The sequence below is a fragment of the Vipera ursinii genome (genome assembly GCF_947247035.1).
Source record: "Vipera ursinii genome assembly, chromosome: 4".
Classification (NCBI taxonomy): domain Eukaryota; kingdom Metazoa; phylum Chordata; class Lepidosauria; order Squamata; family Viperidae; genus Vipera; species Vipera ursinii.
In genome coordinates this window covers 98,925,922-98,983,055 of record NC_139514.1, presented here as the reverse complement: position 1 = coordinate 98,983,055, position 57,134 = coordinate 98,925,922, and the positions used below count along the sequence as shown (strand labels likewise).

The 57,134-nt window shown below is 40.2% G+C and overlaps 2 protein-coding genes across 3 annotated transcripts; one reads left to right on the top strand and one right to left on the bottom strand.

The window, feature by feature from the left end:
* Nucleotides 1-7,464: 7,464 nt before the first annotated feature.
* Nucleotides 7,465-24,255, bottom strand: TGDS (TDP-glucose 4,6-dehydratase). The gene is made up of 12 exons (XM_083361712.1): nucleotides 24,150-24,255; nucleotides 22,595-22,661; nucleotides 20,711-20,779; nucleotides 19,496-19,586; nucleotides 18,132-18,274; nucleotides 17,407-17,505; nucleotides 16,046-16,105; nucleotides 13,120-13,163; nucleotides 12,141-12,306; nucleotides 11,065-11,123; nucleotides 8,921-9,018; nucleotides 7,465-8,127 (listed from the first exon to the last, which is right to left on the bottom strand). Exons 1-12 carry the CDS (start codon nucleotides 24,230-24,232, stop codon nucleotides 8,042-8,044), a joined length of 1,065 nt encoding a protein of 354 aa, XP_083217838.1. The 5' UTR covers nucleotides 24,233-24,255; the 3' UTR covers nucleotides 7,465-8,041.
* Nucleotides 24,256-25,676: 1,421 nt separating this feature from the next.
* Nucleotides 25,677-44,269, top strand: GPR180 (G protein-coupled receptor 180). Of its 2 annotated transcripts, none has more exons than XM_083361706.1 (9): nucleotides 25,677-25,893; nucleotides 31,245-31,378; nucleotides 35,938-36,138; nucleotides 38,112-38,292; nucleotides 39,697-39,746; nucleotides 40,474-40,631; nucleotides 41,277-41,468; nucleotides 42,044-42,121; nucleotides 43,096-44,269. In XM_083361706.1, the coding sequence occupies exons 1-9, from the start codon at nucleotides 25,754-25,756 to the stop codon at nucleotides 43,252-43,254; spliced, it is 1,293 nt and encodes a 430-aa protein (XP_083217832.1). In that variant the 5' UTR covers nucleotides 25,677-25,753; the 3' UTR covers nucleotides 43,255-44,269. The 2 variants fall into 2 exon arrangements, with proteins under 2 accessions (XP_083217832.1, XP_083217831.1); XM_083361705.1 differs by having other exon boundaries at nucleotides 31,220-31,378.
* The last annotated feature ends 12,865 nt before the right edge of the window (nucleotides 44,270-57,134 follow it).

Genomic DNA, 57,134 nt, shown 5'->3' with positions numbered 1-57,134 from the left:
TGGCAAATATCTATAGCTCAGGTGTAGGATGAGGGTGAAGGTTTGTTCTCCAAGCTTTTGGGTTGGTTTCCAAATGTTTCATCACCAGGCTAGGTAACATCTTCAGCAGTGTTTACGGCACGGGTGTCAAACTCGCCGCATCACAACATATCGTGCCTTTTTTTGCATTGCCAGAGCTGGGGTGGGCGCGGCCTCCATATGATGCAACCGGTCCGCGGGCCGGCAGTTTGACACCCCTAGTTTAGGGGATGTCTGTGCCAGTGTTCTGCTGTTTACAAGAGCTTCAAGTGTGGGTGTATCAAATGAGGATCTCGTGGTGGGTCAGGTGTGAGACATCAGAGAGAGGCTTGCGATGGGGAGGTTACTTTGGGTCAGGGCCATCAGTAGTGTTAATCTGCGAAAGAAAAACTCCTTTTTTTCCTCTTCTCAAATTTAAGGTTGTTTGAATTTTTATTGATGTTTTTATTATTATTTTAAAGAAGCTTTTCATGAAATAAGGAGGGCAACCTATTTACAGGAAATCAGTATTTTTATTGCAAGCTTATGATGCTTAGTGATGGGATCCATAGTCTCTGTTGTGGCTTTCCAGAAATGTTTATTTATACCTTGAACCTCATCCTGCCAAGTCACATGGCATATTCTCAGCATATACACTCATTCAAAATGACATTTTCAAACATGAGGGGAGAGATCATAGAACTCCTGAAGGCACTTGGTATAACTCACATCTCAAAGTGTTGACATGCTAGGGAACTGAGCAATCTGATTTTGCACGTCATTTGAGCCCATTGCTAGAGACAATAGCAGTTTAGGACCAAATATTCCCAGCTGGAATTTTTGCATGAACAACATTCCAGTAAATTGCTTGAAACTATTTAAAAATTATGTTAAAATAATTATAAAAACTCCCTCCCAAAGTAGAATTCACTATTCTTCTAGTTAATAGCTTCTGCTATCAACATGGATCAAAGAGTTACTCCAGTGTACCCAAATGCATCCAATTATTTAATTAAAACCCATGAGATCTTGCCAGTGATGTACTGATAAATGTATAAAAACTGGTTCTATTAACTTCACAGCCCTTCACCATGACAGTAGCTGCAGAATAGCTGATTGGCACAGTGGCCATTGTGGTTCAGCTCTGCTCTCAACTGGCTCACAAAATCCCAGAAAATTTAAGAATCGGCTCTCAAATGCTAATGTATGTTGGCTCTAGCACACCACTGGATCTAGCTGAGACAAGTAAAAGAATCATGTCCCTTTCTTAAGTGACAGACCTTCAAGAAATAGAATACAAGTACAACAAATCCAATGAGCCACAGCAGGATAGCAGAGAATGTAAATGTATTTTACATTCTAATGCCTAAAGGGAAGGAGAACGATCCAGGTTTGTGGATCCATCTGGTTTGTGAGCACTTGGGTAGGACTGCAACAATTTACAAGAACTACCACAAATAAATTACGCAAGATTAATATCGGCCTTTACAAGCTAACATGCTTAATAGAGTGGGGGAAGGTCATAGACATAATGTACCTTGACATCAACAAAGCATTTGACAAAGTCTTGCTTGATAATCTAATTAAATAAAATGCTAAATGTGGAACAGAAAAATGCAACTATTAGATGGGTTATGATTTGCTGAATGACCAGAGGCTTTCATAAATGGCTCTATTTAGAGAGCAGTACTGACCTAGGTGGTGTAGGTCTGTGGTCTCTGCACTGATGCAACATTTTATTAACAAAATGAAGGAATAGAATAGAATAGAATAGAATAGAATAGAATAGAATAGAATAGAATAGAATAGAATAGAATAGAATAGAATAGAATAGAATAGAATAGAATGGAATGGAATGGAATGGAATGGAATGGAATGGAATGGAATGGAATGGAATGGAATGAATAGAATAGAATAGAATAGAATAGAATAGAATAGAATAGAATAGAATAGAATAGAATAGAATAGAATAGAATAGAATAGAATAGAATATTTGGAAGGGACCTTGTAGGTCATGTAGTCCAACCACCCTACCCCACCCCCGCCCAAACAGGAGACTCTACACTACAGGTGTCAAACTCACCATGGTCACCCCTGCCCTACACCATTTCTGACAGATGGCAGACCAGTCTCTTCTTGAAAGCTTCCAGTGATGAAGCTCCCACAATTTCTGAAGGCAATCTGTTCCATTGGTCGATTGTTCTCACTGTCGGAATTATCCTTATTTCTAGGTTGAATCTCTCCTTGGGCTTAAAGGGATGATTACCAGATTTGCAACTGACACAAAAGCAGAAGTGGCTAACGTTTTCAGAAAAAGCAACGTTTCAAAAGAACCTAGACAGCCTTGAATAGGCCCAAGTTGCATTTAGAAAGAAAGCAAGGAGAGAGGGTGTGTAGGGAAACCTGACTTGGCAGTACCAGAATTCATGTGAAAGGGATGCCTCACTTGAAGGCTGCCAGGATGGGGAGGGGAGTGGAAATGAAGTCCCTTCGAGGAATGTGCTCAGCCTGCAGAGGAGACAGAGGGAGCTACGTAGTACTCTTCAGACACTGTACCTAAAAAGCTGTTTCTAAATCTCAGCGACTTTGAGATGAGTGAACTTCAACTCCTAGAATTCCTCAGCCAGCAGTCACGGAGCTTGATATGGAACCAACTAGCTTGGAATTCTAGAAAATCAAATCAATCAAAAGACCTCCTACACAAAAAACCAATGAACAGCCCGGATCAAAGGTGGGCCAGTCAGGAACCTGTGTTCTTGGGCGAGAAACCAATCAGGCACCAGATTTATTGACCTCCCGTGATATGGACTAATCAGAAAGTAGCTTAAAGGTAAAGGTTCCCCCGCACATGTGTGCTAGTTGTTTCTAACTCTAGGGGCCGGTGCTCATCTCCGTTTCAAAGCTGAATAGCCAGTGCTTCTCCGAGGACATCTCCGTGGTCATGTGGACAGCATGACTAGACGCCAAAGGCGCATGGAACGCTGTTACCCTCCCACCATAGTGGTCCCTATTTTTCTACTTGCATTTTTACGTGCTTTCGAACTGCTAGGTTGGCAGAAGCTGGGACGAGTAACAGGCGCTCACTCTATGCTGACTCAGGAATTCTGGGAGTTGAAGTCCATGAGAGCCGAGGTTGCCTACTCCTGGTTTAACCTGACAGCTCATCGCTCATTGCTTCATGTTTGATAATGTTGGATTATGAGGATGCTCATTTCACCGTTTTGCAATAATTATTTTTCATTCAGCATTTTCTTGCTGCAAGCTTTTTTTTAAAAAAATGCATAATTGGAAGCATAATTGGTGGGTGGGCGGGGAGATTCAGTAAAATATCTGGTGAGCAAATATGAAGACAGTGATATTTTAATACCCTAACTAACCTACAAAGGGTTGTGATGTAAGCAAAGAAGCCTGTTGTGCTTTGGGCCCTCTGGTTTAGGAATGTAAAAGTGTCTGTTATCTCAGATTCAGGGATCAGGCTCTCATCAGCTCCAGGCCAAACTGGGGACACCAGAGAACTTAGTTAACGATAGAAGCAAGTCGCGTTTTTGAACTAAAGGTGAAGTCTCCAATGCAAGATTACAGGTGAACAGGGGTTGTGAGAAAGGCGGAAAATGAATTAATATCCTATATTTTCTCCTGCTGTAATCTCAAAAATCAGGATAGGCTGCTGGGTCCTTCTGAGTATTTTCAGAGGCAGTTCTGCTTCCTTTTCTCTCTCTCCCCATTCCCCCCCCCTCCACCCGCACGGTCCTTTTTCCTTCCTCCTATTATGCACCTAAAACCTTGTGGGAAAAAGCAGCAATAATTCCTTCACTTGTATTCCTCCGATCCACGGGGGTTACACGCGACTGTTCTGCAATCAGGTTGAAGTTGGAAAGAAACATCCTTGTTTAGAAAAGGGGGAAAAAAAGCAATTGCCGAAACCCGGGATCGAACCAGGGACCTTTAGATCTTCAGTCTAACGCTCTCCCAACTGAGCTATTTCGGCAGTTGGTCAACATTGTTTCCAGATGAACTAAAAAAAACTTGATTCTTTTCTGCTGAATTTATTGATCTCTACGTTATACCTAAAATAATATATACTTAATATAATATATACTTTATATATATATATGTAAAATGTATATACAATTGGATATTGTTTCGTCCAGCGCAACTTCTCCTTAATTAGCTGATTCTTCCACTAATAACAATTTGCATGCCAACAGTTGCAAATCACTCGGGGTTTTGCTGTTGTTTTTTTTGCAAGGCTGGTTTCCCAACGCTTGCAAAGACACGGGCTATCTGGAAACTCACGTTCTTTAGAAGATTCTCAAATTCATGATACAAATCTCACAGCTTAGCCCTACTGCCTCGTTTAGCCAGTAAAAACAAATGGCACAATTGGCACGGGTATAAATATAATAACTCGGAGAACAGTTCTAGCCATCCGAATTCTACCACTAGCAGTCTTGAATTAAGTATCACTGCAAGTTGCAATGGAACCGCAGCTGTATTCTTATGCAGGAAGGGTCATATAAGAGCAATGGAAAATGTTCCTCTTGAGCAAAAGAACTTGCTTTTCCATCTGAATCTCGGTGCATGAAATCGGCTGCATTGTCCCCGTCCATGTCCACAGGGCGCTTCTCCGCCCCCGTCCTTGCTCAGTCTCTTGCAAGATGTTCCTAGCAAGATGTTTACCTTTTGGGCGGAGAGCAAGAAGTTCGTCTATCAGGCCCTCCCTTCAACCGCCTACTTCTCGGAGCGTCTCGCTCTCCAGGCAAGATAATCCAACGATCTGGTGGGGGCTGTCTTACATTACAGATATTACATTACTTTCATTGTCCTTCTTTACAGCCACCAGTTGTCAAGATCGTCTAGAGCAGGGGTCTTCAAACTTGGCCCTTTTATGACTTGTGGACTTCAACTCCCAGAATTCCTCAGCCAGGCACGCTGGCTGAGGAATTTTGGGAGTTGAAGTCCACAAGTCATAAAAGGGCCAAGTTTGAAGACCCCTGCTCTAGAGCAGAATATCTCAGAAACTTTAAGCTGAGTGGGCTACAATTCCCAGAATTCCCCAGCCAGTGCTTAATGGAAGGGAGGGTTCGCTAGCTTAAAGTTCCTGAGGTTGAGAAATTCTGCTCTAGACAATCTTGACAATGGGTAGCTGTAAAGAATGACAATGAAACTAATTTTATTTCATGTGTATATAACAAAATCATCCATATTTTTTTTAAAAAAGAAACCAACTAAAAATACAAATTAGGATGAAAATTTATCTTATATATTTTTATAATTGCCAACAGTTGCCTGGTTTGCTAGTGAATACACTACTGTAGTATCTGTGCAAAATATTATGTATGATATGACAGTCTCTACTTACTTGCTCTTTTATTAACACATGTATAGCTGCATCCATCAATTGGAAGAAAATATTGCCTTTTTAAAATCAAATACATTTCCAAAAACCATTTCTTGACATCTGGAATAATATTACATTTCCAATTACTGTGATTCTTTATTCCCCAACCTGGCCTAATAGAACATAATTCCTCATAAAAATTCCAAGCTTTGGTACATAATTCAACATTACATTAACATCTTTAAATTTTAAAGCTTTTCCCCATAATTCATTCAGATGCTGGATTCAGTTCCATTGGAGGTTAGTGGATTTCACACACAATGACCACTCACTTTTCTTTTAAAAAGGACAAATATACACACAAAACCAGCAAATTACTGTACTGTATCATTCTTTGAGCAATTTCAGCTCTAGAGTTACTCAGCCAAGTACCAGCAGTTAGATATATTGAAACCCAAGTAAAAAATGAGAATATCAACTTCTTCCATTAATTGTTTTCCATTTCAGCTTGGCTGAAATGTTTTTTATTCCAGAAGTGTTTTCAGGCTTGAATTTAACTTTGTAATTATGAAAACCTGGATGACATTCTGAACCAGTATACCTATCGTCGATGCTATGGCTGGGGATGATGAAAGAGAGTACAACTGGCATTTGGGCCAAGAGTTTAGGGAGTATTTTCCTGCTGCTTTTACCTCAGGCATCACAGGTTACTTCTTGCAGCTATTTTAATCCTTGGAAACCACTTAATCACTGTTGCAAGATTATTTGAACATTTAATAAACTTTTATTGTCCAAGTACATGTGTACATTGAGATTAGATGAGCCTCCCCCCCCCGTGCTCCCTCCCCCCAACACACAGTGACAACAAACCCTCCATCCTACCACACCATGTGAACCAACTACGCCACACACCGGCCTCCCAAGTCAATTCTGCATAAGTTCAGAGATTATATCCCATTCAAAAGCCTAACAGCCCACGGATAAAGGCTGTTTTTCAGCCTGTTGGTACGGCTGGCTATACTCCTATATCTCCTACATGATGGTAGGAGAGTAAAGAGATCTTGTCCATACCCCAGAAGTCTACAGTAGATCTATTAAGTACAACAGATAGAATTTTTATTTAAGCTTTTTCTGTAGGAGGGTTAGTTTTGGACCGTTTCCAAATTGCAATCATAATTTTGTTTTGACCATGAACATGCTATGGAGAAAATAGCATATACTTTTCAAGCATTTCTGGAAATGGTGTTATTGCTGTAGTACATTCAATTGATACACCAATTATACGGTTATTACTTCTCAAGGGTGGTGTGGCACTCTCTCATCCATATAGATTCTGCCCCTTCAATCAGGTCAACTAGAGAGGGCCTGATTCAGATCTTGCCCTCATCAAAGTGAGGAAAGCATGGGCAAGGAGGCTTCTACATCATGGAAAACACTGCCCAAGACCTCCTGTTTTCAGCAAACATTTTAAATGCTTTTAAGCAGGCACTTGAATGGTTTTAATGCTTAATGAGGATGGGGGATTTTTTGTTTGTATCATGTGGTTATTTTTAGTAATTAGCATATAGGGGAACACTGCTTTTTTTTTTCTTCATGCTGTCCCAGTATTTGATTCCTGTGGTATAAAATGTTACTACATATAACTTTTATCCTAACAAATAAATGGCTCCATTTCCCTGTGATGATGCGCCTCAAATAAGTTTTAATGAGCATTTAGGTTTTTTTAGAAAGTATCTAGAAAAAGTCCTTAAAAGTCACACATTTTTATACCAAATTCAGAAGTATTACAGGAACTGTCAAACCATACAAACTTTGCAACGTGGTTTAAAAGGATCATTGTTCTTTAAAACTAAGCAAACCATGACCCTTTTTAATCATGTTGCAAAGGTTTTACATGTGAAGCTGAAGGTTTCCAAGAGATGCAAGCATTATTTCAGCATTCTTCAGTGAAAATATAATTTACATGCTAGAATGGGCTGACACTATTCTTACATGTTTATTTTGACGCTGGAAACTGGAAACCAGGAAGCCAATAAATGCATTTTGAACCAAAAGGAAGAAGTGATCCCACACATACTTTATCTCAGAAACAACCATAAATATGCTTATGAACCTTGAAACACTAATTACCCTTAAAGGAATCTAGTAATTTATTATTTCATACAGAATATTTTATAAAACAAACATAAAATATAATTGAAACATATTTTATTCTGTTAAAATATGACTTGGTTGTCTACAAATCATAATTTCTGTTGAGCAAGTAGAAAAAAATCTTATCTTTTCAGTTAGGCTCTCAGCACAGGACAGTATTTTCAAAATGAACAGATTACTAATGTCCTCTGGTAAACCATGATGAAGAGTATGCCTACCCCTTAAGTATAAAATTTTGTCTAAATTTTAATACTGATAATACAATATTGTAACAATACAAAGAGCTACTTTAAAGTGCACTTTTAAAGGAAAAAACGTTATTGTCTTGAAATGTCATTTTAAAGCTTCAGTACTGGAGTGTTCATGAAATTATTTTGGCCCCAAAGAGGATTACATTGAGAGTTCAAAATTTCCATTCTAAGCTGCTGATACTTGTTTTGTGAATACAATACACCTTCAACTTCAACCACTTCATTTTTTTTTCATGTGTTCTTGAGGTAGTATGATTTCCTCCCCCCCCCCCACTTTCCAGCTCTGATGCATACAAATTCATACAGATTCTCCAGCAACAGGAAATGGTTCCAAAGCCTTTTCTGGATTTTTCCAGTTGTGGAAGTTCTCTTGATACCATTCAACTAGGATTAAAAACAAAACAAATAAGTTACACCATAAACACTCTTTTAAGGTAAATCCATGCCAATTTTAAAAAATTAAATGAAATTAGTCACTAACAACCTACTTACAACCTTACACCGGCACTAACAGCTTATAAGGGTTCTCTGCTTATTAGCAACTTTTCAGCAATTTTTAGTTTGAAGTAGGTTCTCATATAATGATGGAAAAAAATATTATGCTATAAAATCATGGCTGTACTCGGCAGTTGCTGGCAACTCCAACTCTTGCTTGGGATCAACCTGAAGCAGCCCACCATCCCAGGAAAAGACAGAACAGTTTTCAGGAATTCCCATAGCTACTATGCATGTGCTGATGATTATGATGAAGCTGAACACATGGAATCATGCAAGTAATAAGATAAAATGTATCCTGTTCAAACAAAAATGCTGCCTGTAAAATATATACGGTAAATAAGAATTGGCTGATTTCTGCTGTTCTTATAACTTAAGCACTGAGTTTCTGCAAATCTAAGACATGACAACTGGACAACTAAAACCCAGGATTTAGTAGTCATGTTGCCAAACATAATTGCTGCTCTGAAACAGATCATTTGTGCTCAGAATTCAGATAAAATTAATCTCTCAAAACTCAAAAGCAAGTTTAATTAAGTTCCCCACTATAGAAACTGCAACTTTAACTAAGCCTGTGACAAATTAGTGTGTAAATTATGTGCATTTTATTTTCCAAATTAGCTTATGATGGCTATTCATTTCCATTCTGCCCCTTTCCCAGTTCAGTGTATAGATAACGTACTTGTTTTCTTGATTCCTTCCTTCCAAGAGACCTTGGGTTTCCAGCCTAAACTATACATTTTTCCAGAATTCATTGGGTATCCCATGTCATTTGTAGGTCTTAAAAAAAGAAAAAGTTTTTTTCAACAGAAACATTTTATTTCCAGCAGCATCTATATCAGCTATCATCATAAAGGCATCTTCCTTTGGCTCAGCCCATAAGTTGAAGACCCTTATATATTGTTTCACAAGTTCTTTACAGCCCTCTCTTAGCGGTTTATAGAATCAGCATATTGCCCCTAACAATCTGGGTCCTCATTTTACCAACCTTGAGTCAACCTTGTGCCAGTGAGGATCGAACTGCTGGCAGTCAGCAGAATTAGCCTGCAGTACTCCATTCTAACCACTGTGCCACCACGGCTCTTAAATCATACCAAACCAGATTTAAATCAATTTGGAGAATCAACCCTATCTTTTCTATTATATTTCAGAACATTTTGCAAAAAATGTAAGAAATGTTAAGAAATCCCAAAAAGCATGTTTGAAACTTGTCATGTCTACTTTAAGGAGCTCATGGAATCCTCAGAATATTCTTGGTTAAACTAATTCTTAAGGCATCAATCAGTTTCAGGATAAGTAATTTAATACAAATGACCCCACATTAACCACGTCAGATACATACTCGTACTCTTAAATTCATATACTAACTCCCACCACTTATCAGTAGAGGCATTTATGTTGTAACTTAATAAGCAGAGAGAAAAAAAAGATGTTTCTGAAACTATAGTTTGTTTTACAAGAAGCTCAGCTGTGTGGCAGTACTTAATTACATTGCTTCAAGCAACTATTGCCCAATAAATTTGTTGGATAAATCTGATTTATTTAACTACAACTCTAAGTGCCAGCCTCTTCTAGAAAATCAAAATATTACTTAACATTAGAAATGCCTCGACTCAACAACTCAATGTCTCAACTGAGTCATCTATCTATATTATTAATTCTTAAATTGTGTCTACCTCTGTTTTTTTTTTTTTTTTGCTAAAGGGATGTTGAAGAAGGGGGAAAACAAACAATTCTAAGCTAATAGGAGCTATTTTTTCAATTTCTGTATCCAACAAGCTGCTGAAAGTTGAAGATGGCACTGGAATCTTTAGAGGCAATTATCGCCAAATCAGCACCCAATATCTGCTAACAACCATACATGTACACTAGTAATTCCCAATCTCTTTGATGTTTCCAAGCTTTTATGTAGTCTAATCCTTACAGATTATCCTTTTCATTTGAAATTGGTTTCATACTTTTTAATTCTTCATCTTCCAACTACACCCCATGCCTTATTGTTCATTAAGATGAGTCACTCTTCATAAACATTTCTAAATATCAGTACTCTTTAGAATGAACAGACAATGCGTAATTTTTGTTGATTGCAAATCGCTCCTTTTCAAGAATCCCCATGGAAGATGGTAATTTTGCTAATCTTTTAAAACGAGATGGGGCAAGTAATTAACAAAAACTGAGACCACAAGCAATAAAACAGAAACAGGAGAAAAAAACCCAGACCTTATTTTAAGACAACGTGCTTATTATGAAACAGAACTGTTAAAAAGAGAATTGTAAAGTAAACATACTTCCCTATTCCACACAAAGAAATGTATTTAATCTCCCTTCAGAGATTGAATCTTTCCCAGTTTGTAAAATCTAAAACTTGTGGCTGGGGAAAATTAGTGTCAATACAAGCCTTTAGACTTTCATCTGTGAGACAAAGAGTGTTTCAATCTACAGCTTTTCCCTCAATCTTAGAACTGAAGAGGTGGCCAGGAACCAGTTTAGTATTATGCAGAAATGCCTTCCCATCTCCCATTGGAAGACTAACAAAAAAGTGGGATTATCATGACTAAATGTGGCAAGTTGCCTATAGACCTCCCTGCTTTTTTTCTGCTCTGGGAAAGGAAAAGTAGTGCACTAAAGCTCCATGCTGTTTTCTCAATACAACAAAACCATCCCACAAAGGAACGGACTTCGGGATTCAGTGCATCCACATTTTCTCAGAATTGACAGAGTTATGTGTCTAATTCTTTGACAAAGAGTAATGTTTAAGAAGATTATTAAAAAAGAAAGCAATCCCAACAAATGATTGGAAATGAAGCCTACTCATCATTGTCTTACCTGTCTTTAACATAATCCATCCAGTATTCTATCTCAGCTTCTGAACTAGTATTTTTAATCTGACAATGAAGAAAAGATGCATATTACCAAGTAAATATTTGACAATCTTGATCTGATTAACCTTCTTTGAATAGATATTTCAATGAATAATTGGAACAGCTTTTATTGTACATGGATTTATTATTAATGCACTTTAATCAGGACTAACACCAGAATTCTTCCAATCATAATGTTCTAACTTATGAAATTACAGAATTACAATTATTCAAAAACAGTATCTAATGGGAAGACACAAAGGGGTAGATATGATCCTATTTTTCTATTGTGGAACTATGTTGTGGGCAGTCTCACAATGGCTACTCGACTTCAAAAGTTGCAACTAGTTGAAAAGAGATGACTAGAGGTAGCCCTTGACGTACAACCCAAATTGAGACCAGATTTACCCATGACTGGGTCGATGAGTAATGTCATTAAGCAAGATGCCCACATAGAATCATAAGGCTGGAAGGGACTTTGGAGGTCTTCTAGTCCAACCCTTGCACCCATTATGGATAGATTGGAGTCCTGGGTAGGGAGCACGGAGTGCCTTGGGGGGGGGGAAGGCCCTGGAGACCCTTTGTTGGACTACAGGTTTGGAGTTAAAATCCTGAAAATTTTAGCTCCATTCCTGCAGGACTTTCTTTCCCTTCTGTCCACTGCATAACTTCAGTGGACCAGCTATTATAACAGACAAGTCATCTTCTCCCTCAAGGGAGAATCTGAGGATCTTTATTTTTATTTGAGCAAAGATCTACATTCCACAGGAAGGAGTGTGAATGACACAGGAGCCAAGAGCCAAGTTTCTCTTATACCTCCATAGTGTCAAGTATCACAATACTGATCTATCCCTGTGGTGTGTCATATGACTGCTTTTTTATTACAACATTTTAAACATTAAAAAATGAAGCAAAAAGAGATTTACAATGTCAAACAATTAAATAAAACCAAGATCTGTCTTAGTGAAATGCTCAAGTCGGCTCTTGCCCATTTTACTGTTATTGCCTAGGTCACCTATTTTCAATGTAATTATTACTCACAAGATGGATTAATTCCTTTGCAAGTTGGGTTATAGACATTGCAAAACTGGTTCCAATGTTGTAGATTTCACCTGGCTGCCCTTTCTTCAGAACAGTAAGGAATGCTTCTGCTACATCACTAGCATAAAGAAAACTTCTTTTCTGAAGTCCTGAACCATGAATACAACTGAAGGAAAACACAAAAGTAGATATTTTTTAATATGGATTATTAAAAACAAGGTCCTCACTGATAGCAGAATGGTCTAGTCAAGTTTTCAAGGAACAACACTCTGAAAAGCAGAAGAAACCTCTAAAACTTTCATTTTATTATTCAAATTGGTAGTCTTTGCTGAATAAAGTATGCAAAAAAGCAAAGTGCAAAGCAAATGATAACCCACAATTTTTATTAACAATAAAATTCCAAATCACACATAAAACATTACATTCCTAAACTACAGATTGCTGGGGATCGTGAAAGAGAAAAAGATTAATACACAGAGGCATACAGCTACCTCAACCAAGACTTTAGTAGTGAAAAACACAAAATAACAAACATGATCTAGCACAAATTCTATGACCTCTGCTGGTGGAAAAATATTAAAACACCCAAATACAGCTTCTCATTTGATCAAAAGCAATAACGCACACCAAAATAATCCAGGCTTTGAGTCGTTTCCCCCACCCTAATTGTTTATATTGCATATTCAACAACACTCAACAATTTCCCCACTCCATATTTTAATAAAGAATTGCATATATGGAAACATAATTATATGTATTTAAATGAAAATTAAATTAAAAACAGACCAAACTCCAAAGCTCTGTTCCCTTTTCTTAATATTAAAATTTCTTTAGCAATAAGAAGGGAACTAATTTTACAGGCGTATCCAATTTTTAGCCATATGTTCAGTTTTCAGAGTGTGACATCGCTTGTTTTCTTACAAACACAGTTTTTAAATGAGCAAGTACATACAAACATACATACATAGGTAACACATACCATTTTCTATTCTGCTGTAAGAGAGAAATGAATTTAGGAATAACCTAGGAAACAAAATGAACAATTATTAAAATTCATACTATTTTAAAACAGAAAATGATGCAGTTTCATTGCTACAAGTAAGTTCTCACTAATGCTAGCTGTCAGATCTGCCATCTTCAGCTTGGCACCTCGCTGTCATCCTGCCATCAATGGATGGGCGGGGGAGAAGTAGGCAATTGGCATGTAGAGGGTAGACGACCTACAAGGGAGGGGGGGACAGTTTTGACGAAAACCAGGTGTGTGAGAACCAACTTGTTCCAGTTTTCAAGGCCGCAGAGCCTGGGAAAGGAATGCAAATTGCATCAAGAGGCACCAAACATCTGAGCAGTTTCCTATATGGCACACCAATGGTTGAAGACAAATCGGTCAAGGGGGAAGGGCTGGGGAGAAAATCTGTAACCTTTTGTGCGGGAACCTTAGATCTAGCCTTGCTTTTGCTGCAACCACTACTCCTTAGTAAATTAACTTATCACTTCAATCAGATGGAGTCAAGGGTCTTTCTTTCCTAGGGACTTAGCTAGAGTAAGCCTGACACTAGCAATAAACATAAAAATCCCTACCCAGCAAAAAATTGCAGAGTTGTGCACCAGTATCAAGAAGGGCTTTCGTGCATGAGGCAGAAAGAATCTCAAGTCTAAGCTTGTAAGCCGCCCTGAGTCTTCGGAGAAGGGCGGGATATAAATGGAATTTTTAAAAAAGTCTTGTTTCAACTCTTAAGGCAGCTATTAAAAGGGAAAGTGGTGGCAAGTAACAGGCACACATCTACACAGTGGTGCTGCTGGAGTGAAAAAAAGGGCCTCCATGTGTAGAATCAAACCATAACAGAGTGCTCCTTATCTATCTGGAATTCTTAAAGTAGCAAAACCCATTTTCACATACTAGAAACGTGAGCTAGGTTAAAACATTCATGCTGTTAATTCTCTAAATTAAAATCTCAAAATATAGGCTAGACATAACAATGTTTTTAAATTGGGCTATTACTGGAGATAACACTAAGATAAATCCTCCTATAAGCAATTATTGGTGAGAGAGAGAGAGAGATTCACAAAAGTCCAATATTATCACTTTCTAGCCCAAGGATGGCCAGTAGGCAAGTTTGATCATATCCCACTCCAAAATAATTGGAAGTTAAGCACTGTGGTAACTGGAGACCCAGCTGGCTCTATAAATATTTCAACCTCTACCCATCAAAAATCTCAAAACTTCAGGCTGGACATAAAATGGCAAATATTCTACTCTGAACACAGATATCTCGTAATGATCAATCCTTTGGATAATTACTTCATCTGATAACAGATGAAGGTCCAGCTTTTGGTAAATTTTGCAGAGATTAAAAAATGCCCTGGGTATATGAGAAGATTGACCTGATCAAGTCTATATATTATATCTTGGCCATATCATGAATTGTCCTAAAAACAGTATACAGTTTGTCACTTTTTCATGGAACATATTTCCATGGTAAACTACTGTAGCAGAGTTGGGGTGAGAATGGGGCCAGCTGAGAAGCTTTGCAGGAGCCCTGCCGATTAGGCAGGAAGATGAGGAGCTCCAGCAGCTGCCATGGGTCTGGTGGCGGGGCATGGTTCAGAGGATGGAAGAAAAAGGAGGAAGCAGATGGAAGGAAGGAAGAGAGAAGGCTTGGTGGAGCTTGCCGTTCTGAGCCAGCTGATCGAAGAGAAAGAAGCTGGGGTTTTTGCATTTGCTTTTTTTGCTTTGTTACAGGCCGAGAGGGAGAGGGATAGAGTGAGAGTAGTTGCAGGAGCTGTTTGCTGGGAGAGGGAGAGGGAGAGAGAGAGAGAGAGGGAGAGGGAGAGGGAGAGGGAGAGGGAGAGGGAGAGAGAGAGAGAGAGAGAGAGAGAGAGAGAGAGAGAGAGAGAGAGAGAGAGGGAGGGAGAGGGAGAGGGGAGAGTGGCCGGTTGGAGCTGTTTACCTGAAGAAGGCAAGGCAGAGACAGAGAGAGAGGGGATGACAGTGCCTGGCTGGAGCTGTTTGCTTGAAGCAGGCCAGGCAGAGAGAGAGAGAAGTGGGGAAAGGTGAAATTTTATTGTTTCTTTTTCTTTCATTGTGGGCAGGCCAGATGAAGAGAGGGAGAGAGGGTAGTTTGGGGACTTTTAATTCCTTTCCCACGTTGGAGTAAGCTAGGCAGAGGGAGTTAGGGAAGAGTTTGACAAACGTCTTTTTAGTGGGAGGTAAGGGTTTTTTTTCTTTATAGGATTAGCTGGGGGAGATAAAAAGGGATTGCATGGAGTGAGGTCAGAGAGGGGTGAGGAGAGCGGGCAAGGGAGACCTCTGCCAGCGCCAGAGATTGGTTGCCATCATTCTAGGCAAGTTGTTGTCATCAAAGACAGATTAACATCATCCTGGGCAAGTTGTTGCCACCAGAGACTGGCTGCCATTGTTTTAGGCAAGTTGCTATCACCAAAGACTGACTGCCACCGTTCTGGGCAAGTTGTTGCCCCCAGAGACTGATCGCCATTGTTTTGGGCAAGTTGCTACCACTAGAGACTGACCACCATCGTTCTAGGCAAATTGCCATCAACAGAGGCTGATTAACATCATTCTGGGCAATTTGTTGTCATTAGATTGACCACCATCTTCCCTGTAAGTTCTTATTGCCTGAGATCAACCACCATCATCCCACGTGAGTCACCGCAGAGACAGCGACCATCACTGCCCCATGTGCGTGGCTGCCAATCATGACTGAATACTGCCATGTTACGTACCCTGTTAGGCAGAGGCACCAATGTGAGAGACCTCTTTGGGCTGGTGGCCACTTTTGGAGGGAAGGTCAGGAGGGCCCGGACCTAAGGGGACCCTATGGGGGTGGCGCTACACTATAAATGTTTAAGAAAGTAAAAAGTAAAAAGAACTTGATTTAACTTACTTTTTCTGGAAACTGATGGGGTCCATAAACGTTGCTGCTCCGTGTGATAACCACTGGAAACTTTAACGTATACATGACAACTGTATTAAAATGAACCCAGTCAAAACTGCTATTAATGAACTAACATGAGTGATATCCAGTTAAACCCATTCCTGACAGCATAATTCCTATTGCCAGAACAGCAACAATCCCCTTACAGTTTTTTTGCTTCCTCAGATTCTACTGCTAAGGACTGATATCAATGAAAGAGAATATGTCAGCTGCCACCTTAATGCTTGCTTCTGTGTCACTATATGGTGACAGTCTGCCATGGACTCTGGGGAGGGTGGATGGAAGGGTGGATGCTTGGGGGAAAGCGAAAGTACTAACTGCTGTATCTCCCTGAGACACTGCTTTAAGGTTACCTGGCTGGGAGAAGAATGCAGCTGCATATAAACCTCCGCTTGAAGTGACCGTTCTGAAAACATCTTGCTTGAACCTGATAAGTCACTGGGGGGTGGGGGGACATCAGCGATCGGAGACGGTTAAGGATGGGAAAAGTTGAAGTTAGGGATTTTGCAGTGTGAATTTCAGTTCTGGCTGTGCACTACTGCAATGCACTTGACTTCTAATAAAACTGTACCTTTCTCAACAAATCAAGCCAAGAATCGTTTCCATTTAAAGGTTTACATTTGTGGCAGTATATCTGTAGTTCAGGTTTGAAATGAGAGGTCCTTGATACTCTGAGCTTGGTTGTTTTCTTGCAGACGTTTCGGTAACATCATCAGTGCTAGTACTGATATTAAGGACTGATAAACAAGTGCACTCAGATAATGCCTGACTTCACCCATTATTTTTTGCCAACAGAACAACCAGAAAACATACATTGCTGAGGCAGAAAGGCTAACATTAAAATGGTACATTTAGCAGAAGAATCTAACTTGATCCACTGCACCTAAACTAAAGTGAAAGCCCAAGGAACAAGTTGGTTTCTAAAAACAGGCAAGCAATCTAGGGCCCCTAAGCTACACGTAACTTCTAAATCTGCTTCCAGACAAGTTGTTAAAAATTAGTGGTATGGTTTCTCCCCACTGGCAGGCAAACAATAGTAGAAAACTATAGTATAAACTTAAAAAAACTTTCATATAGTTTTAAAATACTCAGATCTTCCCCCATGCTAAACGAAAGCCACAATCTCACCCTGGCATAGGGTGAGGTTGAGGTGGGTCCCAACTTCCTCCTAATAAGGGTGGCCTCCAAGTTACCCTCCATGGCATAATTCACTAGCTTTAGCACTCCTTTTGTTATGTATTTGCATCTCTTTGGACATAAACAGATAATTGATAGAAGCTTTCACAACCCCCAATGTCATTTCTGCTCACCTGATATTTTTCCCAGTAAGATTGGACAAAGCATTCAGCTGCTGCCTTAGATGTCGCATAAGGATTTGTGGGTTGTTTGGGTGAAGATTCATCAAATTCCTGCAGCAAAAGTTTACATAAAATAAATTTTAGCAGATACCAGTGAGTTACAAATGGCTCCAGTCAACTAGTATAAGTAACTCTTAATACCGGCAAAAAGTGTTAAGTATCCAGTTGCCAAATATATACAGGTAGTTTCAGGTTGTGACCACTCATTCAGCTACCATTCAAAGTCACAATGGTGAACAAATGGTACTTAGGACCAGTCCTGAGAGTTCTGACTATCATACCGAGCTGCAGTCGTAGGATTGTGATTTCTGATGTTCCCTGCCATCTTCCTGCCAGCAGGAAGTCACAATCCTTTGAGATCCTTGCCTAATGACGCACACCTAACAATGGCCAGAACTGCTGCTGCTAACTGATATGGTCACAACATCACATAGTGATGGAAATTCTGGTCCCAACTACTGTAGTAACCTCAAGACTACCTCTACTCGTAATTTGTTCTGCTTACTTGTACATCAAATTACAAGTATACACACAAATGGACATCTTCAATGCCTTTTTTATAGGAAACAACATAAAGGTTTAAAATACTGATATTTCTTTATAAGAGTTTGCAGCTGTAAAATCAACCTGACCCACACAGAAGAACAGGCAAGAGATTTCAACCTATAATAGCTCACCTTATCACAACTCCCTCCATAAACTTCATCAGTGCTGACATATACAAATTTTTCCACATTAGCCTTATAAGCAGCCCGAAGTAGAATGTACGTTCCATAAACATTAACATAGTTGAACTCAAGTCTGTGCCAAAATGAAAGATCTACATTTTCAGTCAAAAAGAATAAAGAGGGTGTCACGTTGGCAACTGAAAACAAGTACAATCCTTAACAGAATGCTTAGATAGAAAAAATGTGTTATTCCCCAAACATCACACAACACAATGCTTCTAAAAATGTTAAGGCTGCAACCTGATAGCCCACAGAAGCATAAAGCAAGCAGCTGAGAGCATTTCTCTTTCTTTGTGAGCAGAGAGGAAGAGCTGTGTTCATAAGCCTCCCAACTTTGGACAAAGAAATCCTAGATAATGCCTCAGACACATATCTTAAGAGAACACTGGAAGTCTAGATAAGTGGAGCTTATGCATAATAGCATTATTACATTTTAAATAATGTGTTATGCTTATGTTTTGGAGAGGTTGTCTTGGTTTTTAAACAATTAAAAAGCCAGAAAAAAATCTCTTAAATAAACACATAGCACTTTAGGTTGAATAGCCAGATATTCTAAAATTGATTGTCAGACTTAAAAGCATACAAACAGGGAAAGCATATCGTATTTATCGGCGTATAACACGCACCGGCATATAACATGCACCTCATTTTAAAAAGGAAATTTCAGGAAAAAAACTTAAATTTCAAATAAATAACTATGGGTCATTAACATTATATCGGCATATAACACGCACACATCATTTGCCCCCTATTTTCAGGAAGAAAAAGTGCGTGTTATACGCCGATAAATACGGTATTTAAAATTATTATTACAGGACAGAATCTAATGCAGAATTAAGCATATTAATCTTAAAAAGTGCAATGTCTGTGCCAGATGTAGCCATGATCCTTTCAAAAAATTTCTTTTATGAATTGGTACCTATTTAGTTCCCTTTCCACAACCATCAGAACTAAAGACCCTATTTTAAAAAGTAATCACTTTCAAATATTCCAATAAACATAACATAAATAACTGAATCCATGAAAAATAAAGCTGTGCTGCACTTAGATTTAAGCCTATGCCAAATAAAAATTCTAATGACTAAAACAGACTCTCTACAAATTGCTCTACTTAATCTATATAATCTAGACTTCAACAGGGTTCAACCACTGGCAAACTGCAATGTTTCAGTCTCCACCACCAGCCACATCATAATACACAGCTTATTACATGAAGTATTAGCTCTGTCCTTTGCACAAAACCTGGAAGCTATTGAAGAATGCTTTATCAATCCTGCAAGATGGTGACAATTACAGAGATATGCCATGCTCACCTACATGCGTTTGAGCTGCAAAATGTAACACTATATCAATTTTCTCAGTCTCAAATAATTCTTTTATGAAATTGGGTTCACAGATGTCTCCCTAATAAAGAAAAAGGGAAATAGAAAATGAGCACGGAACAGCAAGTTATTTTTTCCAATGGTAAGCATTTGATATATAATTGGTATATAATTTTATAGAAAATTGCAGGCTTTCATCTCAGTTTTCATCTTATAATAATTGCACAGTAGAATCAGAGAGCTGGAAGGGGAGATTTTACACCAATTCCAGCTTGCTTAGTACAGGAATCTAAATTAGGATTAGTATCGTTCTGTTCTCTCTTCTCTCCCCAAATTTCTATCAAACCTAAATATAATCAGAACTTTAATCATATGACTTGATTTCCTATCACTGTTTATAATCAATAATGTTTCCAGTTTGGGGGGACACTTAAACTACAATGTCCAGAGCTGGCCACTGTACTCACAAGTGCAGTCTGACCAAAGCAGAATAAAACTGAACTATTATTTATTTATTTAATTGATTGATTTTATATACTGCCCTATTCCCGAAGGACTCAGGGCGGTTTACAGGGCAAATTAAACAATACAAATGAATACAATTAAAATAGAATTAAATTAAGACTAGCCCGCAATTAAAACAAATTAAAATTTAAAATTTTACCTTCCATGAAATGGAAATTATGCTTCTGGTAAAATAACCTAAAAATGTGTTTGCCATTTTAGCTCCCACATCATGTTGTTGACTCAAATCGACTACTATTCCTCAAGTGTTATTACCACGTCAGTATCCCCAGTCCTGTATTTGTACATTTGACTTGTATTCTAGGTGAAGAATTTTGTCTTTACCTGTTCACTTTCATTTTGTTATTTTAAACCCAACTCTCAAATTTACTCAAATCATTTTAATTATATTGTATATCCGCCCTAATATATTAACTTTGTCATCCAATTCTGGGTTATCTGAACATTTATTAATCTCTCCATCTTTTCACTCAAGTTATTAATAAATCTTCTGAAGAAGGTATGCCTGGGAATATGGCAGCCCACCTGACACCTTGTTTCACTATGATCAGGAACCACTGATGATCCCTCTTGTAGTCTAATTTGAGTCAACTATGTCCTGTCATGCCACCTAACATGCCGGAACTAAAGCTACAATCATTTGATTTTAAAAACCCAATGAATGCAAAAAGTTTGGTTTACCTGAACAAATTTGTAGTTCTCTTTCTCAGAAACTGTCTTAAGGTTTGTTAAGCTTGCACAGTAGTCCAGCTTAACAAAAAACAGAAAAGGAGAGAAAGTGAGAAAATAAATATTTTACATGAAAAGTTGCTGAAAACAAGACTTTTTCAGACCAAATGCTTTGACCCAAGAATTCTAACTTTTGCAGAAGCAGGTTTTTTTAAAAGCTCTGTGGTTTCATATGGACACAGGTAACAATGCTGATATTCCACTGCCAGTTGTCACCATTGCTGGGTAAAGGTATACACACTCTTGTTAAAATGCCAGATTTTTTGAGATGTAATAAAGATAAATCACTTCAGATTTTTTTTCCACCTTTAATGTAACATATAAGTTTTACAATTCAATTGAAAAACAAACTGAAATCTTGGGGGAGGGGAAATAACAATAAAAAGTACAATAATGTGGTTGCATAAAGGTGCATATACTCTTATAATACGGGGTGTGGCTGTGTTCAGAATTAACCAATCATATTCAAACTGATGGTAAATAGTAGTCAGTGCACACCTGCCATCAATTGAAACAACTCTGATCAAACCCATATAAACTTCAAGTGTGCATTAGGATTTTCTGACATTTACTTAGTTGCCTCTTACAGCAAAAGCCATACGCTGCAAAGAGCTTACAAAGAACCACAGGCATCTCATTGTTGGAAGGTATGAGTCAGGAGAAGGAAACAAAAAAAATCCCAGGGCATTGTATATGCATACTGTGGAACACAATCAACGAGTGGAGAAAATATGGCACAACAGTGACACTATCAAGAACTGAATATACCTGCAAAATTGATGAAAAAAACAAGAAGAAAATTGGTCCAAGAGGCTGCCAAGAGGCCTACAGCAACATAAAAGGAACTGCAGGGATTTCTGGCAAGTACTGATTGCATACCACATCTGACAATCTCCAGTATTCTTCATATGTCTGGGCTATGGGGTGGGATGGCAAAATGGAAGCCTTTTCTTACAAAGAAAAACATTTAACCCTGGCTACATTTTGCAAAAACCTACATCAAGCCTGACAAAACATGTGGGAAAATATGTTATGGTCAGATAAGGCCAAGGTTCAATTTTTTTGGCCATAATTATAAGAAGTATATTTGGTGCAAAAACAACATTGCAGATCACCAAAAGCACACCATACCTACAGTGAAGCATGGTGGTGACAGCATTATGCTTTGGGGCTGCTTTTCTTCAGCTGGAACTGGGGCCTTAGTCAAAATCCCATCAAGGAATTATGAACAATTCCAAATATCAATCAATTATGGCACAAGCTTCTGCTAAAATGTTGAAGATGAAGAGAGATTCCATCTTTCAACACAATGAACTAAAGCATATTCCAAATGAATAAAAGAATGGCTTTAACCAGAAGATCAAAGTTTTGAAAAGTATTAGTGTAAGGGTATTCTGCACACTTATGTAATGATGTTACTGTATCTTTTCTTAGTTTTATTTTTCCCCTTAAAAGTTTTTGTTTTTCAATTGAATTGTACAGTTTATATGTTACATTACATCTGTTATTTATTCATTAGCATTCAGTGTTGCTTGGGAAAATTGGATCAGGAAAAATGAATAGGTTTGCTATGAGTTTTTAGAAACTGAATAATACAAATTTTTATTCAGAAGCAGAAATTCTTTGATTTGAATGAATGATTCAGAATTCACAGGTTTGCTCAGTTATAAAAAATATGGGTATGTAAATGCATCCACTTGAATCACTATTAGCAAACCAACCTTTAGAACAAATTATACAGCCTTAGAACCTTAAGATTTCTCTCCCACCATGTTGTCAGTCAAACACTACAACTCTTTTTAAGATCATTCATTTAATTTAAATCAGTGGTCTTACCTTATCCAGATTAATGATCATATAGTTAGGATACTTTTCCACAAGGGAAACTATCACATGGGAAGCACTGTCAATTTTGGAAGAAAAAACAGAGATGGTCAATATGCAGAACTATACCAGGCTTTAATTTTTTTCTAAATCTTGTTCATGGACATCAACAGCTTTCCTCATTTTTTGCTCTGGCAGTAAGATCAGGAATTGTAAATCTTTTTCTCCTTCTCTCTTTTAAGCCTAAACTAAGATGTTTAATTGCCTCTCAATAAAAACTAAGAAATACACCATAAGTAATAAGTTTAATTTTTTTAGTTCTTTGAAAAATGCTTATAGGACACTTCAGTAATGGTACAATTTATTTTGATGTTCTTTAAACCATTTATATAAATAGATACTTTTGTGGGAAATAGCAAAACTTTAAATATGCAAGGTTATAGTCTATTAGAAAAATTTCAAATATTTTTCAGTCTCAAATATGGACCTTCAGAAGCGTATTGTAAGGAAAGGGTTTAATACAAAAGAAAATTAAAGTACCGGTACTCTGAGGAAATGTACAGTATAGAAAACAGACAAGACATGAGAGCATAGAAGTAGCCCTCACCAGGCAAACAACTTCCTTATAGGATTTCAAATGCATAATTTGAATCAGAATATTAGTGAAACAAATAGAAAAAAACTTTCCAGAAAAAGAAAAGCATCTTTTTACATCAGATGAAAAGAAATCTGGGAAAAAGAGGTAACTTATTATCTCTAGTCACTGGCTTTATTTTTAAAAAGATTATACCAAAAATTAGATGAGCAAAAAGGGAGAACTTATGCTGAAGTTCTAACCTGAACTGAATAAGCTTATTACTTGCACATGGTTCAGAAAGAACTGACAAGCAACTTACTGTGTTTAGGAATTTAGGAATTCAAAAGCAGACTTTTCTTCCTTTTCTTTATATGAAGGAAGCAATTCTAGCTTTGTTTACACAGCGGTTTTGAATATAAATATTGCACATGTATATTATTTTTTTACTTTTATATTAGTTCATAATATAAAATACAAAAGTACAAAAGAAAATAATAGGAAAATTAGAGGAGGGAAAAAAGTGTAGGAAAATTATGGGAAAAAGGTTGACTTCTGACTCCTTCTGGTGCAGTAGAATTAGTAACATCAAACCTCAACTTTTTACTTTTCCATAATAGTATAAACTAGCCATTTCTATAACAACAAACCTATCTAAATCGGTAAAACCCAAAGTTAAAAGTTTCATTTCCTCCCCCCCCCCCCGCCCCATCTCAATCACAAAGTCCAGACGCGGTTTTCAGGAGGTATATTTAAATTATTTCGGTAAGAACATAAACGCCTCGTTTTCAATCTTATTTTTTTTTATCATTTTCTAGATCCACTAAAACAAACCCTGTCCTTCCCGCTCCAAAAGCACCTTAAGGAGCAACTTTTTTTTCTCCTCGGCTTCCCTCTCTAGATGCCAACGTCTATGTTCGGACAGCGGAAACCCTTTAACGTTGGAAAGCCGGAAAAAGGTTGGAAAACCGGCCTCCCCGATCAGGAACTCACATGAAGCCGGCGCCTCCGGTCACCAGGACGCGCTTCGGCAACCCGCGCGGAGCCTCTGCAGCCCGCAAGACCCCCGCGGACATTCTCCCGCGGAGCCCAGCTCCACTTCCGCTCCTTACGTCAATTCCGTCCGCGGGAAGAGCGAGCTTGCTCGCGCTCGCGCTCGCGCTAGGCCCGGGGAGCCCGCGAGGCCCATTGGCGCCCGTTCCGGGACTTGTCACTTCTGCAACGGGGCGCCCGCGAGCCTGTAAGAGCTCTGGCCCCTGTCAAGAGCTTCTGAGTCCCACGTCGTTGCTGTAATACCGACCAGGGCTCTTTCAACAAGGCGGCACCAGGAGAAAGGGAAGCCAAACAAGAGGAGCAGATTCCACAAAAGCGTTGTCAGGCTGTGCTTTGGCCGGTTAAAAATGTCGTGGGAACCTAAACAATCAAATTTCTCAATAAACAGGCGGAGATATTCCGAACGGCTTGGTTGGACTCAGGAAGCTCTTCCAGCTGCTGACATAAAGCCAGCGTTTAACATGTTAAGGAGGAGACAAGGTTTCGAGGACTGGTGAGTTCATTTAGTATAATGGACTTACTATGTGACTTGCTGAGATGGAATAGCCTTGAAATCATACAAAATACTTATAGGTCGGGTTTTAGATTTTGGCCGTGGTTTGCTCTCCGAGCTTGCCTTTTAGTAATTTAATAATAATAAATTTAATAATTTAGTCTGGCACACAGGACGTATACAAGGTAAAGAGGAATAGAACAAGACACTTCTACAAAACTCCCGCTGCTGCCGTTACCTAACCTGGTAACGAAAAGTTCGGGAACTAAATGGCAAGCTCGCAGAGCAAACCCCTACCAAAATTGAATACCCCTTTTCTGCTCCCCAGAAGACAATCATTCAGAGCAGTTGACTGAATGATGTTTAAAAGCACTTTTCATTCCTGCGTTATTTGGGACAAACGGGAGGTAAATGGCGCTGCTGGACATTTAAGCCGCGCCGGCTCAGAATCAGTCTTCCACGGTTGAAAGATCTTGGACTGGATGGTGAAGAGCATAGCTGTCGACCCAGACCAGAAGTTTAAAACCAGGGCTCGACTAGATGTCCTCCCGGCTCTCTCGAGCATCACCTATGCCGCCTGCCCTGGCCGCGATCCCATCCGACTTCAGTGACGTGGCGGGTGGAGCGTTCCTCTCCTAGCAACCGTCTCCCTATACCAGGGGTCGGCAACCTCGGCTCTTTTATGACTGGTGGACTTCAACTCCCAGAATTCCTGAGCCAGCCATGATGAGGAGAAATGGAGAGGTTTCCATGCTGAGTCATGCTGGCTCAGGAATTCTGGGAGTTGAAGTCCACCAGTCATAAAAGAGCCGAGGTTGCCGACCCCTGCCCTATACCAATTGGAAGTCCTCCTGTGAGAGCCGGCGCGGGTCAACGGCCCCTCCCGTCTCGGAAGGCCCTCATTGGCCATCTCCCGGCAAACCCCTTTCCCATTGGCTGCCGCTCCTTCCCTTGTCCCGCCTGGTTCCCGTCGGCTCAGGCTGACTGCAGACGTGGTCGGGATGGCGGAGAGGTGACGGCGGGGTCGCGGAGAAGCCATGGAGCGGCTCCTATGCGTCGCCTGGGTCGCGCTCTGGAGCGGCGGTTGCGCCTGGATGCGCGGGACGCAAGCCAAGACCGTCCATGGCGGCTTCTCCAGCGCCGCGGCCCGCGCTCGGGCCGGCCAGGTGGTGGCCCAGTTCCAGTTCCGAGGTAAGGGTTTGGCGGGGCAGAAGCGAAGGAAGGCGGAGTGGTCGGTGGCGGGCTGAGCCGGGACAGGCTGACTCCAGGCGCCGCCTTTGCGCTTCGGGTGGGGGGGGGATAACCCGCGTGGGGGTACCTGCTGTCCCACGCGTGTTCTTCGGGGGAAATAACGCCCCGTCGATTATCGGGGAGGGAGGGGGAAGAGCCCCTTCCTCACTGGGACCCCGGGGGGCTGTCGTGATGCGAACCCGAACACGGGCCAAAATGGGCACTTTTCGGCATCTGTAGGCGCCACCTCGTTCTCTCCGAGGACGACACGTGTCTTTGCAGGAGGCCACAATTTAGGGGCTTTTCGTCCCCTGCACACATCCCTGCAGGCTCTTCCCCTATAGGCTGCTAAGGGCTACTGGGCATCCTCACGGTCACAAAAGGAAAGTTTCCTCCGAGTTGTAAAATAGAGATGCTCAGTCATATCCAGGTCATGGTTATCCCAAAGGTGCTTTTTCAAGAAGCAACTGGACTTCCTTGTTTTGTGTTGGAAGACGTTTGGCTTCTCCTCCAAGAAGTTTTTTCAGCTCTGGATGATGGAGCAGGGAAGGATTTATATTCCTTGCAGACAGCTGGTCGTTTACACCCTTTTAGAGAGTCGTTTGGGCCACCTGGAGGTTTGTCTGGGTCCTCAGGGTCACCTGAGCTGGTGCGTATTTCCTCTGAGTTGAACTGTAGTTTCCTTGGTGACTGTGTGGAAGTGGGTCTTTATTGCCTTCCCATAAAGAGTTTACGGGTAGTCCTCAACTTACAATGTTTTGTTTAGTGATCGAAGTTAAAGAGCACTGGAAAAAGTGACTTAGGACCACTTGTCACACTTCCGACTGTTGTAGCATCCCCATGGTCACGTGATTTATATTTGGATGCTTAACAACTGCTTCATATTTATGAAGGTTGCAGTGTCCCAGGGTCATGTTACCATCTTTTGCAACCTTCTGACAAGCAACGTCAATGGGGAAGCTAGATTCACTTAACTGCTGGGTTAATAACTTAACATTTGCAGTGATTTACTTAACAAATGTGACAAGAAAAGTCGTAAAATGGGACAAAACTCACTTAACAAATTTCTCACTTACAAATAAATTCTGGGCTCAATTGTGGTAAATTGAGGACTACCTGTACTTCTGCACTAGGTTGTCCTGGTAATGTATCTCGGTTCTACCCTGGGCTCACTCTGCTTAGTTTCCTTTGGGATCAGAGTTTTTCCCTAAGGTACAGCTGGTTGCTGTGTTGCTTCCTCATTTGAAGCCTCTAAAACCTCTTTTGACTGGTCAGAGTGCTGTAAGTTCCATTTTATTTGCCCTGCTTCAGTTATCAAGCTCCGACCAGGAATTTACCAGAACTGGCAAAGGTATTCTTACCAGAGCGAAGAATTATTTTAGGTGAATTATATTTCTTCTGTTATATCTTCATAAACATTTTAGCTCTGAGAGAGGAGCACAGCAATTGGTTGATATTAAGTTTGCATGTAATGCAACAACTTAATCCAGGATTAGGGTTAGTTTTGAAAGATTGTGAGCTTTTGATCTATCTGTGAGTGCCATTGCAGTTGCAGAGAATATGATCTTTCTGCATCTCAGGGCTTCTGCTCCAGTCTTCTATTTGTATGCTGCTCAGTATTTTCTAGCAGATGGGTGACTGCTATATCATTTAGTTGTGAGCACTTTATGAATTTAATTCACTACATGAGTTCTTTTACAAGAAGGAATGCCAAATCCTCAGGCCTTGCCTACCAACTCTGACTTCCATGGACTGAATATTTTGGAAGTAACTCACACAACTGGGTTTTTTGCCTGTAAGTGCTGGAATAATGCAGCTCACTTGGTCATAAATATCTCAAGGGGGGGGCACCCAACCTTCAGCTTGCAGGACACTTTTTGGTTCTCCTGCACAATGTTGGGCCAGCCTAGTACTGCTGCTCACTGGGTTATTACAGCAGTAAGATAAGAAAGTTAAACTTTCCCAAGCAGAGAAGAAACACTTAACAAGCATTGGCCTAGAAGGCAGAAACAGCAAGCAGTTCTGAACAAGGCAGCAGTATGACAGAAACCTTCCACCCTCTTCTATCCTGATGGGGACATCCAGTAAAGGAAGGAAGAAAGGCTTGTTGGCACCCAGCATAAAGTAAAAATGTCAGCTGCCACCTTACACTTACTGTGCTTCGCTGTTATGTGGTGACTGACTGCCATGAACTGTGGGGAGTGGGGGATGACAAGGGGGATGCTTGGGGAATCGAAAGTGGAGACTGTACCTCCTTGTGATGCTGGGCCAAGGTCACCCAGCTGGAAGAAGGATGGAGCTGCATACCAAGCTGCAGCTTGGACTGACTTATGAAAACATCTAGCATGGACTTGACTGGTTACAGTTGGGTGGGGGGAGTAGAACTTGGGGATTTTGGCATGCAATTCTCAATTCTGGCTATGCAATACACTTGACCTCTAATAAAACTATACCTTCCTCAACGGGAGCCAAGGATCGTTTCTATTTAGAGGTTTAGGTTGTGGCCAGTTTGACAAAAACGAGCAGCAGCAGTAAGCAAGAGACCTAACTAATTGTGCCTTTTCTGGTAATCAGAGATTGGTCAACTTTTTTTTTTGTCACAAATTGTTTGTCTTGTAAAGTAAGTGTAAGGTAAAATTAGTGAGGGACCCTTGTCAATATTACTTCCTGGTCATTTTTCCTTAAGGAAAAAATCCTGGAAGTGAGAGTTGTTGCTTCTGTTCTACACTTGCAGACATTCCTGCTGTGATTTGATTGATTCGCTTGCTCACTAAATATATAAAGGAGAGCAGGAAGGCTATTAACCCTCGCTGACATCTCAGAAAATGAAAGCCGGAAAGCTAGTTGTTCAAGTTTATAAGAAGTACTTACAGAGCCTTATCAAATTGGTCGTGCTTGTTGATGGCATCCTTTTGGGCTGGCTGCAGGGACTGGGGCTGGGCAGCACACTTCTATGCTGGTTCAGCTCCTTTCTCCTTGGTCAGTCCCAATCATTATTGATAGGGAGTGAGAGATCCAGCCCTCCGCCACTATTTTGTGATGTGCCACAGGGCTCAATACTCTCCAGTCCTTTTCAACATCTATATGAAACCACTGGGCGAGATCATCTGTCACCACGGGAGGTATGTTCAGTATGCCAATGACACCCAACTCCGTATCTCCACTCTTGGTGATCCAAGTGATGCCGTCACTTCCCTCTCGTGGTGCCTGAAGGAAGTGGGGACCTGGATGGAGGACAACAGGCTTAGACTGCACCCTGGCAAGACCAACTGGCTTTGGGTACATAGGACTCCGGGACTCGGTCCTCTTTTACTCTGGACAGGGTGGCACTGCCCCAGAAAGATCTAGTCCGCAACTTGAGGGGACTCGCAACTCCTGCTCAAGGAGTAGGTAGGTGGCAGTCGTGGCTAAAATAGTTTTGGGGGCCCCAAGAATGGCCCCTGTAATACCACTGCTCCGGGAGCTGTATTGGTTGCTGCTCTGCTTCTGGGTGCAATTCAAGGTGTCGGTGATCATCTTTAAAGCCCTACATGGCAATGGGTCCAGGTTACTTGAGGGACCATCTCATCCACTGGGATTGGCCTGTCCCACTGGTGCCGGCAGAAAGGCATGCTGCAGGCAAGGTCAGCCCGATTATTCCAGCCAGCAGGATCCTGGAGGAGGACCTTCTCTGCTGTTGCTCCTGCCCTCTGGAACATCTTGCCCCCAAGGTGAGGTTGGCCCCAACTCTCCTATTCTTTCTTTCTTAAGGCCCTAAAGACCTGGCTCTGCCAGTTGGCCTGGGGCCCCAATTGGGCAACAGCACAATGGAGCTGATATGTAAACCGCAGATTCCACCTCCACCCATTCTGCCTCCCCCTCCCCACCCTCCCCACATGTCCTTAATCTTTGGTTTTAATTTATTTATGTTTTAATGCTGATATATTTTTATGACTTTAAGTTGCCCAGAGGAAGGAAGGGAAGGAAGGAAGGAAGGAAGGAAGGAAGACTAGACTAGTACTAATTATTTTATAGATAGCTGTTTTTTATTGCTAGTCATAAATACTGTATGTATAGGCTTGTATCTTGAAGTGCAAAAATTATTGCAGCTGTATAAGCAGCTGTATACGCTGTATATTTAACCCAGTTAAATATCTTGCTGACTTTGGCATGGTCAGGCATGGAAGGTATGGCCTGAGTTGAAAACATCCAGAAGAAGATAATAGACCTCTGTACTGTTGCCAAGAAAACAACATAGAGATGTCTGTGAAACTAGGAATTCAAATACAACTTGATTTTATCCAATTCTTAAAGGAAATATTGGGGGAGAGGTTTGTAAATTAGCCACCTAACTTTCCTGCTTAAGGTCATCTGGTGAGGTGAAAGGTAAATTGAAAAAGGTTATCCACCCCTCCCGAATTTCAAACCCTCATTTTCTTAGCATTTTAAGAATAGGACCAGGAGGTGTGGAAACCATTCCCCTTTCTAACATTAAAATCTTTTCCAACCTTCAAAACTGCCGACATTTTCTTGAAAGCCCTGAAAAATATTCTAAAATTGCCCCAAATATGGCTGGAGAGAGGGAGTTAAATGTTGGCAGCAAAACCTTTGGAATATAGGTACAGTGACCAAATGTCTTTTATTATAAAGGACCATCCTTCATTTCAGAAAACTGTCCATTATTATAACATGCATTTTGTACAGTTTTTCTTGGTTGTGCTATTCAATTTTCCTTTGTAAACCAAAGTTATTAAAAAATAAACAATTGCCATTTTTTTCTTTACGAACCTCTTTCAGGTTTGCCCCTTTTATTTATTTTTTCTGAGAAAATATGGACACCATAAGTACAATATGGGGGGGGGAGCACATATGATCGGTTTGCTCCTGGTTACCCAACTTTCTGTTAAACATACTCAAGTTCTGTCCTCCTCTGGTACATATTGCAATAGGCACGAGCTTAAGTCTTTTTCAAGACAACAGAAAACACTTGTTCCTATCATCCCTTGGGTCTTCAGAATGAAATGAAAGTTATCCCTGATTTTGAAAAGCTTTCCTTGTCATATGGTGCATATGGCAGAGGGGCAAAATTAATTCACTGGATTTTTGACACTTTTCAGCATAGACCGAGCTTTAAAAGGTGAGCATTGCAAATAATAAAGGCAATTGATGATAAAACAACAGATCGTTGACAATGGTCAGCATTAAGAGATACCTCCTATCCGCATTAAAACTGCCTTGTATGGAATGTTTCTCTCTTACTAATGTTTCTATCTGTATAACAGAATTTGACTTCTTTTTAAATATCAAGGTGATTGTGCTCTTCTGTATGTCAGAATCAACAACGTAGCAACTGCTGTTGGAAAAGAAGCAAAGCTTCATCTCTTTCAAGCTCAAGAATGGCTAAAGCTTCAAGAAAGCCAGCAGGATTACAGCTGTAAAGATAAACTGGCTAAAGCTCAACTGATAAGTGAGTCTGTGCACAGGTGTCATTAATGTATTGAGCTATTGTGTAGCCTGCTTATTACTCATTGGCTGATCATAGATTAATCCGTAGTAAAACATTTTAAAGTCAGTTAAAGTACTTTGATATTTGCACCAAAAGGCATGGAAATAGCAAGCTAAGGCACTTTGTCTTCTAGCTATACTAGTTATGGAAAGCTTTCTGCAGTCATACCTGTTCTGCTTCCTTACATATTAACTTCTGTATACATACATTTCACTTTTCATACTTCAGTTCTAGTCTTGTTTGTTTCATGGATTACATGTGTAATCCATGGTGTATCACAAGTGGACGCTCTGTATTCGATTCTAAATGTGATTTGTGCTTAGAGTGTAAGCCGCCCTGAGTCTTCGGAGAAGGGCGGGATATAAATGGGATTAAAATAAAAAAATGAAAAATCCTTTTTTTTTCATCCAGATAATACAGGTAGTCCTCGACAGTTGATCCCAAAATTTCTGTTGCTAAGAGAGATATTTGTTAAGTGAGCTTTGCCCCATTGTATGACCTTTTTTGCCACAGTTGTTAAGTGAATCATTGCAGTTGTTATATGAATCTAGTTTCCCCATTGACTTTGCTTGTCAGAAGGTCGCAAAAAGTGATCACATGGCCCCAGGACACTGCAACCGTCATAAGTACGAGTCACTTGCCAAGCATCTCAATTTTGATCACAACGATGGCTTCAATGGCTGCAAGTGTAAAAAACAGTCATAAGTCACTTTTTTCAATGCTATGATAACTTTGAATGGTCACTAAATGAACTGTTGTAAGTTGAGGACTACCTGTAGTGGATTGTTGCACCCTGCTTACCCCCATTTTTGTTTTGGAAATCCCCATAAAGTTCATCAGAGTCAAGATTCTAATTGTTGACAAAACACAGCACCTAGGTCAAGTTCATAGAAGGGAAAAGTTTCTAATCTGCTAATGCTTACAATCCAAGCAAATGTTAATATTTACTGTTCTCTTTTGGATTAAATACATGAATGTGGGAACATAATGCTGACTAGTGTAGATTAATCAGGTTCTGTTAAGTCAGGTCTAGCACTTGGTGACTTAGCATCTCAGCCTGTCTTTGCTGGCAGTCCAAAGCTCTTCCCACTAGAGCCTGGGGTAGGCAACCTTGGCTGTTTTATGACTCGTGGACTTCAACTCCCAGAATTCCTGAGCCAGCCGTGCTGAGGGGAAGGGAGAGGTTTCTAAGCTGAGCCATGCTGGCTCAGGAATTCTGGGAGTTGAAGTCCACGAGCCATTAAAGAGCCAAGGTTGCCTACCTCTGCAATAGACTTTTACCCACAACGAAGATTAGAATGCAAAAAAAAAAAAGATGCATCAGAGAGATAGGCAATTTTGAAGGTTATTCTTGGCCTTCCAGACTCCCGGAAAGTGGGAGAGGATGCAGAAGGCCGTCCCTCTGTTCCTGTGAAATCATGAGAAGGAGGGGCAAGTTTTGTCCCTTTCTGCCATTTTGGTTAGGGCAGGAAGGTTTGAGAGGTGAGCCACTCCCTTCCCCAAACAAAGAATTGTTCTCAGTCGCGTAACCGATAATCTTCCATTTTGCCTCATTTTGTTCAATGCTTATATTTGCTTCTGTTTCTAAGTTTTCTCTGACAGTCGATTGAAGGGAAAATTGTTACCCATATAGCTGACTTAGAGGCAATTTTTAAAAACCATTCAGTAATGCAATTGACTATTTTTGCATATTTTTTACAAGTGTTCATATTTAAACCTATAATTATGGTAGCATAACATAAGAAAATGGTGTCTAGTTTTTTTTAAAAAAAAAAGCATGAAAAGAGCCCTTTGTTGTTCAATTAAACAAAATGAAACTAGGAAATCGGATTACAAAGGTTAATATCAATTTTTGTGGACCACAACTATTTTATAATTAGTAAATAAAATCATCCAAAAGTTTATTTCAAAGTGGTCATAATCAGGATCATCCTTAATTGATATACTAATCAAAATAAAATGTTAATAGTAGTGTACCGCTAGTACCCACAGTTAATTTTGTACTTCCTTTCCCAAATTTCTTTTGGAATACATAAACTGGCTTTTGGTCTTTTTAGAATAAGTCACATGGAGATTTAATCATATTTTGTAACTTAATAAGCTGCTGGATACTGAGTTAGAGCTCTGGTCTTCCTGGCCCAGTATTGTTTGCACAGATGAACAACTCCTTGCATTGTAGTCTGTTGTTTTTTCTATCCTTACATTTAATAATTTAATTTAATAATTTGATTTCTATACCGCCCTTCTCCCGAAGGACTCAGGGCGGTGAACAGGGCAATACACAATAAAAATCAAATACAAAAATTAAAAAACCATTAAAAAACCATTAAACATCATGCCCATAAAATCAATACATATTAAGTTAAAAACTAATTGTAAAAACCCAACCCCATCCCATCAGACCAGGCCAGCTTGTTCGAAAAAGAATGTTTTAAGATCGCGCCGGAAGGAGCGAAGGTCGGGGGCCGTCCGGAGCTCAACCGGTAAGCGGTTCCAGAGGTCTGGCGCGCCCACAGAGAACGCTCTCCCCCTGGGGGTCACCAATCGGCATTCTTTGATCGGCGGCACCCTGAGGAGGCCCTCTCTGTGGGAGCGCAGTGGACGGAGGGAAGTTGACGCCGGTCGCAGGTGTTGCCGTAGGTAATCCGGACCCATGCCATAACTAACACCTTGAACCTCACCCGGAGAGCAACCGGTAGCCAATGCAGCTCGCGGAGCAGAGGTGTAACATGGGAGTATCGGGAAACTCCCAAGACGACTCGCGCGGCTGCATTCTGCACCAGCTGGAGTCTCCGGGTGGACCTCAAGGGCAGCCCCATGTAGAGAGCATTACAGTAGTCTAGACGAGAGGTCACGAGCGCATGAGTGACTGTGCGCAAGGCATCCCGGTCTAGATAGGGCCGCAACTGGCGCACCAGGCGAACCTGGGCAAAGGCCCCCCTAGTCACAGCTCCAATATGCTCTTCCAAAGAGAGCTGTGAGTCTAGAAGGACCCCCAAGTTGCGGGCCCTATCTACGGGGGGTAATAGCTCACCCCCCATGGCCAATGATGGAATAATCGGAATTTCCTGGGATGCCGGCACGAACAGCCACTCAGTCTTGTCAGGGTTGAGTCGAAGCCTGTTCCTCCCCATCCAGACCCGGACCGCCTCCAGGCAACGGGACATCACGACGAGGGCATCACTGGGGTGGTTTGGGGTCGAAATAAAAAGCTGGGTATCATCAGCATATTGGTGATACCCAACTCCAAAACCACGAATGATCTCACCCAACGGCTTCATATAGATGTTGAACAGGAGAGGCGAGAGAACCGATCCCTGAGGAACTCCACAAATGAGAGGTCTCAGGGTCGATCTCTGCCCCCCTGCTAACACCGACTGCGAACGTCCCAGGAGGTAAGAGGAGAACCACTGGAGAACTGTGCCTCCCACTCCTAACCCCCTGAGACGTCGCAGCAGGATACCATGGTCGATGGTATCAAAAGCCGCTGAGAGGTCTAAAAGGACTAGGACAGAGGAACAACCCCTGTCCCGAGCCTGCCAGAGATCATTCACCAGCGCGACCAATGCCGTCTCCGTGCTGTACCCGGGCCTGAAACCCGATTGGTACGGGTCTAGGTAATCAGCTTCCTCCAAGAACAAAGGGAGCTGATGCGCCACCACGCTCTCAACAACCTTTGCCAAAAAGCGAAGGTTGGAGACCGGACAATAGTTGTTTAAAATTGCTGGGTCCAAGGCAGGCTTCTTGAGGAGGGGTCTCACCACCGCCTCCTTCAAGGCGGCGGGAAAACTACCCTGACTCAAAGAAGCAGTAATCACTGCCTGGAGCCAGCCTCGTGTCCCATCCCGGGCTGCATAAGTCAGCCAGGAGGGGCACGGGTCCAACAAACACGTGGTGGAGCTCAGCTTCCCCATGATAAAGAAGGGATTCAAGGTGGATCTTTCTTCAAGGAAAGCCTCTGCTGTGGCCCTGAATCCCTGAAGTATTTTTTCCCAATTAAATAACATTTTACTATAATTGGACTATTCATTATGATTTTCATAATTAAGTGCAATTTTTTCTTCTTTGGCCTAAAGGTGGTTAAAAATGACTTAACTGGAATGACTTTTCCCCTATGGTATGTAATGAATTGCTGTGTTCTTTAAATATAGTATATTTACATTATAAACATACTCTGCGTTCTATTGGTATATACATCCTGGCATATATGGGTTTGGGGTTTTAATATTGATTTTAATTATCCATTGCATTGGGCATAATTATTTAATTTTCTTTTAACTTTTGTACCTTGTATTTTTGATATTTATTGCCCTGTACACCGCCCTGAGCTCTTCGGGAGAAGGGCGGTATATAAATCAAATAAATATAAATATAAATATAAATATTGGCACATGTACCTTCAGCAATATGAATGTCCCCCTTAGCCATAAACAAATATGAAAAACTTCTTGCTAGAAATTTGTTATCACTAAAAGCTTCTTGGAGATAATGATTTTAATTATTTTAATTATTTTTTTAAGTGAACATGAACTGCACCGAACAAAATATAACAGTATCCCAGGTCCCTTATCCAGACACATGGTATGTATTTTATGTCGACAAGTTTACCTGTGCGGAAACATATGAAGACGCTGAATCTGAGGATGTTCAATTTGAAATGGTGCTACTAAATCCAGATGCAGAACGGAATCCATTAGATCACTTCAGTGCAGGGGAATCAGGTGAGGTATTTTTCTTGACACAGAGTGGAATTTGTGGGAAATGGAATGAACATGTGACCAATTTAATGGAAGTACATTTTTGGAGAAGAAGCATTACTCCAAATTATGAAAGATTATTCATTTAATGGGACGCGGTGGCTCAGTGGGTTAGGACGCTGAGCTTGTCGATCAGAAGGTCGGCAGTTTGGCGGGTCAAATCCCGAGTGCAGCGTAGCAGAGTGAGCGCCTGTTACTCGTCCCAGCTTCTGCCAACCTAGCAGTTCGAAAGCACGTAAAAATGCAAGTAGAAAAATAGGGACCACTACGGTGGGAAGGTAACAGCGTTCCATGCGCCTTTGGCGTCTAGTCATGCCGGCCACATGACCACGGAGACGTCCTCGGACAAGCGCTGGCTCTTCGGCTTTGAAATGGAGATGAGCACCGACCCCTAGAGTCGGAAACGACTAGCACACATGTGCGGGGGGACCTTTACCTTTTACTATTCATTTAATACTAACTTTAAAATGGTTAATTGTTTTAGCCAGCCTTTAGGGATCATAAAGCTAGGTTCTTCCCTCCTCCATTTTTCTTTTAGAGATACAGACAAATCATCCAAAATATCTGTTTGACTTTTTTACTTTGGAAATAAATATAATTTTTATCCTTATATTTGCTTAAATACAGGTTTCTTTTAGCTGAGCTGAATGAATTGAGAAGTAATAGTGCAAGCTGGGATGGTCAAACGTTTAAGCCTTGGGGTTTAGTGTTTAACAGGTTTGCTATCTTCAGTAGCCTTTTAGATTCACTTCTGGAAAGATGGTTTAATACACGGGCCGTAGCCAGTTCAGAACCAGGCCGCAGAAACCATCGGCCAAGTGTGTGTGCAGGTCCCCTCACATAAATGGACGGCACTTGCACTCACACAAGAAGGACCACGAGCGGTGTGCGTTTGCAATCACACGGGCAGCTCCCCTTGCGCGAGCAGCATGTGCTCCCGTGCAAAGCTCCCTTCACACATGCACCCATCACTTGCACAGAACCATCCCCTCTTCTCCTCCCTCCCCCCCCCCCCCCCGCTCCAGGCCACCAAGCCAGAAGGTTTAATACATATTTGATTGCAAAACAGACAAACTTGCCTGCAACTTTTTAAAGCTTTTTGTCTTTTTTTTTGGCATAATGTGACTGTCTTCCCATTGCAACTTAATGAATAAAGAAAAGAATGTGAATTAGAGAAACTACAATTTTATTAGTTCAGTTTGCCTGACAAGTGTTGTCTGATGTAAGGCAAAGTTGCATTTTTATATGGGAACTCACTTTATGGATACCCACCATTTTTAAGTATTGCAGCAGTGACATCTAGTGGTAAGACAATATACCTTGCTCTTAGCTGCTGCTTTTGCAGATGATGCCGTATTTATTCTGAAAGGCAATCCTGAAGATAGTGGTCCTTCAAAGGAAGGATGATTAGGCGGTAGAAAAAGTACATAACCAAACAGATTATATTTTGAAATCCAAAGCAAAACTGAGTTTCCATGTTTTGTGTAATTTCCAATCTCTATTACAGCACGTCTCAATCTATACGCAATTTAAGCTGTGTGAACTTCCAGAACTTCCTAGCACACATGATATGGAAATCCTATCACATACCTTCATCTCAGCATTGTATCTCCTCTGGTGGTGGTCCTTTAAAGACCTATGAACCTCTCAAGATCCTTCACCAAAGCCCTTTTCTGTACTGGAACCTTGTTTCTAGAATGCTCCCTGCATCTTTTAGCCCAAGATGAAGCTGGTTATTTCCCCAGACTTTTCAGATTTCTTAAACTTGAAATCAGCTGCTGTTCTCCATTGTTACTAAGTTGTAGTCAAATGTGCTTTAATTGGAAGTTGCTCTGGGAATTGCCAGGTTTTCCACAGAAGGCATGAAAGCAAGGTTTATAAGAAACAAGGCATTCATTGTCAAAGAAATGAATGAACATTGTTTTTTCTGTTCACAGGCTTACATGAGTTCTTCTTCCTACTTGTCCTGGGTTATTTTGTTGCTGCCTGCATTTATGCTCAATCCTTGTGGCAAACAATTAAGAAAGGGGGACCTATGCATACGGTGCTCAAAGTGCTCTCTGTGGTTTTGCTCCTGCAAGCAGCTTCAGCTCTTGCAAACTATCTGCATTTTTCAAGGTAAATTAAGATCCCACTGAAGGGACTTTGGCTGAATTTCTGTAAACTGTTGCTCTCGTCTCCTGCCTTCCAGCAGCAACCTTTACTAACAAGAATTTCTAGCTTTCCCAGCTAGGTTTGCTCTAAAACCTGGACCTCAAATGATTCCTTTGAAAAATCCTAGGCTATGCTGCTTAGGCCTAAACCTTTCTGCTCTAGCATACAGAGATAAGCAAGCTAAGTTACTGTACCTGAGATACCACCACACATTGCGGAGCACATGGGTTGCTTGGGGTTCCGCTGTGGATTCCCACAGTGGTATGAAAGCCATTCAGATGTATGCGGGTAATTTGTACTTCTCAGCAAACCAGGCTTCTATCATACCAAATCTCTTTTTCCAATTTGCTGAGGGAAACGTCACTCTTTGGGGATGCTTATTCAGTGGCCTCTAATTTTAACCAATCTGGTTCCATGGAATAGTAGGACAAAGAATCAAGTTGCCGATTGTTGTTTCCTGATATTAAATCCACAGAATTGTTTTGTGGTTTGCCCATAATCTTCTTTTCTTGTGGCTGCACATTCCTACTTCAGTTTCTTTTCAGGTTCACTTCTTTAATCTTAATAGAGTTTCTCGGGTTCCTTGAAATAATGCTAATAACATTATAAACCAGGGTTGCAATACATTCCAGATTTTTTTTAATGTTTTGTTTTTTTCTTAACATGGTAAATATAAACTATGTAAATTTGCATGTAAACTAACACCTATGAATGAAGGAATAAAAAGGGAGTCTGATTAGGACAAAAGTGAGCCAAGTGTAAAAGTTTCTCAATAGCAATTACAGTGGTCAAATTATATCCCAGCATAAACAATCTTATACATCAGACATGTCAAACTCGCGATGTCACATGACGTTGCACGATGTATCGGAGCTTTTTCCCCATTGCCGCCAATGGGGTGGGCGCAGTTCCTTCATGAAGCGTCCGGCCACGCGGGCCAGCAGTTTGACACCCCTGTTATACATGCTGTTTGTAAAAAAAATAAACCTGTTCCAATCTCTGTTTCTTTTGCTATGAATTACCTTTAACACAATCTGCAAATTACATGTCTGTAGGTACATGCATGCATATGTAAGTGTGTGTGTATCCAGAAAGATTATTTGTATTTGAAGGAGAAAATGTGCTTCCGGGCATGGAGAGTGCAACAGACAGACCTACTGCCATCTTCTGAAGGCAGCTACGTCTGTCCCAGCATCGTATGCTACTTCACATCTTAGGAAAACCCTTTTTTTGGCTCATGAAGTGGCAGACTGAAGCACTTTTTATCTTGGAGTCTGAAGTGGTACACAACTCTTGATATTGTGTATGAAGCATTAGACTTTTTAACAGAACACACTTTTGAAAACAATTTTCTTTCGTTTACATTAGGTATTCCAAAAATGGAGTAGGATTGCCTTTTATGGGAAGCCTTGCAGAATGTAAGTACATCTTTTGTTTTCTATAATATATCGTGAAATATTGTTTAATGTCTTTTTAATTATTGCATGTGTTATTTGAAGTGCACTAATGTCCTTTACTTCCACATACTGCCTGGGGCTGGTAGGATCCCACCAGCCAGTACACAGGGCAGGCCTTTTTTCATTATGTCTAACAATAGATTTGATTATTCCAAAAGATGCTTAACAGCGTAATCATACACTTGTCTGCCCATACCTGAACATGCTAAATTGATTTGCTCTCAGAATAAATAGGAGATTAGACCAAATAGTTAACAACAAATTAAAATGCTCCACATTGGGCAGCATAGCTGGAAAACTGAGTGCTTGGGCAGCGTGTTATCATTTATTTGCATCATTTGGTGAGCCCTCGGCTTCTCAAAAATATTGTTAACCACTAAAAGATTACTTGTTCTGGTGCGAAGGTTGAAAGTGGCTTTGCCACATTTTTGTGGAAGTGAATGAAAGTAAAGACCATTCCTAATGAGGCCAAAATTGATTTCAATATAGCAAGAGGGAGTGTGAATGGTAAGCATTCAGCTGTTCACCCACAGGAATGGCTTGCACTGCAGGACTTGTATGAAGGGCAGAGGCTTCCCTAGAAACATTTTGCAGAACAGGCCCAGCACAAGGGCTTTCTATGTGCCGGGTATCCCTATTGCCATCATTAATGATTTAACACTCTAATTTTTCTTGACCTTCTCCTTAGTGTGCGACATAATCTCTCAGGTGCAGATGTTGTACCTGCTACTGAGTCTTTGCATGGGATGGGCAATTGGTAGAATGAAAAAATCTCAGAGCAGACCTCTCCAGTGGGATTCCAGTCCAGCATCCACTGCCATTGCTACAACAGCTGTCGTGACACAGGTCTGTGGTGGTTTTTCGTCTTTACTGCAGAAGGGATTGGCGGCTAATAATTCTAGAACATTAATAAGACAGTGTTGAAAATGATGTCACCTGAATAGAGAATGGCCTAATGGTTATTTGGGAAGATTGTTAATGAAAGGCAAGCTGGACAGGTTCTGAAGCTGATTTTAGCATCGTTGGAAGATGCTGCAATAGCCATAGCCTCCAAAAGAGAGGCAGGTGGGTGTAATGTACCAGGATAGAAATTGGGAAACCCGAGTTCTAGTCCTGTCTCAGGCACAAAAAGCCGAAGGTATTTATGGTGACCTTGAGCCAATCCCTCTTTCTCAGCCCTAGGAGGAAGAAGGAATGGGCACCACTTCTGAAATCTTGACACAACTACAGGGAATTTGCTCTAGGGGTAAAAAATGACTCCAGGTCCCCTTCTTCAAAAGTAGCCTCCCTAAAAGGATTAGTCCAGAATATTTTGTTATGCATTTTCTAAATCTGTAATTTTTTTAATTTAGTAATTATTTTCAAGTTTCACTTTTTTTGAATCTGATATGGTCATTACTAATAATGTGGATCCATTATGCTTGTATTTTCTGAACAAAGTTTTCTTTAGGCATCATTTTTATTCTTGGTATATGGCTTGTTCTTCTGCAGAGCATTCTGCTTATTTGGGAGCAGCTTGAGGATACCAATCACCATAGTTACCATTCACACCAAAGTTTAGCCGGTGCCCTTCTCCTTGGCTTAAGAATTTGTCTAGCTGTGTTGTTAGGATGTGGACTTTACCAGATTATCCGAATTGAGAGGAGTACTCTAAAAAGAGAATTCTATATTACTTTCACAAAGGTACGTGTGTTACATGAAAACCTGATGTATTCTTCTAAAACTCAAATACTTTGGCCACCTAATGGAAGGAGTCACTGGAGAAGAGCCTAATGCTGGGAAAGATTGAGGGCAATAGAAGAAGGGGACGACAGAGAATGAGGTGGCTGGATGGAGTCACTGAAGCAGTAGGCGTGAGCTTAAATGGACTCCAGAAGATGGTAGAGGACAGGAAGGCCTGGAGGAATGTTGTCCATAGGCTCACGATGGGTCGGACACGACTTCGCAACTAACAACAACAACAATTCTTCTAAAAACCCCATTGAAACTCTCTTCGAGAAAATATGAAGGAATTAAATTTATTCAGAAGTAATGAGCCTACTGTGTATGTGTAAATAAAAGTTCTGAATTGCTCAGGAAAGTTTTTTTTAAAGGTATACTTCCATTAGTGTCCTTATCTCTTTCTGTTTTTTGATATAGAATAGTTCTTGGGGAAAAAAAGAGTTTTGACGATGGGAAAGTGTCTCACTGGAACTTCATAAACCATTAATGCTGCCAGGTATCCTTAGCTGATACTCGCTGTGTCTTCTCTCTTTCAGGGATGTATTCTATGGTTTTTATGTCACCCAACTCTTGTGACTATTTCTCTGATGTTTAGAGATTACCAGCGAGAGAAGGTTGGTGTATGCAACATATTAAGGGTGCTTTTCAGAACTGAGAATCGCTGACATGATGCGTGTCATGATGTGTAAAGCCCACACTTTTAAATTTAGTTTTTTGTCTGTGTGTGTGTGTGTTTTGGCCAGGACTTAACTTGCATAGTTGCCCTAAAATCCTTGTTCTTGCTGCGTGCATTTCACTAAGCTGGCCTTAAGAGCAAGTTAGGATTGCAGTCTGACTATTCCCCTTGCGTTTAGTTAAGCCAAATACAGGGTTGTCCTGAGAAAAGTGATTGTTTGAGTTAGCCATAAAAAGAAGGACAAATCATGCAGCAAAGAAGCTCAAAATGGCTTCCTGGCAGGTCTTTTGTGGCCTGCTGAGTTCTCTTCTCCCCCCCCCCACCCGCCACGACTCCAGTGGGTGGAGAAAACAAGGGCTTGTTTTTGCATATTTGGATTTTGGATTTGGAACGCTTTGAATGGAAAAATAGATGATCAAAGGCACTTGAGTCACTCTGTAAAACTCCTCAGCTGCCTCCCCAAAAAGAGGCTGGACATGCCTATTTTTGAAATTCACCCTCAACCCTCCTTGTAAAGCCTGGCTCAGTCCAGTGGAAATTGCTACAGATTTTGCATATACTAGAGCAGAATCTGGGGCAATTTACATAATTTGGGTGATGACATCCTCAATTAAACAAGGTAAATGACACTTTGCTCGTGATGGTGCGCTCTTTGATTTTCCATGCCTTTGGGAATACCAGATCTCCATCCCTGCAATTAATTACTTAAAACACAATTTCATCGTACCTCCCATTCTCCTCCCTCCATCTCCCAGTGAAACTTTTTGTGGTCTAGAGAGCACATTTGCAAGGTGACTATGTTTAAAGAGATCTTGCACCCCTGTCTGCAGCTAAGAAATTTCACACAAATTGTATGTTCATTGTACAAAGCACATTCTGTCTCACTCACTTTTCATTATTGTTTCCTCTTAGATTATTACCATGGGTGTCATTCTCTGCCAGCTGTTTTCCATGGTCCTTCTGTACCGGCTCTTTGTTTCCCATAGTCTTTACTGGGAAGTGTCCTCTCTCTCTTCAGTGACGTTGCCGCTAACAGTGGCATCTGGACATAAAAGTCGGCATCACTTCTGAGATCCCTTTGGAGATGTCTTGGCAACGGTGCAATAAAGATTTGGAAATGGAGCAGCTATTTTCAGCAGTAAACTCAGCTCAAGAAGAGCTAAATAAGTAAAAGACAGCATTTTGCTCTCACTGGATCACAACAAATGCAGAAGTGATTGGAATTTATCAAAAATAGTGATGAGCAAACATCTTTTTTTTCTTGCTATTTGGATAAAGACCATGTGATTTTTTTTAGCCACGTTTTCACTCCAAATCTGCCTCATCTACATTAAAGTTCAAATTTCGATAATGATGAATTTAAGCTAATTGGACGGAACAATTTGCCTGTTCAAATAATACATATCTTGTTTAAGGTGGCTTTAAAACAAAATATGCAGAAATTAATAGGACTTAAATTGTAATAGGTCCATAAAAACAGTGTATAATGTTTACAGTGAACAATAGTTCTCATTATCACTTTCTTGCCTTGAGGCTTGGATGTAGTTCAGTTTTTAGCTTGATTGCCAGTTGTATTTTAATTCTGTGTTTGACATTTTACAAGAGCAGAAGGGAGATTAACTAACTCTTTAAGTTTACAAAAAAAACAACCACCACCATAGCAGCATGGTGGTAAAAGGAGCAGGTTTGTGTCTGCTAAACTGAGGAGAAAAAAAAATTAAATGTGTGATACGGTACTACAGTTTTAATCCTGAGAGAATTTGGTGAGGATTCAGCCATAATTAAGCCATAGCTGCAGATTAAATTAATAGAAGCATTTCAAATGTTAGTTTCAGTAATCAACTACCCATGAATTCCTGCCCAAGGATACTTAATCAGGATTAAATTTTCTCTGAATAATTGAAAAACAAAATACTCATTGGATTTGCTGTAATTCATGTTGGCATTTATATTCTAAGCGGTTGCCATTTTCCAGCCATTGTATCAGAGCAACACTTGTCAGTGATGCATTTAGGCTGTTGCAGTAAGTGCAGACTTTAATTGAAGTGCCTATTTCTTGCTCCAGATTAAAATCCTATGACCTGTATCTCCTGTACAATATGAAGGTTCCTGTTAAGTAACCGGTTTATTTATTTCAAGGCTAATGCTTTTTTTCCAAAACATGCTTGTAATTGTGGCCTACAAGAAACTTTAAGCCCCCTTTTTAAAAATATATTTCTGTTTGTTCCTCTTTGAGCTGCCACATTTCCTGTCTTTGGGGAAAAGGATAGCCCTTTCTGGTGGGTTCAATTGCCAGAAGAAAAGGGGGACATAAGAAAAATCATGGTATCCCTTATCCAGTCTTCCTATCTCTCCGTCCTCATACCAGGACTATCAAAAACAGGAATGCAGCTATCACAGACATAGCTTTTGCAAGAAGAAGAAAAAGTTGTCAAGGAAGCCCCAGGCTACAAATCTGAAATTGTGCAAACTTGAACATAATTTTAGGAATGCATCCTTAAAAAATCACAGACAGTCTAGTCTTCAAAAGTGCTGCTTCAGCACAATTGTTAGTAAAGCTGGGAGTTCTAGTTAGAGTAGACAGGAGACCATCTGGTATTTAATTTTAGCTTTTAGGTCAAAGATTCTCAACAAGAGCAACTTTAAAATAAGTGGACTTCAGCTCCCAAAATCCCCTTGGCTGGCTGGGGAAATCTGAGACTTGAAGTCCACTTATTTTAAAATTGCTAAGATTGAGAAACACTGCTGTAGTAATTTGCCTCTTGCATAGTGAGGCAAACATCAGCATGATAAAAGTTATTCACTAAAAGGGTTAATTATTTCTTTGTCCTTGGAACAAGAATAAAAGCTTGGGTTGGGAAGATGGAAATAGTTTAGTTTCACATTAGTGGTGAAATTATTGCAAAATTATTTTTTGCATTTCTCATTAACCACATCAAAATGTTGGTTAAAGTTGTGTTTGTGTGCTGATAATTTACAATAGAAAAAATGCTTTGGGGCACAGATTTTAATCACAGCATAAATTTAGCATTTTCTATTGTAGAAAATGCAGAATGTATGCACAAATTCAAACATTGAGGCAAGTGGCATTGGAGATCTTGCAGTATCAAACATGACATTTCAAAAAATTGCACAAAAATGACGGGTGTTCTTATATTTATGATTTCTGCTTTCATGTGGTTGCTCTGCCAGCAAACTTGAAATAGTGTGGTCATGAGGACTGACAGATAATGGATTACTTAGCAGATAAACCCCAAACCTCAGTGTCTTGGCTGCTATGGAACTGCAATCTGTCTTGTGTAGGCTTTCCAAAAGTCATCAGTGGCAGTTTTGGATTTTACAGTTTAGACATATAGCAATTACATACCACAGATATATCTACCTGGAGTATTTTATTAGATGCTGTTTTGCAGTGGCCGTACTTCTAGTCATTCTGGTTAACATAATGCTCAGATGTTGTTATGGCATGTTTATGAATCACTGAGTTGAGGCAAGTCTAAGGAGTAGCAGAGGTGCCCTTGCATTAACACCAGAGGGTAACACTAAATGTGGATTGTGCGAACCTAAGAAGTGGCCTTAACTGCTCCAACTAACCAGTTCAATATTACTTTTGATTTACCTGATAAAGGTAATTGTGTAACATGAAAAGAAGTGTAATTCTCAGCTGTTTCCTGATCCTTAGGAGACGCTAGAAATGGAATTGTGCTTTTACGTCGACCACTTCACAAGAAAAATCAAAGCCATTTTTTTTAAAGCACTGTTTTTTTAACATTTCCTGTGTACAAAAGATTTTTCACTTTGGGAAAAAGAACTAGAGAAACCTTCAGAAGCAAATATTGAACATGCATTGTGAACGTGCTTTACTAAATCCAGAAGCTACATAGTTGTGTAATTCTGCAACTTATTGGGAAAAAGATTTCATATTGCTCATTGCAGTCAAAAAGATTATTAGATATTAGAATATTCAAATCTTACACTGAAATGTAGATTTTGGTCTGTCTACAGTAGTTAGCATCCAAATAAAATAAGGAAAATAGTCTCCTTGCTAAATCCACACCTCTGCTTTTAAATCCACATAAACCTTAGGAAAATTATTTTAAAAAATCTTTAATTACAATTTTCATGTAGTGCCATCTGTTCCCAGCTGAAATCAGAATATCTTAATTGACATTGAACTTGCAGGAATGAGAATCTGGCTTTTCTCTTGGATCATCAAATTATTTGGTGTACAAAAATTCGTTGAAAAAAATCTGATGCTGATCCAAAATTCATTAGTGTTCGTATCCTAAGTAGCTAAGCTGTGATCTTAAGTGGCAGCTAACTTATTATATGCCAGCAAAAACCCCTCTATAAAGATGCTGGCCATCCTGTCCTTTACTGTTTGCAACATGCTTATCCTGCTTTTTCTTCTGAAGCTCAGGGTCCTTGCAGATGAACACAGGAATCTTTCCTTACATAGCCTTGCAACCAAGAGTAAACATTTTATAGGTGATTATGTGAGCATTCTCCATACCTACATGTTAATATTCAGTTGGACATATTCCAATAATGGCATTCTTGTGCTGACTTAATGAATTGGTAAAGCATATGTGCCCCACTAGATGGTAGCACCTAGTCAACATTGGCTGATCTCAAGAAATTAAAGAAGCTGCTTAAAATTTGAATGGGAGACCACTAGGAAGGTCCCAGGTCTATATGCTAGACTGAGAAGTAGAAAACATCCTGAAGTAGAGGCACTTACAGTTTGTTGCCAGGAAAGCTTAATGTGCATAAAATTATCCGGAATTGAGCTGAACTCCAAAGTGATTAGTACTGTATGATTGGAGAAGCTCCTAAGTTATGAAGGCATCCCACACTGGGAGTTCTTTCTTCCTTTGGATTGGTGAGGAGAAACATCCTTGTAGTGGAATGAAAACCCTGTGTATTCATAATTTAACAAATAGCAAGAAGCTGATTCTCTTCGAGGTGCATGATCTGTGTGCAAACACATCTGTCTCTTGGCAGTCCTGCCATGGTTACCCTGATTCTGGCAACTCAGATCTGGTAGCCCCCATTGTCCAAAAGGCCTTTTTTTTCCTCTTCTTCAAGGCTCCCTATCCTTTGTTCCACATTAATTGTCACTGGGGAAAATTCTGTTTCCGTATTGACAATCTATACATTGGGAAAAATCATATGATAGTTTGATTGACCTCGCCATAATACGGTGCCCTTTAAAAAAAATTACATTGTGTTTATACTGTGGTTGACTCTGTCCTCCACTTAGAAACTTCTGAAGGAGGAAGTCTATAAATCTTATAAAAGAAATCAAATATAAGTGTACCCACACACTAATTTGGCAACCACAACTTATGGATGAGCCCACTTTATGGCCCTGGCCAATTGTAGTTTATTTAATAAATTATTATTAAACAGGATATATGCCTTTATATCAGTGGTTCTCAACATGTGGTCTCTGGACATCTGGCCATGATGTCACAGAGGGTCCATGAAGGCTAGAAGAAATATTGTGATTTAAAATTTGAGTTAAGTCTTGGGGGGATCCATGGCCATGGCCTGTAGCCACAAAAGGTATTTAAAGGGTGTCTGTGATGAAGAAAAAAAATGATAATCACTATTTTATTTCAGGGGTCCCTTAACAAATCAATTGGTAAGTCTCTGCCTTCAACCATTTAATCATAACCTTGTTGAGCTGATCAGAAGCCAGGTTGACCTATGACCTTGCATGCATGCACGCGCGCACACACACACACACACTGAGAACTCAGGCTTGGCCCTCCCAGTGCAGAGCCCCACCTTCTCAATGGAAGGAAAGGACAACAGCCTGATCTACAGAAGAGAGGAATTTTGCACCTCATTGCTTAGCTTAAAAGACATACCAGAAACGACTAGAAAAATCTTGGTCACCCAGAATAGTATTGCTGTTTTAGATTCAAGAATATTCTGTGAAACCAACCTATATTAATTCCAATATTTAGGAAAAGTCAGTGCTGTAATAAAACCAATGTAAGTTTGTGTGTGTGTGCATGCGTGTGTGTGTGTTCAGGTGAAGTACAGATTGTTCTATTTGTTCTGTTTCATTGGAACTGATATGAGGCATAATGCTTGCTGAGTTGGAGTGTACATATTGAAAACAAAATGGTAGAAAGGTTCAACCGTATTTCCCCTTTTAGGATAAAACAATAGGGAGTGTATTTATGCTGGCTAATGAGTATTTCACGGTACACTAAGAAACCCTACCATGGAAAACTGTGCAAACAGGCAGTCTCAAAAGGGCCACAATTTCACTTGTTTGATGTGGTAGATAGAACTAAAAGGGCAATCAGACTAGTAGGCTATTTAACAAACATCTCTTTGGCCCGTGATCCTCTTTAAGACAACAATTGAAGTCTGAATTACAATACATAAACTGAATACATAGAATGCAGTCAAAGATAGGTCAATATTTACAAAAGATTACATATATATTATATATATATATACATTCATTCATTCAATTCCTTCAGGCTGAATCTTTGCTTCAGGCTGAAACTTGCAAAACAGCACTCAAACAGGCAAGGGGGAATGTTTTTACTAGGAAAAAAATGTTTTATCCAAATTATGAAGACTTTAAATTGTGCTGTAATGGAAGGGAGGTTGGAAGCAGACCAATTTCATTTGCATTTTGGCAGGGTAATAAATTAATATATATTAGATTAAAAAAGAAAAAATTGGCAAGTGATTAGTCAGTTACATGATTTTACTGCTTTAGGTCTTTTTAAACTAATAAAAATGGAAGCGATATATTTTACTTTGAATGCTGCCTGCTGTGCCTAATGTTACAATCATTTTTCTGAAACTCAAGGTTTTCCGCCAAGCAGTCACTGAGCTCAAATATGGATTGGGGTGATAGGCAGCAAAAGCAGCCCAAAATAGGGGAGGTCAGTGGGTGACTTTTTAAATAAATATATTCAGATAAAATAGCTATGAGATAAGGGTAGCAGCAAGATTGGATTTAATCTGAAGTTTGGGCTGTAAGTAAGAGCAATGAAACACTTGGGTGGCTTAAGATAGAACAGAATGGTTTCAGCTGCTGGTTTTCTATTAGTTTTAAAGATAGATACACACACACACACACACACACACACACCAGTTTTGCACAAGTGTCCTAATTTCTGTCCTCCAGAGTTTTTCACTTTTCAGTTCCCAGCAGCTCCAATCAACATGGTCAATGATACATGATTATGAGAACTGTAGGCCAAAATCTCTGAAGTTTTTTATCCCAGCATATCACTTGATTGGCATTCATAACTGATGTTGCAACAATCACAGTACTGTAAAGCTAAAAGGGACCTTAGAGATCAACTCACTGCCAACATAGGATCTGCAGTGTATGTCATCAGACAAAATGCCCAATACTACTATAATCAACAAGCTAATTAAGGAAGGACAGGATGGCAAGACTATTAACTGGACCAACAGCTGTCTTGAAAACTATGTTCATCATGAGTTCTTCCTCCCATTGGAAGGGCAAGCTGGCTAAAGTACAACAGGGTTCCATGTTCTTCAAGATTTTTGTTAGTGATTGGAAAAAGGGAATGCTTAGCAAATCTGCACTATTGGATGAGATCATTCACTTTCATGGGGAGAAAAAAAAATCACGAAGATTTCAGTAGATAGAGAAGTGACTGAAAAAAAATACATTTCAGAGGAAACATATTCAAAGCTCTTCACTTAGGAAAACAAACGGTTGGAAGTTATTTGACTTGGCAATAGTGCATGTGAAATTCGCAGCAGGCTAAATATGAGCCAGTCCATGCAATTTTTAGGATGCATCAGTAAAAATACAGTTTTTCCACATCACAGAACATAACAGTTCTACTTTATTCTACACAGTTCATACATTACTTTGTAAACTGTTCTAAGGGCACTTTGGTTTGAGAAGGCTTCAAAGAAGGGCCACCAAGGTAATTGCAGGTTGGACAGTAAATCTTTTCCAGGAGCTTTCCAGGTATTGATGTCAGGCTGATTGGTCTGAAATTTCCTGGGTCCATTTTTTCCCCAGTCCTCTGATAGTTCTGCAGTACTCCAGGATGTTTGAAAGATATGGTTCAGTGCTTTTGAGATCATGTCTGCCAGCTCCTTCAGAATCCTGGGATGTATTCCATCAGGTCCTGGTGATTTAAGCTTGTCTAGAGTGGCTGGGTGTTGTCTTAGCATTTTCTTGCCTATTTTGACTTGTATTTATTTCTATTCTGGCTCCTATGGTGCTGCTTTTGATAGCTCGGAGTATTATTTTTTTTCCTTTTGTGTGAAAACCAGTGCAAAGAATGAATTAAGCAGTTCTGTTTTCTCCCTGCTACCCATCACCTCCTTGCCATCTTCTCCCATTAGTAGACTGACTTTCCTTGATTTCCCCCCCCCCTATTTTTTACATGTTGAAAGAAACTTTTTGTTATTTGTTGCAAGTCTTAGATTGTTCAGACTCTTAGGTTTCCTGACTTCATCTTTGCAGAGTTGGTCTATTTGCTGGCATTCTGCTTTAGTTATGTATCCCTCTTTCCAACTTTTATATTTGTCCTTTTTGTCTTTCAGTTTATCAGAGAGTTTCTTATGCAGCCATGCTGGTTTTATCTGAGGCCTCTTGTTTTTCTTTCTTAGTGGTATTGTGCTAGATTCGGTAGAGAGCAGGACAGAGAATTACAAGCAAACAGGTTTCATGTAAGGATCTTGTCATACGGAAATACATAGAGACATACAATAGGACTGCATATACCTAAAGTACAGACAACTCTATATATCAGGATAATAGTAGTTCTATTGCACTCATTGAGTTCTGACCTCCCTTTCACTAAATGCATCAAAGTAAGGCTAAGCAGCAGTAGATTGGGTGCTCTTATTTGAATTTCTGCACTCAAGGGAATTGAATATGATGGTCTAAATCAGTTTTCCCCAACCTTGAAGGCTTTGAGCTGTGTATATATCTCACATAAGCCCAGTTGAAGTCCACCCATCTGAAAGTTCTCAAGGTGGGGAAACTCTGGTGTAAATGCCAGTAGTTTCTTCTAGTGTTATGATGCTAAAGATTGATTGATTGTTGACATCCCCATCAGTTATGACTTACTTACAAAATACAAGAAAAATACTGTAAAGAGTCAAAAATCATCAGTAGGCTGAAAAGAAACACAATTATTTTAAAAAACTACCCAAAGGGTCCCTCACCCCCACTAACCCTCTAACAAGGGCTGGGGACAGAGTCAAGTTGTTGGCTCTAAATGAGCACAATCTGGCAGAAAAGATATGGCAGGGAGGGGGGATGTATGAATCAATCTCTCTGAATGGTGACTGGCTGGTCTCTGTTTAAATGTCTCCTTTAAAGATAGCTCATATTTACCCTAACCCCGAGACAGCCTGCTTAACCCAAATATTTGCTTACATATTCTAGCCAAACTTTTATCTTAAAATTTACTTGAAATCACCTCCTCCGCACTTTTATTCAGTAGTTGTAGCCCTGTCCTTCATATTCTGCATGAAGATCTCTCAGATATTTAAAGATGGGTCTCCACAACTCTTCCTCCCCAGTTGCTTAGCTATTCCATATATGGCTTGCATTTGCCATCCTGACTGTTCTTTTTTGTGCAAAGATTATTTTTTTCCCATGCCCTCCTTAAAAAGGTGCTGTTACTCGTGTGCAAATGTGGCCTGAATAAAACCAAATGGAATGAAAGTAATTCTTCCTGTGATATAAATATAAAACTTCTACCAATACATTCCAAAATGGAATTGCACTTTTTAAAATGTCTTATTATTTGCGGGGATTTACAAAGACAAGTAGGCAGCTATCTTTCCCAAGCATATACTTTTTACCAAAGTCAAGACGTTACAGGTTTTCAGAAATACTCACTGCCTTTCTAGACACTTTAATATTCATTGGCTAATCTCACCACAGTGATGTTCAGATGCACTGGTAGAGTCTGTTTTTTTAGCATTCCTGCTCACTTATAATGATAGGCTGAACAATATAACCCTATATATACACACAAAGCACAAACCTTTCCTGTTTCCTCTTGGAAATATTGATAGAACATATGTAAGAGGGTCTTGTATACCTCCAAACATAATAAATTGCAAGGGTGTGGCAAATCAGCACAATCAAAAGAATATAAAATAATAAGGCTACATCCTGTTGCAATTAAAAAAATAACCTGGTTGATTGTCTACATGTTCATCTGTCAGATAAATTCTGACCATGGGCTGACAATATAAAACAGACTCATTTACATCCTTTCATCAGTACTATTTCATGTTTATCTATTTTCATTTCATGCTAGTGGTCCTTGGACTGCTAGTTTTTAGCTTCATATTTCTGTATCCTCATAAAATCTTCCTAAACCAAAATTAGGAGAAATCTGAATGCTCAACTAAATTTATGAAGGATTGTGAATAATGCATTCATTATTTTTTTTCTAATTTAGTCTTCCAAACCTGGAAAACATATTGGAGATACCTCCATAATCCTGGGAAGAAGATTACACTACTCCTACTCAAGATTAAGGCACTGGAGTAGATAAAATAGAAAATAATTACATCTTTTCTATAATATGACAAAATCTCCACTGACCGACACTTTTATTTACTAGATTGTTATCCTTACTTTGCAATAAGATGATCATAAAAAGGAATTTGGCATAAAAACAGAGTTTACATATTAAGGTAGTGACTATGGTTTTGTAACACTTTTTCCCTATCATCAGTAAAAATCAATATCAACTTCAGATCTATTATTCTTGTCTAATTCTATAGATATAGAAACAGTGCTCTGCCAAAAATTTGCTAATCCTCTTTCAAGAAATAGCTCAGGTTACAAGTCAGTGGAGCACATGAGTCACCAGAGATGAAGCAGAGGGTGTTTAAAAACAGTTCTAGCACTCTTCCAGAAGAATATTAAGCCCATGTTGTTAAGTGCATCATATCTGGAATGGGGCATTACTCCAGCAGAATACCTGTATTGAAGCCAGGGGCCCAGTCCTGCAACTCAAAGGAGATCACCAGAGTACAATGCCTAGACTTCATGTCCACAGCAGCTTCAGGTGGTCTCCATCCCATCTCCTGACTGGGTCATCTCCAGCATCCCAGGTAGTCCATTTGGCAAGACTTGGAGAAGGGAAAACAGCTTGGCCTGTCTCCATATGTGCTAGGGATGGGATGAAGGCAATGTCAGGAAGATACTTTTGTGATGCAATTCATGGAATGTGAAGATAGGTACCTTCAGGTACCTTAACTGTTACTCTATACAGTATTTATTTTTAGTGGTATTACCAATATCAACAGATACAATATTCTGTGTTTACAAATCACCTTTCCATACCAGTGTGGCATAGTGCAAATTGTTACAAAGTACTGCACTGATTTACAGTGAGCAATGCAGACATAGTTATTGTCACATACTTACTGTATTCTCCCACCACAGGGCTTTTTATTTTTTTTTCCCAATCCAAGAAAGTGTTGAAAAGACATTATGCAAAAGGCTTGGGACTCTGTCCGTCTGTCAATGTATGAACATGATAACTCTCGGGGAAGCTGAACAGAAAGGAATTAACATTGATGAAGGGGAAGACGCAGGCACAAGAACATCCAAGTTGGAAAGGAGCCGGGTGAGCATCTCTCACCCCCGGACACAACACCCAGGGTGGCAACCTGCCCCTGGCTGCCTAATGCACACCTATACCCAAGATACAGTAGAAGGGGATAGCAGCAACACACACACACAAATGCCACATTACTGTGCTATGCAGAACAAACGCAGACACCTCCTAGGGCTAATGCTGGTTACTGAGTTGGAAAGGATTCCAGAAGCTTTGCTTCCCTAACTGTTTTCTCGCCTGAACCACACATACAGATATGTCAAAATTTCACCACATTTCCACAGGAAGAGAACAAAAAGCTTGGGGATGGCTGCATAACATTGGAGCTTTTAATACAGATGCATGGTATGATCACTCAAACTGTGCTAAACCATTTGCTTTAGAAGCAACAGAGTCAAAGATGGTTAAGACACCAAGTTTTAGAGATTTGCAGAAGACAGCCTTGTAATAAAAGATTTTTTTCCCCTACATATATGAGTGTTCTCTCTGAATATGCAAATCTGGAGTTGGTTCTATCTCAAGAGAGACTACCAAAATAATTGTTGTTTTATCATTTATTATATCTAATTATACCGTACACATAATTTAAACTTAAGCAATTTTCATAAATGTCGTGATTTTCTTTTTTCCCCCCTAAAGGATGCAGCACCAATGAAAGAATGGGGCTGAATTGGTTCTGAAACCTTCCCATAAAGCATGTATTGAAATGTCATATTTCATATAACTTGATCGTGTGTGTGTGTATTTTTCATGTCCTTGTATCATACCTGCTCTGTAAGTTTGTCTTTTATCTAAGCATAAGGGTCTCTCTCAGTCTTACACACACACACACACACACACACACATTTCTGATAAAACCTCTGCCTTTCAAAGTTCATGTCATGTCATGTGTGGCACCTGGTTTGTGAATTTTCACTGACACTTGGAGAAACCCCAGGAGGGTGGGAGAAAGTGTGGATTTGTAGAAGTGGCTTTCAAGTTCCTGGTTGCCTCTTTTTCTAGCGCTCCTTGGTTCCTCCTGAGAGCCCCGCATAAACGCCACCGCCACCGTTTTGTCAGTCCACCCTCCTCCCTCTTAGCCCCCCCCCATGCCCCCAGCCTTGGCCAAAGGCCTGCCCCTCTTTTCTTTCGTCCTTGAAGGGGCATCTTGTCTCCCAGGACTATTTCAGCTGCATCCGAGCCCAGCTAACCCGAACGGCGTGGGTTTCTTTCCGCGGGGTCCGAGCGGGTGGGATAGATGGGGAGTGGGGGCAAAATACGTCGCGAAATCCTTCTGGTTTGTTATGAAATAAATAAGTAAATAAACCAGGAGAGGCTCCGGATCTCAAAAGCCCTTAAGAGAAGCCCCCCTCGAGAGCCTCTAGTCGGAACCCGTCGGCGGCGCTTCGCCTCCCGCTTCTTTCCAACTCTTTGCGCTGCGTTTCCACGGGGGAAAAAATACATTCTCGTTTCGGGGACAGCTGCGAACGGTGGGAAGGCAGAATCCAAATGGCTTTAGGAAGGAAGGTGGAGGGCAGGGGAGAAAGGAAAATCGGGGTAATTTGGGGAGAGGGAAGGCGAGTATTAGGGGAAACGTTCGTGTTTTCTTGCCAAAGAGGGCTGTTCCAATTTTCTTTCTTATTTCTTCAGTTAACGCTGAAAGGAAAATTCTTCCCGGAATCTCAAAAGAACTTTTTGACACGACAGCTGCAAATTCTATTTTCTAAACAAAGATTTATACATATTTATATGAGTTTAATCCCGATTTTTTTTATTTTTTATTTTATTATTTTTTTGGGGGGGGGGAATCATTCTCAGAACTGCAGAGGTAAACTATATGTAAATACCTCAAGTAATAGGCTTGTAGTGCAAATCACATCATTTTATCTTCAATTTTGCATTCGTTTTTCTGGCTTAAAGGTGCATCAGAGATATGCATTTTAGCATATTCAGAACACGGGGCGTGAAATTAAATGTTTGACAGAGTGAGAAAAATATACAGACTTTGGAGATGCCTTAAAAATAGTAATTTATGCAGATCTAGAGAAGTGAAATCATTTGCAATGAAGTGACCCTCTCTCCAGGAATTTTTTGCTCACTGTTCTTCTGTAATCTCCGGCTGTATCTTCATTTTTCATTGAACTAGCCAGTTTGCTGCGAAGCAGGCTTGTAGATAAGGGGAGTGCTAAAAGGAGAAGAAAGAGGACGCTCCCTGGGTCCGTTTCCATTGCACTTTTACCCAAGGCAATGGGCAGAATTTAACGGATTCCTTCCAACATATGTTTTTGCCAGATAAGTAAACAGTGTGTGTCGGAAATGAAAAAGCATTTGCAATTTAATGACATTACAGCTCTCAGCTTAGGCTGGCGTGCTGCGAGGCGAAAAGCAGAAAAAGAGAGGAGAGGAGAAAGAGAAAAAGAACAAAGTTCATCTTCCCTTTTGTGCATTTTTATCAAGGAAAATATTACTTCTTTTTTTTCCCCTCTTGTTCTCGTTTCTTGTTCTCTTTGCTTTGTGTGTGTGTGTGTGTGTGTGTGTGTGACTCATTTCCATTCGCTTTTCCTTCCCACCCCCCGACTTTTCCCCTCCTCTCTTCTCTTCTCCTTCCCTTTTTGGCCCCCCCTCCCATTGTGGGACTTTATTCATTTCGGCGGGTGGGGGTGTCTTCATTTAAAAATAAATGATAAAAATACCCCTTAGGAGAAGGTGTGTTTGTCCAGCTCTGAAACTTTTCCTTGACTCTGTGGTGGCTCGGAGGACAAAGAACGTATCCCACGTGGTCTCATTTTCTCCCTTACCCCAGCTTTGTTTTTGGGGGGCGGCTGGTAACAGATGGAGAGGAGAAAAAAAACCCACACACAAACACACACAAGCCCCCCCCCCATCTTTACTTCTGCGGGTGAAATGGGAGAGGGAACTTGGATGCAGGTTCTTAGGAGTTTCTCCATTTTGAAGATTCGTTTGAAGGCATGTCAATGGGACAATCATCACCACCACTACCACCCCATTTTTGGGCATGTGAATGATGAATTATGTCAACTCAGATGGTGACATTATGGCTGTTTTTTTTTTAAAAAAAAAAACACACGCTGGCTTTTTTCATGAGGAAGCCATGTCTTCTTCTGTCTGGGTGTTTCTTCCAGGAGAAATGTTTAGTAGAGACCAAAAAGGTCCCAGGTAATCTCTTGATGAGATAAATAGGTGTTCATAGAGCAAACAAAAGAAATCAGAGTGTTTGGGAAGGGCATTTTAGAAGTAGCATAAATGCACTGAAATTTATTGGATTATTTGTTTGAGTTATTTTTGAGGAACTGGGCACCCCTACTTACTGGCTCCTCTTAAGTGTGAAGT

Bases quoted from the DNA above. Each gene is read 5' to 3' on its own strand.
- TGDS (XM_083361712.1), bottom strand. From the start codon at position 24,232: ATGTCCGCGGGGGTCTTGCGGGCTGCAGAGGCTCCGCGCGGGTTGCCG. The intron at 18,275-19,495 runs GTGAGCATGGCA...CTGAAAATGTAG, and splicing joins TGCAGCTCAAACGCATGTAG to ATCTTTCATTTTGGCACAGA. The intron at 16,106-17,406 runs GTGAGCAGAAAT...TATACGTTAAAG, and splicing joins CTTACTGGGAAAAATATCAG to TTTCCAGTGGTTATCACACG.
- GPR180 (XM_083361705.1), top strand. From the start codon at position 25,740: ATGGAGCGGCTCCTATGCGTCGCCTGGGTCGCGCTCTGGAGCGGCGGT. The intron at 39,747-40,473 runs GTAAGTACATCT...CCTTCTCCTTAG, and splicing joins TATGGGAAGCCTTGCAGAAT to TGTGCGACATAATCTCTCAG. The intron at 40,632-41,276 runs GTCTGTGGTGGT...GTTCTTCTGCAG, and splicing joins CAACAGCTGTCGTGACACAG to AGCATTCTGCTTATTTGGGA.